Source organism: Ricinus communis, chromosome 8 (genome assembly GCF_019578655.1).
Source record: "Ricinus communis isolate WT05 ecotype wild-type chromosome 8, ASM1957865v1, whole genome shotgun sequence".
Lineage (NCBI taxonomy): Eukaryota > Viridiplantae > Streptophyta > Magnoliopsida > Malpighiales > Euphorbiaceae > Ricinus > Ricinus communis.
This window is the reverse complement of record NC_063263.1, coordinates 25,376,835-25,448,923: the sequence shown is the minus strand read 5'-3', so window position 1 is coordinate 25,448,923 and position 72,089 is coordinate 25,376,835. Positions and strand designations below refer to the sequence as shown.

The following is a 72,089-nucleotide window of genomic DNA, read 5'->3' as shown; positions in this document are numbered from 1 at the left end:
TTGATAATACCCGACTACTCGTACCATTAGAGTTGAATAATGCTTTTAATATAATTGTATGCCATCAATTATGATGTATAAATCAACACAGATCATCTGACAACTCTTTGTTTTTAGGGCATACTCTAACATATTCATTAGTGGCAAGACTAAGAAATCTATTACCCTCCTCATGGGTATAGATGTCAAATGGAGCTCTATATGTTGCCATTAAATCTGTTTCTTCTTCATGATAGCTTGAAGCTATTTTTTCTTTCCCGTTTCTTTTCTTTTTCTTGTTCTAGGGGCTGTTTTTGAGTTATGTATTTAGTAAGGATTTTGAGTTATAGACTCTTGAAAGTTAAAAGAAAAGTGAGGTTGTTATAGAGAGAAACATAAAAATAAGGAGAGAGAAAGTTGAAGGTGATGTGAGAGAGAGAAAAAGATGTATCTATATAGGAGTTAGGGTTTTTTAGTAGTGTATTTTAATTTAATTAAGTGACTTATCAGTCATTTTTTATGTATTAAAAATATTTATTCATAAATCTCTTTTTGCCTAGAAAATTTAAGAAAATAAAAGAAATTCAAATTTTTACATGTGGCAGTGCCTCTTGCGATCTCACGGCTCCTCCATGACCTGACGATTGCGAGGTTGCTACCCTCCTTGCTGCCCCTTCCGCGGCGTACAACTGGTTCATGCTTCATTGCCTGCAACCTTGCAGAGAACGTTGAATGTTTCGTTGGCCCGCGTCTGGCTTGCTCGTGGAACTCTTCTTCACCTCGCACTAGTTGTTTTCGAGTGGCCCGCGACCTCACGGCTCCTTCGTGATCTCGGAGCGTGCACTGAGTTCCTGTGTTTAGCTTAGTCATTGATGGTTCCGCGAGCCTCGACTTGCTATTGGCTACTACTGCGGGTCTATAATCTTCCTACGATGCTTCTGCTATAGGCCAATGTGAGATTTCGCTACCACAACGTGGCTCGCTTCGGAAAAATCAAGTAAATTTTTAAACATTTTTATTAACTTATATACATTGTAAGGGTTCTCAATTAATGAAAACTATATAATTAAGTGCCATAAATAAAGTTTCAAAAATGAAAAATACAAATATACATAAAGAATTAAAATTTAATGACTTAACAATTTTTACTAAAGTTTAAACTTTATTAATAACAAAAATAAAAACTTAACTAACAAAAATGAAAAATCTAAAGCCTAACTAAGATAACTAAATAATATTTAACTAATTCTTAACTAGTGACAAGCAAACTAAGAAAAATCACTAAGTTCTAATCTAGTTGTTATATTTCCTTAGGCGTCCTCTCCTTCTCTTGGCCTTTGGTGGTGTGCCATCTTTTCTTAGCGTCTGCGACCTCTTTTGAGCGTGATTGGCTCGGTATGATGTATTTATACTTCCTTAGAGGCCCAAGACCTGTTCTTGGATAGATAGTTATCTCACCCTCACTTTCATACTCATTCTCACTTTTTTCATTCAAGTTTTCTTCTTCCTCCATAGGATCTTCATCAATGATGTTTTCTTTTAGAAATGCTCAATTTCATAATTTGCTCAAGAGCGAAAGGTGACACATTCGCCAAGTTAGTAGCCGCTCTAGCAGCCCTCCTGGTTGCAGAACATAAGTCATTATACATAATAGGGTCCCAACAAAGAATGTAACTATTCCCCATCCTCCCGAAGCAGGTGCGGAAAGCTCCAACTCAAACTTCTAATAGCTACTTCTTTTTCTCGCTCTTTCCGGAGTTGTTGTTCCGTAAGATTAGGGTAAGCTCTACGATAAGCATAAAAAGCGATAAACTCTTCAGGCCTAAAATCATATTTTTTTCCTAAGCCTCCTAGTTCTTTCATATGCCTTGAAGCTTTTCTTGAATTAGATGAAACTGATGGTGTGTGAATGGTGTGGGTGATCTCCTTCTAATTCTTTATGATTTTCTAAGGCTTTTCTTGAGCTTGATGGTTTAGATTGTGGTGTAGGATGATGTGGTAATGGTGAAGGTGGGGGAGAACTTATCTCCTCCTTGACACTTTCTGTCCTAGAATTCATGATGGTTAAAAGCTATACTGATGATTAAAAGCTTATAGAAGAAGAGAGATTATTTGAATAGCTCTTAATGACGGGGTGTGTGCCTATATATAGAGGTTTTCTCAATCTTAGTTTGATTAGTAGATGATCACATTTAGTTTTTATTGATTAGAACTCTTAATCTTTTCTTAATTATTTGTCCTAGTCCTACAAGAAAATAAAAATTCTAGTTCTAAATAAATCTCTATGATTATGTATCACGTAATTAATAATTGTTAAGCATAGAATAAAATAAATAAATGCTCATGGAATACACAATATTTCAACTAATCATTAAGCACAATATTGAACAATAAAACTTAGTGTTACCGAATGAAGAACTCTTTTTGCGCTTGATGATCCATTTTGGATGCTAGGGTGCTTGAATCACTTGTAAATCTCTAAGAATAAAAATAAAAACACTTTTTAATTAAAATTAAAAATATAACATAAATAATAAAAGTATTAAAAATTTAAATATGCAAATACTAAATTATTGTATATAGCTAAACATTGTTGAGTTGAGCTCAAGTTGAATTGCCTTTGTGTTTATTGTTGTATAATTCTACCGTATCATAAGGAAATATCGTTACTATTTCTATTCCATCTTCACATAAGCTTTCCTGAAAAGAATTTAAAACGCTAGTTAAATAATAAATTTTCATTCCAAAAATAAAAAACTTATGTGGCAGATTATTGTCATGTTGTTTCTTGGTTCTTTTTTTTATATAGTTTGATATTCTCATATATCTCACTATGCATTTCTTCAAACTCATTTAGATATATAATAGACGTTCTTCTCCCGATTTGATTAATATTAAGCTCCTTAATGAACAAGCTTTATGCTCTAATTCAACCGACAAATGACAAGCTTCGCTATATATTAGCCCATAAAAAATCATTCCAATGAGTATCTTTTTATATACATGACTTTTTTAAATTTATTAATTAATAAATTATGCGTAAATTAAGTTATAATTCTAACCATAAAAAAATAATATTTAATTATATTTATAATATTATATTAACTAATATATTTATCTCTAATTAAATAATAACCCTAATTCTAAAAAAGTAATTTTTCTAATTACGCAAAATGTTTTAGACCTAAAAAAACTATACTTGTGATATCAATTTTATATATAATGAGAATTAATTAATAGATATTATTAAATAATTTTTATTTTATTATATAAAAATATTAAACAAATTTAATTAAAAACCTAAAATATTTTAAATTATAATTATTCAAATTATAATTGTTATTATAAAATATCAGAAATTCTATTGAATTTACTTATAAATTCATTTTACATTAATTAAACTAATAACAATAATAGTGCTTATTTTTAAAAACATATATTTTTATCAGTGGAACTTTTATGGCTCGATGAGTCTCATGAAAACATTAATTTGATTTTTTAGTAAAACAGTCGTTCTACATATTTTTAGAGAAAATTATGTCTTTTAAAAATACTTTATTAAAAAAAAAAGCGGTATTGCAACCGCAATTTCAAAAAGTGACTTGCATCTGAGCACAGCGCTAAATTATTATGAGTAGAACAGTATTTGAATATTGCCAACAGCCATCCATCCCTAGCCGTTATGCAAGTTGTCGTCAACAGCTCATATGGATTTTTTTTTTTTTTTGTTTAAATCCCCATTTGAATATCTTCTTTTTTTTCGGGTTCAGAGGCAAACAGCTCATAAAGATGAAGACCAAAATGCAGCCTAACAAAACATTTTGCAACTATTTTATTTACGACAGCACTACAATCTCATCCTCTCTGATTCATTCTTACACATGCTCTCTCCCTCACCACAGTTGGAAAGTCCCATAGATTGAAGAAGCAGAGGAAGCAACAGTAGATCAGCCCGAAAGCTGATCAAGAAAATTAAAGGGCAAAACAAACGTACAGCACAGTAAGAAGTAGCATATAGGGGGGGAAACAGAAAAGCAGGAACCCAGACATTCAACAACTGAGAATTTATGCACACTAAATCCTTACGCAGGAGATAAATAAATCGAATGCTATTCTTTAAAGATGGGTTTTTTTTTTTCTTTTTTGTATTGATTAACCAAGAAAATAATAGATGAAAAATAATATCAAAATTTGGAAAGAGAGAAGAGGGCTGGCTTAGCCCAGCTTCTCAAATGTGAGGCAATCACTGTTTCCCTTACACTCGCATTTTCTGTTGCAGTATTCATTTTCTCTTTCACTCAACAACCTAAGAAAGTACAATGTAAAGATCCCATTCATATTCTCAACATTTCATTCACATATATACAGAACACACTACAAAGAGACAAAACTCCTACCATCCATTTTGACATTTTTAAGCCATCAGCACACCCTTTAGCAAAAGGTATAGTTATGCTTTTGCTTCCCACTTTTATCTGCTCTTTTTTCTTTTCCCTCTTTTTATCCCTTTCTTCCTCTCCACAAAGAACCTTCTTCCTGTCCGAATTGGGGTTAATGGTTCGTGGGCAATTTTCGCCTCTTCCAATCCATTCCCCATTAAAATTACTCCCCACGATGGCCTTTTCCATTTGCAGTTGTCCATCTTCAAAATCTTTATTCACCTGTAAAACGTCAGTTGACTCAGATGAGTCAGCTCAAAAAAGACATCTGGAATTTATAAGCAAAGCTAAATTTGATATCTTACATGATTGTTGAGATTCAATATGAAGATAGCTACAATGCAAAGCAAGTAAACTTCAAAAGCTTCTAATTTTCTTTTGCAAAGCACACCCCCTCCCCCCCCCCCCCCACCCCACCCAACCCCACCCCTCCTCTAGTCACTTAAGCTATAATCAGTGAAATTGCTTTTAGAGGGTCTTGAGAACTAATCAAGCTTGGCCAACAATGTCCCAAAAGCAGCACATCAGATTGTCACCAGCCAAATCATTCTAACTTAATTCTGTATTTAGGATATAATATTGGTTACCTACCAAATGAATACTGCCTCCCAAATGCAGAACCAGTAAATGGCCTACTTTACATTGTAAACAAGAGAAAAAGGAATAAAAAAAGAACCAGTTCAAGACATGTTGACATTCAAGAATATGCATATACAAAGCCTCCAAACACTAAAAAGCAGAAGTAAATGACACATGGTCATTACAAAAAATGTTGAGATTACAAGAACCACAACAAAATCTAAAGCATAAACAAGTAATTCGGTCAAGAGCACTAATAACAAGAAGCAAACAACATGGCATATGTAAACCAGGTTGAGAATTTGCAACTACATAAAAAGATTCAAATAAACTAAAGCTCTAGCCATTTCTATCAAAATTGGAACATGCCATCCTGTCACGATCATAAATTGACTACGTGGAATTCAATACAATACCGAAGTTGTTCCCTTCTTAAAAGTTCTTTTTCTTTTCTCTTTTGAAAGAAAAAGATAAGCAAGTTCACAGTTCTTTCTCATGGGAGATAATTTGGTGATGTGGGTTATACATGATAATGACAACATGACCCAGCTGAGCTAACTAAAGAAGAATTAGACTAATCATCAGATTTATAAACATATATCTATAAAAAAGCATCAAAGAAAAGTGAATATGGACTCTGACTTAGCTTCAACAACAACAACCAATAATCCAATTTTCCACGAAAGATAGATGGATAGATAGACTAAATATCTACCACTAATATTCTCAATATCAAACTCACCGTGCCAACTCAATTCAATTCAATACTAAAAGTTTGAAGTAATTAAACTTACCAAGAAAGAAGAGAACTGTTTCAATCCCGGAAAATGACTTTATCAGCTATTTTCATCAAGGGTCTCAAACAATCCGGAGAGAATTTCCTAGCAAACAAATAGGAACTGGAGTAATTGGATTTCCTTAAATCGCGAATCAAAGCAGGGGATATTTCACTCGGCCGGTAAGTGTAGGGATGACCATTGGTAGTGCCGGTCCAATTGACCCTTGTAAGCGTATAATGAGTGCAACCTTTAGGATCAGCCATTGATAACAAAGTAGGAAAATAATGCTCTTCCGGATAACACTCATCAGCTCTATAACAAGGTTTCTTAAATTTCTTCCACAAATTCACATCTTTGATAACCATAAGCGCGTGACGGCGCGTCAACACAAAAAACTGAGACCCAACTCGGAATTTCTCAAAGGGTACTTCTGGCATAAGTGAATATCTCCCTCTGGCAATGTAACGTTTCCACAAACGAGGTTCTTTAGAAATAACCTCAATAAAACTCTTGTACTGAACTCGAACTCCGTACTGAGTCGACTCAGGGTCAGAATCGGATGATGTCAGATCAAAAGAATTAGAGAATACTAGAGAGTTATAAACATAATTGAAAGAATGCAGAGGAATACAGTACTGAGACACAACAGCGAAAAAAATATTAGCTGGATCATCAAGAATAGCAGTGGCTAAAAGGCGGCGCGTGGCGGATACGAGCGTGGGAGATGCGCGGTAGGTACGTTTGGCGTTGGACATGAGGTGGGTCTTGAAAACGCCGGCGGGGCGGGTGATGTTGACAGAAGGATCGGCGTGGACGTAGATATTGTAGAGATGTTCGTGGGATTTAAAGAATTTGTCCCATAAAGGGGCGAAGTAGAGATCGGAGTTGGTTAGGAAAAGAAATGCCATCTTCAATTTGGGTTTTCGAGAAGAGGAAAGGTGAGAGAAGGAAGAAGGGTTGGAGGCGGCTTTGCGGAAGAGGGAAAGATCGTCTTGCTCATCGGAAGGGGAGATGGAGGGGAGGCGTGGAGGGAGGATGCGAGGGGCTAAGAGGAAGAGAATTGGGAGAGACAGGAGGAGAGAGAATGTTATTACAAAAGGAGATGAGAACATCGATGGTGTGATTTTCAGAGAGGAGAGGAAGTGGAGGATGGAATTGTCACAATTTGGCATATAATGTGTTTGGGTTAGCAGGCAGCAAAGGATAAAAGGAGGTAAATGTTTGGTGGAATTTGGAGTGATTATCGTTGATGGGAAATGGCAACTGGGCAAGTCATTTCTTTTCTCCCTTCTATTTTACAATTGGGAGGCGGTGGCGGCGGTGGTGGGGAGGTTTAGTTAAGTGGAAAACTGGATTAGGATTTAGGAGTTTAATTTTGTAAGGTTTTTAGATTGTTTCAGCTTTTGGAAAAGCCACAGAAGGAAGTTTGTTGGGCGAAGGATTTTTTTTGTTTTTGTAAGAGGACGAGGGAGGAGAGTTTCAAGTTAAGATGAGTAACGGCGTTAATAGGATGCTTCTTAAGAGGCATCCACAGGCATTATCAAACAGTAAAAAATTTCTCAGTTTCATTTAGGTTTTAAGTTGGAACTCTCTTTCCTCGTAAAAATAGTTAAAAATAAAAAAAACAATAATAATAAAAAGACAAGGCTGTGGAGGTTACCGGGAGGCTGTTGTTGACAATGGAATGTGGGTTAAGGATAAACAATCTATTTCATTAACAGCTCATTGTCTTCTTTCCCTTTGTTATTTCTCCTTTTAACTTCTTTCCTTGAACAACATTCGTGTTATATTTTATTTATAATTAATTTAGTTTTATTAAATAAAATAAATGAATAACAGTTTTATAATATTCATATAATTTTAATATCTTTTTTGTGTGACTACATTAAATTTTTGTTAATTTATTTTGTATTAATTCTTTTTAATATTTGTTTTATTGGCATAATTATTTTTAAAGTAACTTTCCCATTGGTTCTAAAAAATTTTAAAAAATAATATTAGAAGTCTCAACTTAATATCCAAAAGTTTCTTGATAAAATTTCTTAATCAATTGAAAATATAATATTTTTGAAATCTTGAATCTCAATTTTTATGAATATAATCATCTAATATGCATTATTTGTTCGTAATTGATTTTCTATTTAAATTTAAGTTAGAATTTATAATATATATATATATATATATATATATATATATATATATATATATATATATATATAGAATGTCAAGTCTTTTCATGACACTCTATGTGATGAATTTTATGAAATCATATTATATTGTTTTTTAATGATAAAATGACATGTGATATATTTATAAAAATATTAATTATAATTCAAGAAGCAGCCAAGATTAGGAGAGGAATTGGTTGAAAAACAAAATTAAAGACAATCTTAAACCAAAAATGAAAAAATCAAGCACAACTCACAACACCAAGAATTTATAGTGGTTCGGCTAATTCTTGCCTACATTCATTTCTCAAAAATCCTTTTGAGATTTCTACTATCAAATAGAAATTACAATTCTAACTCTATTTGTGTTCTTTTACAAGACTAAGAACAAAATTAAGTATTTTTTTCCAAAGCCTCACACTCTAACCTAAGTATTTTTCCTAGGCTTACACTCTAATACATTCTAAGATTTTTAATCTTAGTTACAAGAGCTTTTATCTTTTATCCAAACACTTAATCTCACCTTTTGAGCTTTGAATATAAGAATTAAACATTCAAATATCCAAAGATTCAATTTTCAAGCTTGAATCTTTAATACAAAGTATTAAGATAAATATTTTGAGTTGTTGGGAGTAAATGCACAAATGGGAGCTGGAGCTCAAAGTAAGTGCTCTTGCTTTTTTTAGAACACTTAGAAATATTTTTTAAATACTTCTAAATAAAAAAGAGTCGTTGCACCCTCATTAAATGTAAAAATAGTCGTTTCTGCAACTGTCATAAATACAGTTTCACGGGCGTGAACAATCTTTCACGGCTGTAAATTATCAGTGTGAAAAACAGATTTAAAAAGCTGAAACCCATCACGACTGTGAATAATTATTCACGGTTGGGAATCCATGTTCACGGCTTGGGAACCTTTCCCGTGAATCCTTCTATAGATTCTTCAAGTTTCAAAAAGAACACCATTTTTTACGAGTGTGAACATTGTTTCATGCTTTGGAAAATCTCCTTTCACGAGTCGGAAACTCTCCCCGTGAATCCTTCTGTGGTGTCTTTTATTTTTAAGGAAGAAATCTTTTTTCACAGTTGGAAAGCATGTCGTTAACACTACTGTCCTTTTGCTGTTTGTGGCGAGAATTTTTTATGTCTGGGAAACTAGTGTTTCACGGTTGTGAATAAAAGTTCACGGGCGTGAATCTGTCCTGTCTTAAACGAGTCAATTTTCTTTCTTTACATATAAACACTTAGATATAGAATTAGTCATTCTTAATTGTTTGTAATCATCAAAATATGATCAATGACCCTCAAGGTTCAATGTTCTCCCCTTTTTTTATGGTGAAAAATAATTATTTTCAAGATTGATTTCTCCCCTGTCAAAAGGAGTTTATGCTCAACTCATTTAAGAATACACTCAACTCATTTAGATCAAAGATAAAACTTGAATATAAATATCCCAATAAGATTTGAATATTGATGGATATATCATTGGTAAACATAGTTAGCAAACTAAGAACTAATAATAATAAATAATAATGAGGATAACAACGAAAACAAAGCAATAAAAGTATGCCACCTTTACTATTTTCTTGGCACCAACAAAAAGCAACAAAGCCAAATAGAGGAAAGTACAAAAAAATATTCCCAAGAGCACTAAAGCTAAAAACATAAAAAAAATATAAAAAAAAAGAGCTTAAAAAGAAGATAAGGAACTAAGGAGGACCAAGGAATTGATCTTTGATAAATTTGACATCGGCTTGAAGGGTGTCATATTTTTCTTCCAAACGTTCAAATCGAGCATCAAATTCTCCATACTTGACATCAGTCTTAGCATCAAAGTGAGAAATAATTTGGTTAATGCAAGAGTCGGAAGAAGAAGAAAAGGAATCACCTACTCCATGGCTTCGAGGACGCTTTCTAGATAACTCATCCTGCCCTTGCTGAAATTCTTCTGAATCTTGCGCTTTCCATATTGATTCCCATTAGCGTTAAAAAATCATAATTTGTTAGGGGCCACCTCCTTGATGACTTCCATCTTAACCAAGTTTGTGAGGTCAAAATAGATGTTATCCCTAAGTTTGATGGGAGGAAAGGCATTTTCTTCTAGGTGGTAGCATTTTAGGAAAAGAGCAATGCAAGTGACCAAGCTTCCTACCACAATGTCACCTACCTTCTTCTGAGCAATGGAGAAGAGATGATCTACCAACCAACGGTTGTAGGCTACTTGATAGTTATTCTCCATGCACTAAAACAAGAATAGTTTAGTTTTTCTAACCGATCCATTGATTTCACCAAGACCACAAATGGAATAGGACATGAAGTGATGGAGATATTTATGGGTGGGGAAAACAAAGGAAGAAGCTTCAACAGTCTTAACATTCCAATTGCCTATTGTGGTGAGTGTTTGCCAAGCCTTTCCTAGAGTAAACTCCTTTATTTCTCTATCATGAAGGGCAACATCATAGGGTAATTCAAAAATTGTAGCAAATTTAGAGGCAATAATGGATTTTTCTTGACCTTCAAGTTGAAGAAGGTCATGTCTCCATTTGGTCTGAGGTTAATGGATGAGAGGAACTCTAGGGTAAGCTCTCTATGGGTTTCTTCTTGAAGATTCATAAATTTCATCCAACCATTTATAGAGAGGCGGTCCACCATTTTCTCTTTTAAACCCAATTTAGCTAAGGTGGACCAACAAAAATGCCTAGTAGGAGTTACACTTAAGTTTTAAATAAGCATACCTTTTCTTATGCTCTTTATTGAGGATAAAGGAGAGATCCTCACTACTTCCTGGTGATTTGCCCTTCATGGACAACCATATCTTTATTCTGCTTGCCATGGAGGAAGGGAGTTTAGGGATTTGAAGATGAGAGAAGATAGAAAAGTGAAATTTTAGTTTGAAATTGAAAAGAGAGAGCAAGGGATTTTGAAATAAAACAAGTTAACATTGATATTGAAGGAGTTTTTAAGACAATACATTAATGAGAGTTGGATGGTGATTAGAGCAGCTAGTTTGAAGAGGTTTTAATGAGTTTTGAATAATTTTGAAAGAGAACCGTTGGTCTTTATTTTTGCAAGAAACGCAACATTCAAGCCAGTGAAAAAAATGTTCATGGCCGTGAAAGCCTCGATCACGCCCGTGAAGAAATTCTCACGGCCGTGAAAACTGAAATCATGGGTGTGACACTTTCTCGTAACTTCTACTGCTAAAAAGATGAAGTTTAGATTCAAAAATCAGATTCACGGCCGTGAAGAATGGTTCATGGCTGTGACACTGTCTTTCATAAGAATATATAACCACTTAATATTCATATTTCAAGTAATTTGAACAAAGAAAGAATAAGATCAAGATCAATTTACAACAAATTTCTATCAATCATGCCTGTTTTCCCGTTTAATGAAGTTCATATGCTCTTCATTAAGTGATTTGGTAAAAGTATCTATAAGTTAATGTGTTGTATCAATAAATTTTAATACAACATTACCATTTTGCGCATGATCACTCAAAAAGTGATGCCTAATATCTATATGCTTGGTCTTAGAATGCTGAATAGGATTCTTAAAAATGTTAATAGCACTAATGTTATCACATTTGATAGAAATATGATCAAAGGTGACCCCATAGTCTATAAATTATTGTTTAATCTATAACACTTGAGTGCAATAACAACTGGCGGCTATATATTTGGCTTTGGTCGTTGATAAGACAACAATTGAATTTTGTTCTTGCTAAACCAATAAACAAGGCAATTTCCTAGGAATTGGAAAGCACCGGATGTGCTTTTCCTATCTAGAATGGAACCGGCATATTTCGCATCCGAATAGCTAATGAAATTAAATGCATTACCTTTAGGGTACCAAAGATCTAAATGCAATGTGCCAACAAGATATTTAGAATTCTTTTTACGACATGCAAATGAGATTCCTTAGGACAAGATTGGAAGCGAGCACATAAGCAAACATCAAACATAATATTTGGTCTACTAGCGGTAAGATAGAGAAGACTACTAATCATACCTCGATATTTCTTCTTACTGATTTGTTTACCACTTTCGTCCTTATCTAGTTTGATCGTTGTGCTCATGGGAGTTTTGCTTGGTTTTGCTCCATCCATGCCAAACTTTTTGAGTGACTCCTTAGTATACTTTGCTTAATTTATAAAGATTCCTTCATCATGTTGTTTTATTTGAAGTCGAAGAAAGTACTTAAGCTCCCCCATCATACTCATCTTAAACTCACTTTGCATACATTTAGAAAACTCATCATACAAGCATTTGTTAGTAGCACCAAATATGATATCATCCACATATATTTGTATAATCAACATATCATGCGTATGTTTTTTAATGAAAAGAGTCGTATTGACCTTTTCTTTTGAAAAACTATTTGATAACAAAAATGAGCTTAATCTCTTATGTCAAGCTCTGGGAGCTTATTAAAGCCTTTGCAATTTAAAGACATAGTTTGGAAATTCATGGTTTTCAAATTTGGGAGGTTGTCCAATGAATACTTCCTCCTCAATATAACCATTTAAAAAGGCACTTTTAACATCCATTTGAAATAACTTAAATTTCATGTGAGATGCATATGCAAGCAATAGTATAATGGCCTCTAACCTTGCTACGAGGGCAAAGGTTTCATCATAATCTATCCCTTCTTTTTTTATTATAGCCTTTAGCTACTAGCCTAGCCTTATTCCTAGTAATGGTACCATCTTTATCAAGTTTATTTCTAAACAGTCATTTAGTACCAATAATAGGATAGCCTTTAGGTCTAGGAACTAATTGCCAAACTTTATTCCTCTCAAATTGATTGAACTCTTCTTGCATAGCAAATATTTAATTATTATAAATTAAGGCATCATCAATAGATTTAGGCTCAATTTGAGAGAGCAATGCTAGATTTATAACATTTCTAAAAGAGGATATAGTAATTACCCTTTTTGATGGTTCACCAATGATTTGGTCTTTGAGGTGATCTTTCTTGAATTGCCAATCTTTATCAAGGTCGATATATACTTGAATTGATTAACTAGGGGGCAACTCCTCTACTTCCACCTTTTGTGGTTCCATGCTTGTTTCTCCTCCTTGATCCTCATTCGATGTACCAATTGGTTGTTGAGTTGAGGAAGAGTCGAAGATACCTACATCATCATCAACAACTACCTTTCTCAAATCAAGTGAGTTAAACTCATCAAATACAATATGCCTGGACTCTTCAACAATTTGAGTTCTTTTATTATAGACTCTATAGGATTTACTAGTTATGGCATTATCCCAAACATATTCCCTCATCATTTTTTGAGTCAAATTTTCTAAAATTATCCTTGGTACTTAATATGTAGCATTTGCAACCGAATACATTTATATATGAGATCTTGGGCTTTCCATCATTCCAAAGCTCATAAGGGGTTTTATTTAAAATAGGTACAATATAAACACGGTTTGCAATATAACAAGCGGTATTGATAACCTCGCCAAAAAATACTTAGGAAGATTGTATTCATCGAGCATGGTTCAAGCCATCTCTACCAATTTTCTATTCTTCCTTTCAACGACTCCATTTTGTTGAGATATTCTTGGGGAAGAAATGTAATGAGAAATACTCATTTGTTCATAAAAGGTTTTAAGATTTCATTTTTAAATTCTTTTCCGTGATCACTTCTAATGGAAGCAATTTTAAAATCTTTTTCATTTTGAATTTTTTTTGAGATTTTCAAAATCACTTCATAACTTTCATCCTTATGAGCAAGAAAGGCTACCAAGTATATCTAGAATAGTCATCCACAATCACAAATGCATAATGCATGCCATCTAAACCAGCAACCCTACATGGTCCAAACAAATCCATATGCAAGAGTTAAAGAGGACTAGAGGAGGTTACCTTAATTTTAGCTTTGAATAAACTTTTATGTTATTTTCCCATTTGACATACTCCACAAACTTTTTCTTTATTATATTTGAATTTTGGAAGTCCAAGGACATGCTCATCTTTGCATAAGTTTCCAATGAGCTCCATGCTAGCAGGCTCGAGTCATCTATGTCACACCCAAGAGTCATCTTTTAAGGCTACAAGGCACTCAACCTTTTGATTAGTTTATTTAGAAAGGTCAACCATGTATACATTGTTGATCCTTTCACCATTAAACATGACTTTGTTTTCATTCCTTTGAGTGACAAAGCAAGTTTGATGGTTAAAGGTTACATTATATCCTTTATCATATAGTTGACTAATACTTAAAAGATTATGCTTTAAACCATCTACACATAGTACAATTTCAAATAGGGATGAGCCTTCCTTACCAATTTTTTCAATGCCATGATCTTACCTTTGGCATTGTCACCGAAGGTTACCTTACCTCCATTTTTCATTTCAAGGTGTGAGAAGAGATGTGGATTACTCGTCATGTGTCTAGAGCACCCACTGTCAAGGTACCACTTGTTTTCTTTTATGATACTCTTCAAGCACACCTATAAAGTAAGAAGATCACTTCTCCTTAGGTACCCAAATGTACTTGGGTCCTTTGTTGTTAGTCTTGCATACATTATCCTTATGGCTCATCCTTATAGGACATTTATAATTTGTATGTCCAACCATGCAACAATAAAAAACAAGTTATATTTGTAAGATGATGATTGTGAAATTGATGTCTATGCCTATTTCTCAAAGGTCTAACATGTGAGTTCTTATGATCATGTTTCCTCCCTTGATAAGCTTTAGAGTTTTGAGCTCTTTGTCTTTTCCTTCCTTGACCACTTGCCCTTTTGAGTTGGGTCTTAGAAGATGAAGCTTGAGCTCCTCTAGGTCTAGAACTAGAAACTTCTATCTTAGATACAAAGGATGATGCAAATAAATTAGATAATTTTACAAATATTGTTTTGTTCTTACTAGAAAAACCATGTTTGAAACCTAAACCATGCTTAATTGAAGGTGACTTTTGAGCATTTATTAAGTCATCGAGTTTTTCTTTACCCTTAAAAACTTAGCAATTTAAGAATTTATGTTTGAAAGCTCCTTTTTCAAATTCTCATTTCTTTAGAATAATTTAAATCTTCAATGGTTAAAGTTTTCTTGAGTTTGGTAACTTTCTTATGTTCCAAAAGAGTTACTTTCTCTTTAGACAAACATTCTTCTAGAGATGTAGTTAACTCTTCATTGGATTTATAAAGTGAGCTAATCTCTTTTTTAAATCATCAATTAGCTTCTCAAGCTCATTTGCTTTATTTTTTAAAAAAGAATTTCTTTAACATCATTTGATCATACTTATGAATTGTAATGTCAAATATCTCAACAAGTTCATCATAAGTGGGAGAGTTAGAGTCAATTACCTCATTGTTTGTAGGTTCCTCCATTTCTATGAAGCAAAGGTTTGCTACCTCATTCTCACTCGAGTCATCATCATCTTTGGATTCGCTCGAGTCATCATCATCTTTTAATTCGCTAGAGTCATCTCAAGTAGCCTTAAGTGCCTTCTTCTTTTGCTTCTTGGGATACTTCTTAAGGTTGGGACAATCTGCTTTGATGTGACCCGGTTTGTTGCAACCGAAGCATAAGTTTGATTCTTTTTTTGTGTCACCATGCTTCTTGTATGGTTCGCTGGACTTCTTTTTCTTCATGAGAATGTTCCTTAGCTTTTTGGAAATGAGAGTAAGATCTCATTATAGTCATCACTATAATCACTTTCGCTATCACTTGTGATGACTTCATTTACTTTAAGGGTAATCAACTTCTTCTCTTTCTTGACTTCTTTGGATATTTATTTTTAATCATTTATCATGATCATCTCATGAGTGAAAAGTTTGCCTATAAGGAGGTCGGTAGAAAAGATGGAAAGGTTGTTGGCTTCTTCAATGGAGTTCATTTTTTACTCACATCCCTTTCTTGGAAGAACTCTCAAAATTTTATTGTTTGATCTCTTCAAGTTGATATATCTTGCCAAGCTTCTTCAAGGCGTTGATGATGCTTATAAGTCGACTATACATTTTAGAGACTTTTTCATTCTGATTCATTTGAAACATTTTATGCTCATGAACTAAGATTTGAGTAATCTTAGTCTTGACTTGAGTTGTTCCCTCACGTTTATTTACCTATGAGTCCCAAATTCCCTTAGTAGAAAGGAAATATTTAACTCCACCATACTCTTCCCTAGATAGAGCACAATAGAAGATGTTCATGGCCTTTCTATCCCTTGAATAAAGCTTTCTCTCTTTCGGAAACCATTATTTCTTTATCTTTAGCATTTCAATACCATTCTCCTTCTTTATTGGAAGGGTTACACCTTCTCCAACTATGTCCGATAGGTCTATTCCGTTGCTTTCAAGGAATATTTCCATGCGTTTCTTCTAATATGGGTGATCACTTCAATAAAAAAAGGATGGCTTATTAAATGCTTGGCCTATTCCATCACGATTAGATGTGGATGCCATGGACCTTTACTTCAAGATCATTAAATCTTTGATAAAGAAGACTAAAGCTCTACTACCAAATGTAATTCTAGAGGCAACCAAGAGGGGAGGGAGGGGTGAATTGGCTGAATAACAAAAACAAAGACAATCTTAAACCAAAAATGGAAAAATCAAGCACAAATCACAACATTAAGAATTTATAGTAGTTCGACCAACTTGTACCTACATCCACTCTTCAAGAATCCTCTTGAGATTTCTATTATCAAATATAGATTACCACCTTAACTCTATTTGTGTTCTTTTACAAGGCTAAGAACAAACTCAAGTGTTTTTCCCAAAGGCTCACACTCTAACCCAAGTGTCTTTCCTAGGCTTACACTCTAACCCACTCTAAGATTTTTAATCTTAGTTACAAGAGCTTTCAATCTCTTACCCAAACACTCAATCTTACTTTTTGAGCTTTAAATACAAGGATTAAATTCTCAATTACCCAAAGATTCAATTTTCAAGCTTGAATCTTTAATACAAAGTATTAAGATAAAGATTTTGATTTGTTGAGAGTAAATGCAAAAATGGGGGCTCAAAATATGCTCTTATTTTTTTTAGAACACTTAAAAATATTGCTTAAATACTTCTAAGTGAAAAAATAGTCATTGCACCCTTATTAAATACAAAAATAATCGTTTCTACAATTTTCATAAATGCAGTTTCACAGGCGTAAATGATCTTTCATGGTTGTAAATCAGCAGCGTGAAAAATATATTTGAAAAGCTAGAACCTGTCACAGCCATGAATAATTCTTCATGAGCATGAAAGTTTCTTTCACGGCTTGGGAACTTTGGTCATGAACTCTTCTGTAACTACTTGAAAACTTGGAAGGTTGTCAAAATTTACGTGCATGAACATCTTCTCCAAGGGCGTGAACAACCTCTTCATGGCTAGAAAAACTTGTTCACGGTTGGGAATCCATGTTCGCAACTTAGGAGCCTTTCCCGTGAATCCTTCTATGGATTCTTCAAGTTTCAGATAGAAGACCATTTTTCACGAGCGTTAATATTGTTTCACGGTTGAGAAGATTTTCCTTCATGGGTTTGGAACTCTCCTTGTGAATCCTTTTGTGTGTCTTTTATTTTTGAAGAAAAAATCATTTTTCACGGGTGTGATTATTTCTTCACGACTATGAATTCTCATTTTCACCGCTGGAAAGCATGTTGTGAACACTACTGTCCTTTTGCTGTTTTTGGCAAAAAAATTCCATGTCTGGAAAACTAGTGTTTCACGACTGTGAATAAAAGTTCATGAGCGTGAATTTACCCTGTCTTAGACAAACCAATTTTCTTTCCTTGCATATAAACACTTAAACATAGAATTAGTCATTCTTAATTGCTTGTAAATAACCCTCAAGGTTCAACATAAATATTGATAAAAGAATTAAACGTAACTTTAAATATTAATAATGAATATTGTAAGAATTTATGATTTATTTGAATATAACATTGTTTATTATTGAAAATATTATAATAAGTCTAATAATTATTATAGCTAGTATATATTAATAATAAATTTCATTATTTTATAATAAAATATATATTTATATTCATATATGTAAAAATAAAAAATAATAATAAAATAGTAAAAATATAATATTTTTAAATTTAGAACATAAAAATAGTAAAAGGAACTTTTGACATGTTAGAAATTTATTGGTACAATATAATAAATAGAAAAGAAATTCAATATATATATATATGATATCAAAAAATAATAATAATAATAAAATAATAGTAAAAACTCTAACAATTTGATATATTAAAAATAATTAATACATGAACGTACGAGAACTTTTTAATGCAATACAATAATATAGATAAAAATATCAAAATTGATAAATATATATACCTTTTATGTATATTTATTTTAGTATATGATAAATACAATATTTTTATGAAACTGTATTAAACCATATATGGTTTAAATAAAACTTATTTTTATGTTAATATAATTATAAATTAAATTATATAAATATATAATATAATATTTTTAAATATAAAAATAAAATAATCATGTAATAGCATGATCAAATTGCAAGTATATATATAAAGAATGCCAAGTTTTCTATGATACTCTACGTGGTAGAATTTTATGAAGTCATATCATGTTATTTTCTAACAAAATAATGACACATGGCGTATTTATAAAATAATTAATTATAATCTTTATACATAAATTAAATGTGATCTTAAATGCTAATAACGAATATATTAAAAATTTATGACTTATTTAAATATAAGACTATTATATTCTTAATAGATAATTATAGTAAGTATAATAATTATCATAGCTACTACATATTAATAATAAAATCTTATTATGTTTCTAATAAAATAGTAAAGAATAATTGAATCATAAAAAAAGAGTTAAAAGAAATTTGTGTTAAAATTTGTTGGTTGAATATAATAATTAAAAAAATTTCAATCTATATATATGTGATATTAAAAAAATAATAATAATAAATAAATAGCAAAAATTCTAACAATATATGTGCATTAAAAATAATTATTATATAGCCCACTTATTAGTATAATAAGCTATATATAAAATTAAAATTGATAAATATAGATACTTCTAATGTTTATTTGTCTTACCATATAATAAATAAATTTTTTTATGAAATTATATTATATAATTTTATAAAATCTATTATAAATGTAAATAGAAATATCATAAAAATACAAGTAAAAATTATATTTATATTAATATTATTATAAATTATATTACATATAATATATAAAAGATAAAAAATATAAATAAAAGATAAATAAAATAATCATGCAACAATATAAATAATTGCTAGCGATGAAATAAAATAAGAAAAAAAAGTATTATAAAAGTATCATTATTATTTGTTTTATTTAATATCGTTATATTAGCTATAAAGTATGACACATATCTCAATTATGGAGAGAAGTTAAGAAAAAGATAATAAAGAGAATATAATTAACACTTCTTACTATAAAACTAACTAAATAAATAGATTATTGTGGATGTACTTGTGAAGTAATAACGTAATTTAAGGATTTTTTATGTATTTACGAATCATTTAGTTTGTAAAAAAAAAAAGTAAAAATACGGAGGATAATAGAATGTTTTTTTTTTTTTCATTAGAATTAATTTCATAAAAATTATTTCAAAATCATAATGTAATTTCCCAATTAATAGAAATCATTCCTAATTGATTTTAGATCAGGAATCCATGATGGAACCCAACCCATGATCCATGTGAAGATGAAAATTAGACTAAATAGTGAATCATGTAACTAAGATTTACGATTTTATTTCAAGATGTTGTTTAGAGAAGGTCTGTTAAAAAATACTGGAAAGCATAGAGTTTTAATATCGACATTATCCAACCCAAGTTTATAAGGAAGTCTTGATTTTCTATGGGTTAAAAATGGCGGCAATGATGAAACCAATAAGAAATCTGGCTATAGGGTTTACAACAGAATATGTGAGTTGGGTTGCAAACAAGACTTTTAATTCTTCACGTAGACTTCTATCCATAACGGAAATGAGAAGATGCTTGGATATACTATGTTACCAAAAGTGAACTATAAGTTACCAAAAGTGATCAATCTTAGACTTCAGGTATCTATTTTTATCCATAGTCTTCAACCATTATGTTCCGTCTGTAGTCTTAGATCATGAATATGTCTTATAATAGCATTTATAGTAGCACTTCTAAACTTCTGTTATACACATCTAAATGAAGTTATTTATTTTCAATTCAAGTATGAAATATATGTGCATTAAATTAAATGCTTATATCCACATGCTAATTTAATTTATTGAGCAATTAACCATGTTAAAGTTAAGGATATATATTTTTTAAGTACTAATTGATTTAATGTTTAATAACCTTTTTTTTATAAAACTATACCTTATGTAATTAAAATTATAATAAAAATAGTCAAAAAAATTAAATTTTGTAGATTATTTTAAATATAATGAACTTTGGATTGTAAACACAATATAATATTAATGTCAACATGATTGATTAATGTCAATGTAGTACATGTATGCTCTAAACATCATTTAGTATTGAAATGGTATATGCTTCTAAAAATATTATGGTTGAACTCAATAAGAGTGAGAAGTTAAATTATGATAATTGTGAGATTTAAAGTATGAAAATACAATATGTGCTTGAGGCTCTAGAGACTGTTAACTTGTTCGTAAATGCACCTGAGGAAGGCAACACGACCTAACATAGGAGGGCCCTACAACTTATGAGACTTTGAAGAAAAAGAACTCCATTACTAGGATTACATTGTTGAGCACTATGGATGACAATATCATGAGTTCCGAAAGTTTGAGATTGCAAAGACATGTGGTGCACTCTCGTTAAAAGGTTCAGTGGTATGTCTATGACAAAACTAAGATTACTTATTATTAAGTTTGACACTTATAAGAAATGCCTTTACTATAACATGAAAAAAAAAAAACCATCTAAGGCAAATCTCGAACATGAAAAGTGAAAGGATGTCGATCATGCCCTTACTAGTATGAGTGTTGTAGTCATACTAATTGCATAAATCGTGTCATTCAGTTTTGGTGGATTTTTCCAAACCATTGAACTTGTTCATCTTGAATATTCTGAACTTCGTAGGAGTTTGTTTTCTCCCGTCAAAACTAGCTCTTTAAAATTATAGGTAGGGTCCAAATATTTGATTTTCACAGTTGGATCAATAGCAACATGAAGATTAATCGGTGCATTGGAGCAGCAGGTGGGGCTTAGTTTGCAACCATCCTATCCAAGAGTTGCTGGAGCTCTTCCTAAATCACACTCCCAAGATCATCAATAATAGCATTCTTCAGGATCTCAACATCTTGTTCGTTAGCTCTTTCGTTGGCCATCTCTTTGATAACTTAGCATCTTAGTCTTTCTAGATGCTCTAATACAGCTCGGATCTTATAGAAATAGACACTTTTTTCAACCTCTCATTGTCTTGCCTCTTCCAACCTATATGAGAATCTATATGGCTAAAAAACAAAGGTTAATATGATGCATGTGATGCGTAAGATATGGATGTGCAAATGCACAAAAGATAAGAAAACAGAAGAGGTTAGACACACAATAGTATACAATTCATCCTTCCAACCTTATTACTCCTACACACGGTTCATTATGATTCTTTCTTCCCTAGGATTTTAGGTCTGGGCTCCTGGGCTCCTCATCAACAGGGGATAATAGACCAATGCACATGTCATAAGCTCTCAAAGCATATCTAAAACAAACAAGGCAATGTTTCTAATCATAAGTATAAAAGCCTGCATATTTTGGGTCTAGAGCCTGATTTTACATTTTTAGGCTAAGGCCTTTCGATATTTGGGCTTAAGATACTTACATGGAAAAACATATTATATAGCAAGTAATAGGGTTCCTAAAAGAGATTTCTATGGTCATTACTATGAGCTAAGTCTTTGAGTGCAATCAAAGAATTATTAACTAACGCCATTGAGGCTATAGGGATCGAAGTACACAATGTGTGAAAAATGGTGTAGTGATGCAAGAATAATTTGTTAAATAATAAAACTAAAGACAAACATACATTGGAATCGGCTTTTCTTATCCCCAGCGGAGTCGTCACTATAGGTGGTGGTTTCGAGAGCACACCCAAGTATTTTTAACGACTACGACGCTATAAGAATTTCAACCTAATGGAGAACATGCTAACTAGTCACTAAGACTAGTGTGGAGATAGAAGTCGCCATCCAGATAATCACAGGGACACTTATACTAATGAGTGGCATTTCTCAAATTTAATAAGGAAGCTTATGCCACGAAATCCAGAGATGGATCCAGAAGCCAACTTCCTTATTTGTGTATGTCTTTAATTTTATTATTTAATATAAACACAAGTTGTTCATATACAGGTACACCAAATAACACACATAATTTATTTAGGTCTACCCATTTTATTCAAGCCCTACCCATATTAAGGTTGTTAGTCTATTTTACTAATTAATTATGTATATAGCCCACTTAGTATAGCCTAATTACACATTATGCTTTTGATTTCCAATCTTTAGGCCTAATGGACTACTCCTTATGACGAGGCCTGTTTTATGTGAACTTAATTCTAAAAAGCCCATTCCTAACTAAGACATGCTAAGGCTCACTAAGTCTACTTCAATTTTAGAGTGTAAGCCCTATTAATGTTGATTAGCCTATTGGACTACAATGTTCATGTTGGTTCTAATTTTAGCCTTAAGTCTATATGACCTATTTTAGTTAATCAGTCACACAACATATATTTAATCATACAGTAAAAAAATAAACAAAAATAAGTTACAAGAGTAAATCTAGCTATTACAACCCGGCCTGCAACTAAATCTGTAAAGAAAAAGACCTGGAAATCTAATATAGTCAACAAAATACACCAAAAGTCAACAAAAAACTAAAGATTGGGACAAAATGTTGCATGGCCGATCGGCTCTAGGGGTTCCAGGCAAGTTTTTTTATTTGTCAATGTATTCCTTGCAACCCTAGAGCCAATTTTTACATGCATAAAGAGTAAAAGATCAATTAGATATGAATGAAATAAAACAAAAAATAAAATAGAAATCATAGAAAATAATTGATTGAATCAGAAGCTCCAGAACTAGAAAACTCTAGAAACTAAAAGAACAGTAAACAAAGATATCAGACTAATCATTAATCCTATACATGTGTCTAATCAGATTAAAAATCCTAGTATTCTTATTATCATATTTCAAAACTCAATTAACTGATAACATGCATATCTACAAGAAACCCTAATATAATCATATTAATCATAAAAACTAATAATAATAACTCTAATCATATTTCTAAGAAAACAAAAAAAGATAACAAAGAATAAAGAAACTAGTTTAGGATAATGATGGATGCATATTTATATGAACCCTCAGGTTGTGACCATAGTTGATGGTTCTACGAGTCTCAAGTGATGAAGATGTAGTTGAATCGAGAACAGGTTGGGAATCCAGTGCTAGAGCGATGTTGAGAAAAATTCTATTGATTAAAAAAAAGTTTCCAAAAAAGAAGAGGTTCTTTCTTGAGTAGCCTTGTTTTTTAGTGACTTAGATCTTCTCCGTAATAATAAACGATAAATTTTTCTTTGAAATTAGCTTATGTTCTTCTCTTTTTTTTTCCTCTATTGATTCTTGTTATCTCTGAATGTCCCTTGTCGTTTCTCGTTTTCCCTAGCCTTGGATAGCTCTTTCTATTAATAGAGATAGGATTTCCTAAAGGAAACGATAATCTCTATTATTTTTTAAAATATAAGTTGATAAATATCAAAATTTAATTCTTTAAATTTAAATAATTATCATTAAAAATATATGAATATCGTTAAAGATCTTCTATAACTTTTATATGGACATAACATCAAGAAAAAGACGTCGAGTAAAAGAGCCTCAATCTGTATTCGACTCTACAGAAGAGAAGTTTTAGAAAAATTTACAATTAGGTCCTTGAATTTGTGAAATCTCTCATTTTAACCCTCAAACTTTATTTTTTTAACAATAAGTCCAAAACTGGATCTGTTCCCGGGAGTACCCTAAAAAAGGAACCTTTCCTCTCCCCAGCCATTTCGGGTTAAAAAGATGCAACTATTCATATTAATTTTAGAAAAGGTAATTTTAGTTGGATTAACCTCAACCCTAATCTCATATTCGTCCGTCCTTCATCTCCCGAGACCCCAGAAGGCAATAACTTTCATCACAAGGTTTTCCATAATTCTCTCGATATCTAAATCGGAAAATAAGTACTGACAGAGTGCTTCCTAAGTAATACAAATAAGGTAGATATGTCAAATTGTGGACATTTCTTAGTTAGACAAACATTAAGAAAACCGTTTGGCAAAGAAATCAAAATAAACATTCCATTACAATTAATCCATTCAAACATATGTGGTCAGTAAATGTAAAAGCTAGATGTGAGGCAATTTGTCTCATCACATTTATCATTGTTTTCACTTGATATGGTTAATGTCTATTTAATTTCTCATAAAATTGATGGATCAAATTACTTCAAAAAATATATGAACTTGGTTTATCATCAATTACAAAAGAAAATTTAAGCATTAAAAAAGGATCAAGGTTGAGCATGTCTACCTGACCTATTAAAGGAATTATGCATATGAAAAATAAATAAATTATTAGATGACTATTCCTAATACTCCATAACAAAATAGTATTTTAAAAATTCTTAAAATGATTAGATCAATTAAGATGATTATTTAATGAAAAAGAAACATGTTATCAGTTGACTATTCCTTATACTTTACAATAAAATAGTGTTGCGAAAATTCTTAAATGGTTAGGTCAATAAGATACAAATGCAATTGCCAATCACCTATAGAATGATGCCCTATTAATTGCTACTTTCATACTTAATAGCATTCCCATAAAGTCAATTACTACCACACCATATGAGTTATGGACAAATTAAAAGCCTAGCTTAAGTGCTTTATGACCTTGGGGTTATGCTACTTATGTTTTTAATTCCTTTTATAAATATAAAATATAATAGTATTTGTATTAAATACTTAGAAAAATTTAAAGGATATGTGTTCATAGGTGAACAAGAAGTGTTTGCTTTTATGAACTAAGAAGGCGGGTTGAATTGGTGAATAAGAGAATGGTTACTAATTGAAAATTTAGTGAATGGAAGGAAAGAAGTAGAAGGGTGGAGAAGAATGAGTAACACACAATTTGTAGTGGTTAGGGTATTAACCAACCCTACACCCATTCTCCAATCTCTAGTTGGGTATTCCACTAACTCCAACTCAATTAAAATGGAGTATTCCCACGCTCACTCCTAATTTAGTGTTTAGGGCTCACACTAAACCTTTTACACTTGTGTTTTATAGCTCACACATAACCCTTACAAATTTTTACTTAGGCGAACTCTCAAACCCAATCCGAAGTGTTTAGGCTAACACTGAAACCTTATAAGAGCATTCAAGTCTTACAATAATAAAAAATATAAGAAACTTAATACAAGAAGAATGAAAATTAAAGCACATTAATTGAAGAATTTTGGAGGTTGTTGATCAACCATTGAAGAGCATTTGAGGTGGTATTTATACCATAGGCATCTCAAAGAGCCGGAACATACATCCTTCCAAAAACTCTCCAACTTTTACTTTAAGATAATGTATTAAATGTTCTATTAGAGTGTCAATCACGGTTGCATTTCTTACCTCACTGTCGCGATTTTGGAAATATCCCTAACGGTTATTTGACGTGGCAAATGAGGATAGGCGTCTTCAAAAATATCCGTTGGCAGTTTACAATGATCATGATCCTTGTTGAATTTTGCAATAGCGTTTCTAGGGGTCGCAGTCACAATTTGGAGCTTTAAAGATCCATTAGCCTCTACCTCTTTTCTCTTAATTTTTATAGTCACACTTCCCTAGGTGAGGTTTAGATTTTCATACTGGAAATTCCAACAACTACTAACTTCAAACTTGTGCTTATCATGGTTGTGCTTTTTTATAAACTTGGCTTTAGGATTAAAGCTCTCTCTATACAAACAACACTTGATAGATAATTAGTTCTAGACTCAATTTGAGTGCCATGACCAAAATTAGAGACTTTAACCATATGATAGAACATCTAGGCTAATAGTCTCTCCCTTTATTATTTTGACAAACTAAATTGAGTTAAGGACATTTAAAAATAATTAAAGCAATTAAAATTGATAAACTCCCTTTAATCCTTACAATAGAACTACTTAATTGTCTACTTGTTTAACACTTGTTTGTTTAGGAAATGTTTATACCACTTGTTTATTATTGACCTTTATCTAATTGTTTATCATATTTTTCACCGAAGTTCTTTAGTCACCAATTTTATTTCCCCATCAATTTTCTCTCCATTTCAATTTCTCAATTAATTTCTTAATTCTCTCTCTCCCTTTGTCAAGATAAAAAAGAAACAAAGAGAATAATAAAGGAAGGAATAGAAACATTCAACAAAGCTAAAGATTGCATCTAGTAAAGAAAAAGACAAACATTAAGTAAAGAAAAATAAAAACATTATAGGATATAATAGATCACTAAGGCCTAGAGGAAGTAAAGATTTAATAAATGAAAACAAAGAGTAGAAGATGAAGATAAAACATGAGATGCGTGAGATGAATGAACAAGTGGTCTTAAATATCTTGAGAACCAGTAGACTCTCCTTCATCTTCTTCTACTTCTTTACTACTCTTATGCTCAAAAAAGTCTCCAAGAATTTGAATGACAAGGAAAAATGCCATGGTGCTTTTGAATTTCAATGATATTTTCATTGACATGTTTAAAAAACCTATAAGATTGTTCAATCTTCTTGGCTTGCTTTGTTATGAAGCTCATTATTTTATCCCTTAAAGTCATTCTTCCTTTAGGAAGACCGGTCTCTTATTCCGGCCTTGCCTCCTCACTAGGAGTTTCCTCTACTTCTTTTTTTTTGTTGGCCCTTAATGTTCAATCTTGCCCTTTTCCCCACCCTTGCTTTCTTAGAGATAGCACTAACACCTAAAACTTTCTCATAAGAATCATCTCCTACCTTTTTTATGACTTTAAATCGTAGAAAGTATTGGAAGGTGATGTAATTTAGAACTTATGGATAAAGGGTGCTTCAAATAGGCTATATTTGAAGGGGTAAGAAGTTTGAAATAGTTTGCTATCATGGACACAAAAAAAAAATGCATCCACAAGAGGATTTTGCTAGGTGGACAAAGTGGTCAATAAAAAAGTAGGAAAGTCGAATGGTATGAGTGTGACTTTTTTAGACCCCCCCAAAGCTATTGCGACTACTGTGTCAAAGTTTGTCTTGTACGTACTAGGCTCAATTCAAAAGTGAGCCATCCAAGAAGAGGTCTTAGGGGATCACGACAACTACGACGACCACAAATTATTTGAGAAGATTAGGAGTCGCTATCCAGATAAAATAACTAGAAAAATAAAGAGGGTTGAAGGATGGCGGCTCAGATTCCTTGCGAAGAGCATAACTTTTCCCTTTCCTGAATCAGAGATTTGAGTTTGAAAAGTTAGGTATGTAATGGGAAGGGATTAGGCACCCCAACACGCCCGGACATAAAGTCCAGCCTCCAATAAAGTCTAAAGCTTTTGGTTTTTCTAATCGTACTAAACTAGCTTGGTTACTATCTTTTTATAACGATGACATTTTATTATCTTGTTTAAACAGGCAAAGTTGAGGAAAAGAAAGAATAGCCTATCATACATCTACTTAAAGGGAAAGACACATTGGTGCCACTATTCTTAGGAAGGTACATTGGTACCTTAGATTTTATCCAACTTACCAAGATGACCAAATAGAACTGATTTTCTTAAGCATGTGGGTATCAGGTTCATTTTATCTTGATTAGGTGAATGAAACATGGAAGGTGAGGGAACTCACTTTGGTGAGTCAATTCATTTTATTTTAGCATTTAAGGTGATCAATCAACCTAGATTCAATTTGCCTTTAACATTTGAGGTGAAATCTGAACATACCAAAATAATTAACAAAAAAATATATAAAGAATGGAAAAGAAGGAATTAATGAGGATAAAAAATAGATTAACAAAATATAAAGGAGAAGTTATCTAACAACCTAGCTAATATAAAAATAAATGTGCAAACACAAGAAAGATACCAATTCAAATTAAATCTAGGCTAATAATGATCCTTATCATAGGATAGGAACAAGCATAAGCTATTAAACTTGTATTATGAAAAGACTAAGTTAGTTAATTATTCATAAAACTAATTAAAACAACAAAAATATAATTAAACATATTAACCATAGTACTCAATGAACACTAAAAGAAAGCTAATCATGCGACATCTAGAGCTAATTTATTGTAAAAGTAAAATAAAGAATAAAACCTTTTATTAGCCTTAATCATATTTCTAATCATCTTATTAACTCGTTTAGCATGCAAATTACATTCAAAGCCTAAAAGGTATCTGATTAGTCACTTTAATTTCTAAAAATATTAACTTTAGGTATTTGACATATAATCTTAATATGCACAAATAAGACATCAAATGACCAACTCATTTTATCATGTTATTTCACTAATCATGCATTTAAAACCTAATTAAGCATATTCAACTACTAAAGCAAGTATTAACCTTAAACCCAACTTAAACATGTCTAATTATATTAAATCAACATTAAAACTACTAAACAGTAACTAAATATACTCAACTAACCACAAATATGTCATATAAAGGCGTATAAAACATTAAGTACACCAAAAATGCTAAAAGCATAGGTGTTCCCTAAAACCTTGGAGCTTTGGATTTTGAGGTTTTCTTTATGAAAAATAATTTTTAAACTTAATGCAATCATGAAAGATTATAAAACTAAGTCAAACACAAATTTAAAACAAGTTTAATCCATAGTATTAGCCTTCGAGGATTATACCTTTGATTTAATCAAGAGAAAGAGTGACTTTAAGGTAAGAGAGAACTTGCTTAAGCTCTTAGAACAATAAAAGGTACCAAAGTGCTTTTGGAATGACTATATATTATGGGCAGCAGTTTCGGGCGCGCACTGATAAGTGCTAGAAGCACTTACTTTTGAGTCTTGTTTTATCGTGATTTCACCTCAAATTGAGTTTAATTTATTTGTTAGAGTTTGTTTTAACCTTTTTTAGGTACTTGGCAAGCTTGCATGATAAGAGGAAGTTTTGCCATTAAAATACACGAGCCAAGGAGTCCTTGTTTTATTAAGAAATGGAGCTTCACATCGGCATGACACAGGAAGAACATTTCCGTATGAAGTGCAAAAACTGGCAGATTGAAGGAGTGCATGATAAGGGAAGCATACGCCCGTGTAGCTTTCTTGTGTGAAATGGAAAAAATGGCAAATTGTCCAAGACACGATGGGAAGAAAACATGCCTGTGTGCTCTTATCGTATAGCCAGAGGATTGTCTCAAGAACAATTTTAAGCTGAGGACGCCACACTGCCGTGTGGTGCCCGTATGGTCCCTATGTCAATCATAAAAATATACTATTTAAAGGGACTTTTAGGGTTGTTTTAAGGGAGTTCCATCATATTTTCATTTCTAGAGAAAAAAATACTTAAAAACTTTATTTTTCTTTCATGTTTAGGGTTTTAATTGGTATTTCTAAAGAAAGAACATCATTTCCTTTATTGCTTTCCAAGATTAAAGATTGAAGATTTTTATTCCTACTCTTTTATGACTAGTTTGAGATCTTCTTTCCCTAATATTTGTTTCTTTATTGTAATATCTAGGAACTAATTTTCTTACTATTTAGATTTTGATGAACCTTAATTTATTTTGTATGGATTGATTCAAAGTTAATGTAATTCATCTTTTCTATGAATTGTTTTGTCTTTTTAATTGCTTAATTATTTATTTCAATTGATAAGTCGACGTATTAAGGTTAAACATCAACAACTAAGAACATCAACCAAAAAATCAACAAAATCATTCTGTTACAAAAAAGAAAGGTAAATAAATAAATAATTAAAAATTAAAAATAATTTTTTATTCATCATAAAATCAACCAAGGATCAATTAAACATCAACAAAAATCTTTCAAAGTAACTAATTCTACATCACAAAAACCACTTAATTTGATTTTTTTTCTCATGTTTCTACATGTCTTTTTTGGATCAATATTCTTGTAATATCCTAAATTTTTTAATTAAAAATTAAATTTTCAAGGATATTTTAGTAAATTAATATCCTTCAGTATTAGTATCATGTATTTGAAAAATATTTTTATAATTGATTTGACTAATTATTTACTGTGCATTATTCTATTTTTATAATTTAATTGATAAAATATTCTATTTTAATGTATTTAATTAATAAAAGTATCTTTCAAACTCGAGTATGATAAATTAAAAATCTATAATAATAATCCGTAATTTCAATTTTAGTTTTATTTAATCCTTTGAGGCATTTTGATAAAGTTAATATTTTTAGTGTTAACTCCGAGCATTAAATAAATTATTTTAATTTTAATTAATCAATTATTGTAATGTACTATTTATTTTCTTATTTTTATAAAATAACTGTATTTTCATAATTTTAGTGATTTAAAAATTAGCTAGTGATATTTTAACGGCACATCCAATTTTCATAAAATATATTTTTGAGTTTAAATCTATATTCATTATCATCTTATTTTATTTCATTATATTAATAAATCTAAACTAGGGTTAATTGGTTGTGATTATAATTAAATAAATAATAAAAAGGGAAAATTGATAAATAACTAAAAAAATCGAACTTTACTGTAGCAGACATGTTAAGGAGGGATTGAAATGGACTTTTCTTTTTCTGAAAATAACCAAAACAGCCCCCCTCGTCTCCTTCTCCCCAGTTGTCCAACGATCTCTACTTTATCGGGTTTAGGCTAAAAACCTCGAACCAAGGAAAAAAAGTAGGTGGCTCTCACTGCTACCACCCAAACCAACATTTGCCGGCGTTTTTCGGCCGATCTGAGGCCAGAAACGGAATCCTCGCTTTCTAAAACAGAAACCTAAAGTAATTTAAGCCTTGACATCCATGTTTGATGAGAGAGGATATAAAAAAAAAATGTATAAATATTAAAAGAGAAGGTAAAATTGTAAAAAAGAAAGGTAAGACTGTAAGAATTTTAAAAAAATAACGTATTTTCTGTAATTACTCCTAATAATTTGTCAGTTTAAATCGGTCCAATTTCGGCCATTTTGGCTAAAATAGATTTTTCGAGCCCATCTGAGTCATTTTGAGGTGGAATGACCGAACAATTACTAACAAAAAAATTCTTTTAAACAAAAATAATTCAGGCTATTTTGACCGAAAGCGAACAAAAAGCCAATAACTTTGCCAAAGTCTCTCCAGGCTTCTCGCTCGTCCCATCCAAATCCCTTAGCTACTCCATTACTCAAAAGTCTCCTTTATTTTATTGAGAGAACAATATGATGCACTCGCCTTATGTTAACGTTGAACAGTCTGTACCATGTTTTACACTTTCATTTATAAATTCAAATGCAACAGTTGAACTTTAAACTTTACAAAATGGATATTTATTTCTTGAATAATAAATTTTTACCATTGATTTTAAGTTTAGTAATTGAGATTGTGCAAACATATCCTGGTCAAAAAATCTAAAAATTTGTATTTTATAGATTGTCCAATAAAATTCAAATATTCTAGTCTTTGTTATTTTAGAATTAACAACTTTAATCCTGAACTTCACAATATAAATATAATAAATGTAGAGATTAGGGTACAATCAATATTTCTTCTATTATAAATTGCTCCTCTTAAACCTCCTAAAACTGTAGGATCAATTTTTCTGTTTTTTTCTAAAGCAATTTTTAAAACTTAAAAAATAAGAATCAATGTTGAAAAAAAATGCTAAATTATCCTTTAGAACGACTGCCCGTTAAATGACAACTCGAAGCTGTTCTCAAATCTGATCATGCACCCGTGAAGAAGGTTTTTGTTTTCTTTGGTAAGACCCTGCTATTTTTTACAAGATGTGATAGGCACATACAGACAAAATATAAATAAGCATCAGCCATGAAACACAGACATTCTAACAAGCTCTCCAGACAATATTCAGGCTTCTCGTCCCATGCAGGTCGCCTAGCTACTTCACCGTTACTCTTATCAGTTTCACCAGCCTCTAATTAAACATGAAGAACAATATTCACCAGAAAAAAAACAAAGCACGGATTTTATTGAGAGAACCATTCGATCCACAAATACTTTACACTGAATGACTGAGCTTTACACTTCACTTCACCCTCTAAGTTTCATCTAGCATAGTTCATGTAAAGCACAATCCTCAATCGTTGGAGAACAGGGAAAGAAACTTACAAATAGCTATATTATAAAGCCCAACTGCTCTGAAAATTATATAATTGAAAATAAATATTGGATAATGACATAATTAACAACAAATAATGACTACAGTAGTGTCACATACCAAACCTGCTTCATCTTATTTCCCCTGACAAGCCAAGCCACCAACCTCAACTTTGCCATGTCAAAACCATCTTAGAATTTTATGACAGGAAAGAAATCAATGTGATCACATTCGCTCGCAAAGTGCACCTATATATACAAACTCATACAGCAGCATGAGTGGAGAGTAGTATAAATAACTCATCAACAGAATTCTTAAATGCTACAGATCAACAGCCTGTGTTACAGGCTTTGTAGTGTCTGATTCCCCTTTTGAATTCAACTTAGGTTTATCTCTCACAGATTTATGGGGGCCTGGTGCTCCCCTTGCAGCAATTCTGCTATGCCTGGCTGGCTGAGCCCCAGCACTGCCACCTGCTAAAACCAAATTATGAAATGAATAAAAACACAGACAACATATCTAGTCACTGAAACAATCACATTTTTTCTACTGGACCTGAAAAAGGACAGGCCATACAAGATACAGCCAAAACTTGAATTACCCAGAGTGTCTATAGGCAATAATTTTCAGAACAGACACAACAAAAATTCTGCATAAACATAAACTTTATGGCGTAGAACTATATCTTCTAAAGTAAAAACAAATATCTGACAAGTATTCATCTTCATTTAATACAAGAGTCACGCATCCAAGCATTCAACAACCTGAGCCTGACGTGGTTATATAGGCAGACTGGTTAATGTGCATTCGGATCAAGTACAATCTTAGAAAAGAGGAGCACTACAAATCCTTAGAACTCAAAACAAAATGAGAGAGATTAAGAAAACTGACCACTATTAGGCAGAGATAACCTCTTCTTTGCTGGTTTATCTGGTTGTATTGATCTCTCTTTTGGATTGCTCTGAGATCTTTGAACAGTCCCAGGTTTTAAGTTGACTTCTTCAGACAGATCTTCTAGAACAGGCTTTGGCTTTGGCTTAGCAAAAAGTGTGTTGGATGACTCTAACATGCCAGTTGACTTAGAAGGAGAACTACTACCATCAGAATGAGATGGACCTGTTTTCTGATTTGAGAGGTTCGATTGAAGACTTGATAAAGGTTTCTTGCCAGATGATCTTAACAGGGGTTTGCTCCCATTCTTACCCTCAGAGTTTCCATTTTCGCGAATCATAACCCCATCCCGGAGATTTATATCAAGAAATCGATTCTCCCATGGACGGACAGCCATCCATCTCTCCAACCAGTTCCATCCCCAACTGCTTTTATCTGGTTCAAACCCAGAAAGAACAGCCTGCTGTCTTGATCCCGCCTGCCACTGTACAAACAGAAAATAATATTTTATATATTGTCAGCTTGTAACAAAAGAAATACCTCAGATTGGTGATTCTACAGTGTTTAAGAAAAGAATCTGATGAAAAAACCCATTATATATCAGGCCTCAAAAGCTTAAATTATGAACCTTGATTAAATTGTGATTGACCTTTTCAACTCCTGTCTTACTCAAAGCCACATCCATGATTCTACAGTATTTGGAACCTAGCTCAAAATCCTAAGCTGAAGCAATAATCAATTAAAGACATGAGAGCTCAAGTTCAGATGTACATGCTCTGAACTTAACCATAAGTTCACGAGTTTCAATGTTTAATCCAAACCCATAGATGTTTAGCATTACTTTTGTGCATGTTTGTCATATTCATCAAAGATACTACATGTGGCTCTCTTCACATAACAAAAAGAAGTAATCATAATTCTTCACCTGATGAGCCAAAGCATATGCCATGGCTCTCTCACGCTTGGCTGCAGCCTCCTGCCTCTTTAGCAACTTTGCTTGAATTTCTTCAACAGATCCTACACTGTCACACCACCCTTCCTGTACCAATGGAAGTGATGTGAAACACTTAGAAGATAGACATATATAAAACATAATAATTTAAAAATAATTGAAAAGAAAAAATGTGTTAAAAGTTCAAGTGAAAGTTTATAGTAGATTCACAATAAGATGATTGAGAGATTTGCTATGACACAACAAAACTAGAGTTAATATCACAGCAAGTAAAAACTATATAAGAAAGTTTTTTTGTGTGCTCACTTAAGTTTGGCAATGTGAATGTAATACACTTACATGCGCTTACCATAAAACATAGTTTTTTCCACTGATAGCATTACTTTGTGATGATGATTTGACAAGCCACACAGAAGCATTGTCCAACAAAACAGAAGGAGAAGATGCTCTATGAGCAAACAAGAACACGACACATCAAGCATGCATGCCAAACTTGGACCCAAACAAAAACACATACATTCAAACTATTTGTGTATCACGTTAAGAGAAATTGATGGAGTTTACCTCTATTTCTCGTACCCGGGCCTCATTTGCAAGTTGTTGCTGAAGTTTTTGTTGAGCTGTTTGACTTTCTAATGCCATGCGAACACGCCTTGCCCGGACACGAGCCTGAACTCTCACTAAAGCTTGCATGCAGCGAAGAGTTATTGCAGCCTGCTTCCTCACAGCATGACCCCTTACAAGAGCTTGCAGTCTTACTAATCCTTTTAAAGCTCGCAGAGCTCTTCTTGCCTGATAAATTCCAAAATTGTCAATAACTACAAGATTGAATGTATGTAAACCAATTGCAAACAAACATGCTGAATCAGAACATATGAGGCACACAGGTAAAGTTGGTACTGTCATTCACAAATTGCATATAGAAGATGATGCTGGTTATGGGCAGAGTCAAATCAAGAACATGTTTACAGAAAATAGAAAAGCAAGAACTTCTTCTCCAGGGATGTCAAAGCCTTGCAGAAAATGACTAAAAGCAGATTTGATAATGCATTTCAATGAAGAAAATCTGAAATTTAAGCTTTTAATCTGTCTTATGAACTTCTTTAATTCTTTTCAGATAAGTTACATTTTGCCCCTTGACCTTTTAGGGTAAGCTCAAACTAGAAACTCAACTTTATATCCTGATTATGTCAAACTTACAAATTAATGCTTTCGAAGAAGAAATTGAATTACTGATGCAGGAGCATCGTTAATCAGTTTTCCTATTTATTATTGTTTCGATATTCCAACTAAATTTGGTTCAAGCGTCTTTAGTTCTTGTTACTTTTGTTTAAGTTTCTTTCATTTAATATTCAAGTAGGTTACTTCCATTAAATCCTTTATTATAGTTAGTATAAAAAGGATTGCTAAAGGACCATCTATCATTGTATTTTAATTCTGAGTTTAATAACAAAGATGTTTTGTCTAAATCCATTATCTTTCTCTTGTTCCAACCATAAATCAACCTTATTCTAGCCTAAAATTGAAGATTAAATTCCTACTAATTCCTTCAACTGCATCAATTACTTTTTCCAATTCTCACCCTAAATTTTGTTTCATAAATTTTATACCTAAGGCTAAATTGTTTAACATGTTCCATGTTAATTGTCTGCTTTGTGAAATTGATTGCACGTACTCGTTCTACCCGAAAAAATTAGAAGCTTTTCTTCAAAACATCTAACCTGCAACATTTTTATATAGAATGAAATAGGAACAAGGAAATATTGACATTATATGTTACAAGCTTTAGGATCTAATATGAAATTATCTCAAAAGGTTAATTTTTAGACCCCAGATACACCCCTTATTATTTGAAAAGATTGCATCAATTGCATTTGATAGAAGTATGTCATGCCAATAGAATATGCCAAATACATTGAACACAAGGGAAATGTCAGTACTGACAACACTACTCCATGCAAGTTTGAACTCTCTTGCAGAACTTGTTTGGTCTATCAATCCAAAATCTGATTCATCAATCGATTTGAATTGTTTTGTTTGCACTGTACTGACTTTAGCATCATAAGCATTGTTGCAGCTATCGCCACCATTACTATTGCCTATCACCATCGCTGTCACTCATCCCAACCAACATCACCACATCATAAGAAACATATGAATTTTGAAATTTGACTACTTTATTTTATCTTATCTTAACAACTGTGATCTAGAATGTTTAGATTACTAAAAAATGCAATATGTTGAAAACTGATTCAAGCAGTTACATTAAAACCCATTTTCAGTTTTAACATTCTAGCACTTAAAATCTTTACAGTAATAAGAGTAAAGTTCTGGTACTAAATGATCAGTTAGCACTTAATAGCCTAAATGTAACTAAATATGTTTGCAACTATTGCATAATAACATCTTCGCAGTCAACAGTCTGCACAGACAACTACCAAGGTAGACTATCCACTTTGGTTTATACTAGCTACTCTATCAAACACATGATCTAGAATTTATGACCCAAAAGTCAGCTCAATAAACTGTACCTTTAAACAAATCCAGAAAGAGCAAAATCAGGTGTGTAAGTGAAATAGTAACTTGCTTCCATTTTCTCTACACATGGTCAACCTTCTTGCATCTCTAATTTATCCCAAAGCCAATTAAACAAAATAAGAGTTTTAAATAGTGTCTTAGAAGTACATCCAGGAACAGAAAATTAAGATACAGATTGTTCAAAAATATAATGACACGTTAAGTTCAAACTGATACCAAGACGATGTCATAACATTTGAATTCCACAATTCACCCAAAAACTTCTGATAAGATATTCAATCAGCATTAACTATTTACTTGAAATGCTGAGTAACTTAGAAAAAAGCACAAGAATTCATACCAGAAATCCTCTAAAAGCTGTTTGAATACGAGTTGCAGCCCACTCTTCTCTTAAACTTTGCTGATTATGACCTACATCCCGTACTTGAAGTGAAGCAGATACAGATTCAGAAGCCTCTGGGACAGAATTGGCATTGGCATCATCAACTGGAGCAGCAACATTGTCATTGAACTCCTCTTGAAGTTTATCAGTAACAAACTGAACTGAATGCTTTCTCCTATGTCGGAATTTGCTAGTAGCTGTCCTCTGTGATGATTGAAGAACAGAATACAGATCGTTATATGATCAATCAACTACATAGCGCTCTAATATGATTCTCTTTCTTGGAATTTGATGATAACTTTAAAGAGCCAGTTTAAGCTTCAAAATAGATATGTTATTGCATCTTCATCTAGCTTCTCAAACAAGAGAAACAACAAATTCTGATGAATTTTCCATAAAAAGAGACTGCGGTCAAACATAAGCCTATGGATTGCGATAGGAGGAAGAGCAATAAAATTTATCAAGAGTTGAGATAAAAATCCCCACACAAAGTGTAATGTTTCCAGCATATTAAACGACATGTGAAGAAGCAGAGTTTGAGAAGAAAAAAAATTACTTACATTGTCATCCTTCTCTGAAGACTCTGACTTTTCTGGCTTCTTTAAACTAACCAATGCTCTAATCCATTTACCTGAGACGCCCATAGTAGTTTCACTGTAGCTCAAACAAGTACTTGTCAGAACATAGCCATAGAAACATGATAAGTTATAACAACATCCTATGCATCCATTTTCTATGTACACTTTGGAATAAAATCAATCAAAACTCTATTAGGTCGCCACAATTTCAAGCAAGGTTACCAAATTGAAAAATTGAGCAACATTGAGTATATACTGATATGGAATGATTGACATTGAATAATATAGTGAACAAAAATATATGCAGGAAAAGAAAATCAAAAGTGCAGATTCCAAATTGAAACTTGTTATACTTGATGATATCTTCAACTAAAACAAGGAATTGCAGAATTTCGGAGCAAAACATTAATTAATTAATTAATTAATTAGCTAATCACCAGTATTTAGTAGCCAACCTTTCAACAGTCAACTCCAAAATCAAAGACCTAGACCACTCGTGAAATAGTTACTTCAATAGGCAAGTTCGGACCGAAAAATGTCATCCCAAACTAGCAAATCAGCCTCCTCATTTGCTTGCACGCTGAAAAGGTAACAATACACCACATGAAACTCATAATCCTTACAGAAAAAAGAAATAAGTGCATAAAACTTGTCTTTACAGGGAAACCAAAATAAATTCTCATAAAAACTTATAAATCAAAGCAATGTAGAATTCAAATGGAGCAACATTGCAGCCAATCATGTTAACTTATATGAAATATAAAGTACTGATCTTGCAACTTCCAACTCCAACAGCCAAGATCTAATGCACGAATTGTTATGAAAAATTTGAGTAAAAAGAAAAAAACTCATGAATTCTCAATCCTTCATACATAACATTATCTATAGCGAAACCCTAATTCTATAAACTACCAAACTAAGTTAAAAATCCCCCCAAAGTCTAAAATTCAAATCACAAAACGGGAAATTGGGGCATAAAATGTGGACAAAAAGCAAGCAATTGAGTGTCAATTGCATTTAAGAACCATGAAGTTGATTCAACGCCTGGACAATGCAGATCCACAAATCACGACCCGACCTCAAAGACAATAATTCACCAAAATCTCAATCTCTCCCCCTCTCTCTCTGTCTGAATGAAAGTCAAACAGAAAAGTGAGAGATACCTTTTTTTTCAAAAAGAATTTCAGCCGTTGGATCTATCAATCAGTCAATAAAGTCAAACCTCACTCACTCACACTAAAAAATGCGTTCTCTGTAAAAGCTCTCTCTGTCGCTCTTTAGCTCCTCTATCTATAATTGGATTAGAAAAGGCATACAATTCAAATAACACACTATCTTTTACATTCTCTATCTAGCATTTCTCTTTTTCTCTCTCTAGAGACCTTTTGTTTTCTCGTTTTTTAAGGCTATAAAAAGCCGGTTATTGGGGGACACAGTGAGTGAAGAGAAAAGAACAGCGAAGAGAGAGAGTCTGGGCCGGTGTCGGCTAACTTACGCCGGTAGAATTGTATATGATATTGGCTTTTCTTTTCCTTTTTTTCAGAAGGATAGTGATTTTGTTAGATATGGTACTGGTGGTGGTTAAAGAACGGCAACGTTTTGGAAGGGATTAGGCTGTTTGGAGCCGAGTCGTTGTCACGCTTGCGACCGAGACGAGAAAGAGTCAATCACGGGATTATAGCAACGGCCACATGAACCAATGACACGTCGCTTTTCGACGTTTGACGTACGTTAGAAACCAAAGCTTTCATTTAAGTTGAAACATTAATTTATTTCTACGAACCAAGAAATTACGGAAGTTTAAAAAGCAAAAAAGAAAACAGCATGTTTAGTTTCTGATTATTGCTGCTGTCAGTTTGTGGCCAATGTATTAAAATATTTATTAATTATTATTAATTTGTTTAATGATAATCAATTGTTTAATCACGCTTTATACAGATATTATAATAATATTAAATAATAAATAATAATATAAATTAAATTTGTAAATAAGATTAATAAAAATTTAATGTTTTATAATTATTTATAAATTTTAAAATAAAATAATAAATTAAATATTTTTAAATATCTTTATTAAAAGTTTCTAATATTTTAAAAATTTATTGATTTTTAAAAAATGCATTATTATAGCACTTTAAAAATTATTTTAAAAATATATTCTTTATTTTGATCTTATAAAATATTATAAATCTAATTATTATTATTACTTTTCAATTATACTTAGAAAACTAACATATCAATTACTAAAAATATTTAAAATATTATTTTTCGATTAAAATATCTTTTAATCAAAAAAATTAATTAATTATTACAATACTAGAAATATAATTAAAATGCTATTTCAATGATTAGAATTATTATTTAGTCAGGAATGTAAATTATTGATTAATAAGTTAATAGAAAAATAATATATTTATATATAAATTTGAATTTTATGTGTCAAATATAACAAAGCATATCAAAATAAAAAATTTTGTATTAAAATATAATTATATATGTCGAAAAATTTTAAGCGTCGAAATTTAATATATACTAGTTGTTTATCTACGCGTGCACCGGTCATTTTTATTATTCTAATAATAATAATAATGTAAAATTAAATTTATAGATAAAATTTAATATATCAAAATTATTTATAATATTTTAAAAATAATGATAAATTAAATATTGTTAAATATCTTCCTTAAAAGTTTTTTATTTTAAAGTTTTATTGATATATAATAATATAAGATTATTTCAAAAATATTTACACTTCGATTTTAGTATTATATAAATTAAAACTTTAAATAATAATGATATTATTAATTTTTTAGGATTAGAAATTATTGTATATTAAAAATTAACTTATTAATTAATATAATATTAAAATATTATTTAAAATGTTATTTTCTAAGATTATAATATTATCTAATTAGAAAATTAATTTGTTAATGAACTAGTTTTTTTCTTACGTTCATTGCACGTGAATAATAACTATTTTGACTTATTATTATTTAAAAATTAAAATTTAATATTTTAAATATTAACATAATGATAAAATTATAAATTTGTAATATATATCTCTACAAATGAACCTATTTAATCTTATAAAATTTATTTTGATTATTTTTTATAGCAAGCAATGAGTAATTTAATACATTATTAAAGATAAATCAAAATTCACTTATATCATTAAAACGAAATCTATTTAATTTAAAGAATTGTGCACTATTAATTTTATTTTATTTAACAAGATAAGATATAGCAAATACTTTTATATGAACTATTCTTTTATTTATTTATTTTGAGAATTAATACAATTAAAAATTTAATTCTAATATTTTATTTAGGTGTGGATATCTAAAATACACTTAAGTTATACTCTTTGAGATAAATATAATTAGATAAAAGCTTGAAAGTTTATTTTTAATAATAATTCAAACGTAAAAAAAAAGTCATCCAAATTATTATTTAAAAATTTTATAATTAAAATGTCAATTCCTATTGTTAACGCTAATGACAAATAATCATTAAGTATAAAAACTTGATGTGTTATATATAATTTATATTATATGGAAGAGGCTCACAGTAATTTCATGGAGAGCCAAAAGAAAGCAGCTGATAATTTAATGCAGCAATTTAGCACCATTATGGCCAACATTGTTAAGAAAATTATTTTTAATCTACCTCAACTAAATCCTAAGCCAAAAGGCTAAAATGTTTTGTCACAAAACTTAGTACAAAATGCAATTAGAGAATAAGAGGCACAATCTTCCACTAGTTTTCAAGAGGGGAATAATGCCCCAAGACCTTAAGGCCCACTTGTTCTAAATGAAAGATATGTTCCTACCTTACACGAGGGATAAAGGCTTACCAAGAGGAGTTGTGCCTACTAGTCACCCTCATGTGGGTAGACGTATGTTACCATACTAAATTTTTGCTGTTATTGATCATGTTAATCAACTAATAATGTATGATTAGGGAGGGATGCAAAATTCTATGCTGGGAGGTATGCCTCCAGGAATGTTAAAAAACGAAAGGCATCAAGGATACCAACCAAGACCTCTTGTCCAACCTCCACCCCAAGTGATGGATATGGAAGTTGTAAGGGATGTGGTTCAAGAGCTTTATAGACCAGGTCTGAGGCAAGTGGGAAGGCTAGACTCTCACAAGCCCTATCGCAATACAATTGATAGAGACAACCCATATCCTAAAGAGTACAAGATTTTAAAATTTGCATTATTTTCAAGAGAAAGTACACAGCCAAATTCGGATGCTGGGTTTTTACCTTTTTGCCTAATTTCTGCTGACTTCTCCCTAAGGAAAGGGATATTATAATTATTGGCATTATTCATTAGTTGGAGCATGAAGCAGAACCAATTCCTGTCATCTTGGCTGAAATCATCATTGGGTTAGATATGTATAAAACTCATCAACAGTTTGGTGGCAACCTCATTCTCTTACAAGTACACAGCCAAATCTCTTTTCTTTTACTTTTTCATTCTTTTGCCTAAGTCGCCTTTTCGGGTTTTCAATTTAGCAGACTTTTGTCTTAACCTTTACCTAAGACGCCTTTGCGGGTTTTTGACTTAGTAAACTTTATTTTTGCTGAAGCTGTCCTTTTAGGTTTTCAACTTAGCTTATTTTTCTTTCTTTTCTTTTTATTTCTTATTTATCTCTTTTTGTAAATTTGGTTGTGCGAGAAGCTTCAAGTATTGACCATCCCGAAGGATATCGATAAGTATGAGTCGAAGCATGTGCAAACTTGTTTTGTTGTTACCCTATGAGGTCATGTTGGCTAGATTTCTTGGATGAAAGGCATTTCGGAAACACTTATTCACTAGACTTGCCTTTGGCGGAGAATTAAGCATGTCACGCTCATGGTGCATGGTGATTGCATACCCTTACTCGGACTACGAGCATCCACCTTCTACACTCCTTCGAGACTTTACCGCCAGTATGGACAAAAGCAACAGATCTTGGAATTTCTACCTGAATTCAAAGGGTTCCTACTAAGACAGGGTTTCCTGGATAAGATCAAGAGATTGTAGCCTCATCAAGACATAGAGCGAAACCTTGACTTTGAGGGCGATCTGACCACCGATGATAAATCCAAGGCTTGCGTTCAGCTTCAAGTTTTCACTTCTCTCGGCTTTGCCCGATTCAAGAGGACTTGAGAACTAGTTGCTCTATCTAAGGATATGTCAGCATCCTTTTTCGGGATCTAGTATCGAGAGAAAAATGGAAAATCCTAATGATGAAAGTTACTATCTTCTTGGGTCTTTAAAGGTGAAGGACAGGCAAATTCGAGACAAGGGTCGAGGTTAATCCAGTTGGAATTACCTTTTTGAAATCAATTTGGATCTAATTGTCAAAAAAAATTAAGTTTGAGAGTCAAAATGGCAGTTTTTATAAATTTAGGGACCTAACTGCAAGTTTTTCATAATTTTTTTTTACATAGAGCCGTTCAACTGTACGTAGAGCTATCGGCTATATGTAGAGCCGATCAACTGTACATAGAGCCAATCCGCTCTACATAGTGCCGATTAGATTTTTGCAATCCGACGTCATTTTTTATGACGATTTCATATCTAGATATATATTCTAGAAGGTTTTTTTGACGATAACCATCATTTTTATTGATAATTATTTAAATTTTAAAAATAAAATATAATATTTATCTATACATTCCTAAAATCTTCACTTTTTTAGGGTTTCCCTTGAAACCCTACCTCAATAAATAGAAAGAGGTGTTTAGGGTTTTAAAGGGAGAATCAAGAACTGAAAATTAGTAGTAAATGATATTGACATCTGAAAGACATTGAGAAAGAAAAAATAGGAGAAAACCAGAGAGAAAAGAAAGAAAAACAACCTTGAAGTAGGGACCCTCGAAGATTAAAAGAGATTAAAGATTAATGCTCTAACCTTGAAAAGTGCAAGATCTATTGCATTTGACTCTAAAAAAAAATCTAAATCGGCTAGAAACTTCCATATCAAAAAAGAATAAGAGACAAGAAAATTATTATGCTCGAAGATATTGAAAGGAACTCAAATCTCGGGGGCAAAAAGTTCATAAGTCAATATGTATTGTTTCAAGTACTATCTTTATAAAAAAAGAAAAATAGAAAAAATAAATCCTCTTGACTAGAATACTTGCCTCTACATATGCTTTTGAAGAATTTGCCTTTATTATGGGAGACACCATCTCACCATTTTTACTAGATTTGTGAAGCATAAGGCACCACCTTGCTGCTTAAACAATTTTTTAGAGACACCATCTCATCAGTTATGTTTTTTGAAGAATTTGTCTTTTTTATAGAAGACACCATCTTGTCATTTCTTATTGGATTTATGAAGCAGAAGGCACCGCCTTGCTGCTTAAACACTCTTTAGGGACACCATCTCACTACTCTTGTTGAGGCCGAAAGAACCATTTCGCTGCTGCTAAATGAGCCCCTGTAGGGAAGACACCATCTTGCCCCTAAGATAGGAGGCACCACCTTACTATTTGCTCAAATTATGGGTGACACCATCTCGCCAATTTTATCAACATTATAGGAGACATCATCTCGCTACTGCATTTTGTAGGGAAGACACCATCTTGCCCAATCGGCCTTCGGTATTCCCACAACACTGCTTCCATTCTATATACCAAAGAATTGGGGGTCGCCCCTATAGGACACCTCACAGTAATCTGATATCCTCATAAGACATATGGCAACTTCTTTGTCTCTTGACCCTTCAATTATCTTAGCTAAGATCTACTTTACGCTTTTATTAGCTGCCTTTATGGCTCCATTTTCTTGAGGTCTATAGGGAGAAGATTTGTGGTGTTCAATTTCATACTTCTCTATCATCTTCTCAAAGTCTTTGTGGAACTGAACGCCATTATTGGACACTATGTGATGCGGTAGCCTATACCAGCAAATTAGATTTTTCTTTACAAACTTTGCCATATGCTTAGCCCCTATCTTGGTGAAAGATTCTACTCCTAACCACTTTGAGAAATAGTTAACTGCCATTATAGTGTATCGATGCCCATTGCTAGCAGGTGGCTTGATCTCACCTATGATATCTATTCCCAAGCTGAAAACAGCCATGGAGACTTTATTATGTATAATTGAGACGGTAGAAGATGCATCAGATTGCCATAAACTTGACACTTATGGCACCTCATAGGGAAAATTAGCAAAGCGAGAAAAGACAAAGGGAGGGAGAGCAGCATCTTATTCTTTTCGTGAGAACTTCCAGATCAGAAAAGCATTCAGAATGGGCTCCGGTTCATTTCATTGGCAGAAAGGATCCAATCATTCGGGGCTTCGGGGCTTCAGGGAACACAAAAATAATTGGTGGTTTTTTCTTGACTTTCTTCTACCAACAAGAAATGACATGTTTCACGTTACACTTCACTACTTTTCGAGAATTAGCCCGTTTGTGCATCTTTCTCCCATGCATCTTTCTCATCTCTTTATGTTTTTTTTACTATATACTAATATGATAGTAAGAAACCTAATTTTTTGGGGCTTTTTTTATAGAGGTTGAGTAAAGGGAGGCGGAGCTTGAGGCTTCTCAGCTGCAGTAATAAGGAATGAATCCTTCAAAAATATTGTAAAAGCTGTTTGAGTTCCCTTGGTTGGATATGGGACTGTTGGATCAAAATAAAAGGCGTTATAAACCATTGCAAGTCCTAAGCGCTTTTGCCTTCTCGCCAGTTGCAGAAAAAATCCTTCTTCGAGCAAGCCAATCTAGATAATCTGCCTTCGAGCCTATTAGAGTTTCTTTCCCTCCCGCAAATAAAGAGAGCCTATAATTACGTATATAGCACTAGAAAATCAAAAGAAATGGCCTTATAATCTTCCTAAACAATGATGGTCCACTTATGGGATTGCGACAAATCCCTGCATGAACTTGCTCCATTATATGCAATGCTTCTTTCTCATCCAAGCATCTAAGTTGGATACCATCTAAACCTCTTTTGTATAATACCCCTTAATGGGTTACAAACCTGACAACTAGCTTTCGAAGGACTAGCCGGTCATGCTTATCAGTAGATTCAAGGTATATGCCATCTTCTAAATATTTCAGAATATCATAATACCATAGCTTATCATCTAGTAATGCAACTCGAATATGTGCTTTTTTCTTCTTCTTATAACACGGCTCATATGATTGCACTACCACAAAGGGTCTAGTCTTAACCTTTCTCGAATTCTCTCAAACTGAAGCTAGCCCTACTAATGCATCTGCCATTGTATTACCACTTTGCTAATATGCACAAATTGGCATTGGGTGAATGCTTTGGTGATCTCCTAGATATAATCATGGTATGGTTTTAACTTGTCCTCTTTTAAGTCCTAATCGTAAGTCGCATACAAGACCACCAGCATGGAGTCTCTAAGGATTTCTACCTCTTTGATCCCTATAGCTAGCAATGTTGGAAGACCAAAAGCACAAGCCTCATATTCAGCTTTATTATTGGTGACCCAAAAGCTAAACTTCTTAGTTATAGGAAACATTTCATTAGACGGTGTTATTAGGATGACTCCAAATCTTGCACCATTCCTGTTAACTGCCCCATTGTGGGCGACGGTTCCTGGATGCATCCAAGTCTCTCTAGCGATTACGGCACTATAAGGCTTTTCAATCTAATAGGAACATGCTAATTAGTCATAAAGACTAGCGTAGAGATGGGAGTCGCCACCTGGATAATTCTTTGGGATACTTTTACCAATTGAGTGGCGTTTCTCAATTCTATAAGGAAGCTTTGGTAATCTAGAGATGGATCCGGGAGCCAATTTCCTTATTTGTATATCCCCATTTTTAATTTTATTATTTAAAAAGCTATTCCCTTACGTTACTAAAAGTTTTCTATCATTTTAAGGAAGTTTCCTAATTTGGGTTCTTTCTTCACAGACTATCCTTATCAACTACTTAAAATTCTTTACTTAATAATAATTAAGTTAATCCATGTAGCTAACCTTAGACCTAGGATATAATGTCATATTTATAGCCTTAGGATTTTAGGAGACTATAGATATATTAGATAATATCAATAATTTAATAAATTAAATCCTTTGATTTTATCAGATATTCAGTTAAATGAATATTCATTTAAAATTCATTTGCATTCAAATAATTTATTAAAATCTTCTAGTGGCATTTTTATGTTTAAAATTAATTAAACATGTAAAACGACATCGAAATTCAAAAAATAAGCTAATCAGGATTGTGTAGAGCCAATCAGCTATTCATAGAGCCGATCGGCTCTATGGTGAGCCAACCGGCTATGTGTACAACCAAATCGACTGTACGAAGAGCTGATTGGCTCAAGGGTTGAAAAGTTATAAAACTCTTGCAGCTTAGTCCTCAAACTCTTAAAAACTACTATTTTGCCCCTCAAACTTTTTTTTTCTATCAATTTAGTTTAAATTGATTTTTAAAAAATAATGGTGAAGGTAAGCCCATCGAATCTGTAACTAAGTTTGTCGTTTTGGACATCTCCTTTGCAATCCTCCTAAGAAGGTCGTGGTTCCACACCTTGGGAGGTATCCCGTTCACTTTGCATTAAATGGTAAAATTTCCACATAAGGTAAGGTAGTGGCAATTAAGGCTACTGAAGCTGGGGTCCAAGTGATAGTTGCTATCAAGTCCAAGTCCTGACAGGGTTTTAAATGGCTATAGTAGAGCTAGCATGAGGGGCGATTTTGGGCATGCACTCAAGTGTCTTTAGCGACTACAGCATTGCAAGGTTTGTCAACCTAATTGGCAACACGCTAACTAGTCACAGAGACTAGCGCGGAGATTGGAATTGCCACCCGGGTAATTCATCGAGACACTTTTACTAATGAGTGACGTTTCTCGGCTCTATAAGGAAACTTATGTCACAAATCTAGTGATGGATCCGGAAGCCAACTTCCTTATTTGTGTATATCTGCCTTCAATTTTGTTGTTTAACGAGCTATTCCCAATAAATGCAACAATCATATATTACACACAAGCACTAAAGCATGCGAGTTCCACTTTAATCTAGCCCATTTTATGAAAAAAGTAAGCCTATATTCAAAGTTATTAACCTAACTTAGTAGTTAAATTATATACAAGGCCCACCTAGTCTAGTTCGGTTACAAATTATGCTTTGAATTTCCAGCCTTTAAGCCCAATAGACTATTTTTTATAAAAAAGCTCAATTCAGTGATTTTAAATCTAATATGCCCAATTTAACCTGACTAAAACATGGCAAAGCCCATTAAGTGTATGTTGATTTTATGGCCCAATTACTATTTAATTAATCTAGTGGACTATAGTTTTCATGCCAAGTCTAATTTTAAAGCCTATGTCTATATGTCAGTTTTAATTAGACAATCATACAACAGATATTTAGCATCCATCACAGGTAAAGCAAAAAATTAAAGAACATAAAGTAAAAATAGCTATTACAACCCGCCTATAACCAAAAGAAAGAAAAAAATCTTAAAACTAAGTTACATTACATGAATTGCCAAAAATACATCAGAAACTCAAAAATTAGTCTAAAATCAAGCACAACCGATAGCCTCATGGTATAGAGCTGATCGGCTGAACGCACAGTTGAATCAGCTCTAGGGACTTTGGGTGGCTTTCTTACAGTTTTTCTCGATTTCTCACTCCTAGAACCGATTTTCACATGCATAGAAGGTAAAAATTCAGTTAGAATAAAATTAATACAAGAATAGAAATATAATATGATAATATTTACTATTAACTAATCAAATTCAAAACTCAATCAATTCATATTCAAATCCCTATGTGTTCTTATTATCATATTCAAAATCTAATAAAATTAACATGTTAAGTGAAAGGAATTCTAGTCTAATCATGTTAATCATATGAAACAAACATAAAAAATATTTCTAATATGTTTCTATAAACAAATATATATATATATATATATATATATATAAAGAATTGGGGAAGAGATGTTGATGATGCGGATCTTTATGAGTGGATATATAGGAATCAAAATCTGTTGAATCGCTCATGTTATGCTCTTCTACATCTTAGATCTTCCTCTTCCTTCATCTCGCTTATGTTCTTCATAGGGGAACCCTCAGGTTGTCACCGTTGGTTGTTGTTCTACGAGTCTTAGGAGACGAGGAAGCTATTGAATCAAGAGTGGTTGGGAATCCATTTATGCTTTTGGAACTTCAGAAAAGTTTTTATCGTTCTTCGATGGGTTTCCTAATTTGGGAGCTCTTTCTTAGTGGCTTGCTAAAGACTTCTTTATAGATTGATGTAACTAGAAATCTTTTAAGGATTCTTGCTCTAGTAGTACAATATCGCTAACTTTAGACTTAGATCATATTATTCTATTTATAGGAATAGGTTAGGAAACTCTAGGAAATACTAATAATTATCTAACTATTTAAAAAAATAGATTGTAATTATCTTTCCCCTCTATCAAATTCATATCAAACAAAAAGGGATTAAGTTTTTTATTTTTAAACAATTATAATAAAAAATGTTCAAAAAACTCCAATAATTATCAGAGATACTTTCTAGAAATTTATTTATTTACCAATTTTTGGCGTTTTAGGTCAAAAATATACATAAAATGACGTTAGATTCGAAAAAGGCCAATCAACACTATGTAGAGCCAATCGGCTCTATGCTAACCGGTCTAGTTTGTGAAAAGCCGATTCGGCTCTGCATAAAGCCAATTAGCTCTAAGGAGCAAAAATTTTGACAATTTAGTCACTGAACTTGTGAAAACTGCTGTTTTACGCCTCAAACTTTATTATTCTATCAATTAGGTCCAAATTAATTCTAAACTAGTAATTTTAAGTCCAATAATTTCCATTTTTTTCTCAAATTTACCTATTCTCCATCTTCGAGACTCGAGAAAGGTAGCATTTTTATCATCGGATTTTCCATAATTCCCTCGAAGCCAAATCGGGGGCAACCTATTTTCTGTATCTAGATATTGATATCACATGCATGCTTATAATTAGAGTTAAAATTACTAGACCAGAATCAATTTGGACTAAATTGACAGAATAATAAAGTTTGAGGGGTAAGTTAAGGTGCTAACAGTTGCCCCTAGTTTGTTGAAGGTTATAAGCATGCATGTGTTTACATAAATTAAGACAAATCATAATATTAGGGATACAACAAAAAAGAATATCTTGAGGCCCCGCCTCGTAAGCTCAGATTGAGAAAGGAAATTTGATTTTGATGTGGGGACCATGCCCGCTTGAATTTTAAGGACTTCACTTGTTGATTTGGGACCATTCCTGTCGGTTTAGGAACCATACCCGTCGTTTTAAGGATCACGCCTTGTTGATTTGGGAACCACGCCCGTTGATTTGGGTACCACGACCATTGATTTGGGTACCACGCCAGTCGTTTTGGAAACCACTCCCATCATTTTAGGGAGCACACCCATTGATTTTCTTTTGCAGAGCCTTTCGTCTGTCTGTTTTCCATTACAGGAGATAATTTACCACTTTTTTTTTCTCTATGGGCTTTAAGCCCATTACTAAGATCCTTGGGCTGCCGTTTCCGGTTTTCAACCCATGGGCTTTATCAAGGAGATAACCTTATGAGATTTTGAATATCCCAAAACAATCGTCTCCAGCTGAATCATCCAAATCAAATGCAACAGTACTGGCACTGGAAGAGGATGATGATGATGCTTTGGATTTGCCTTTGGAAGAAGCTGTTTCAGACAACTATTTTATTAGTTGTAGGAAATCTTCTTCATCATGCAGCGACCCGACTTTGGAAGGAGAAATGACTTCTGTGCCAAGAATGTTGTTTGTTCTTTAGGGGGAGGCAAGAAGCTATTTTTGGTAAGGAAGTTTTGAACGGCTTTAAGGGACAGTTTGTCCTGGTGGTTGAATTTGTCCCACCATTTTACTTTGAATCTTCGGATAAGTGTAATTTCACCATCTGGTAATAGATTGAAGTGAAAGTACCATACACATACCGAGGGCAAAAAGAAGTTTGAACATAATAGAAGAAGCGGGGGAAAACGCTTTTCTATTAAGTTGGGTTTGTAATTTGCTTTGAAGAGGTTGAACAGGGGTAAGACCTTTGGAATGATAGTCTCAGAGACATTACCGTAGTAATTCCACCACTGTTTGAACCAGTAAGGGATTTTGGAGGTTTGGATAAGGCTGGTGTCGAAGTAGAAGAGCCAGGAGTGGCTTCTTCCTTCATTTTGAATGAGAAAGGTATTGAACCAGGCTTGCTGGTAATCCCAGTAGGTGAAGGAGGTGTTTAGATGTGAAGGATAGGTTCGTTTTAGAGAAGTGGGAAAGGAACGAGGAGAGTGTAAATCCATACCCCAGTCAGACGGGTGAAGGATTCTTTGGATTGTGCATGTTGAATATGCAGGGTCTTTGTGGGTTTTGTCTTTTTTGAAATGTTTAAACTTTACGGAACCAGTAACTTCGAGGATTGACTGGTAGTAAGACTGAGGCTTTGAAGTGTTCCAGGGTTTGAAGAACCAACTTGGAGGGAAAATCTTTGAAACCAGTTTAGAGGGGCTTTCTGTACAGAATCCTTCCTCAACTGTTAAAACATTTTGAAAAATTGGTTTTTCCAAATACTCATTTGTTTTAAAACATTTTGATTGAATCAAAACAATTTCTTGAGAATTTGGTTTCGAAAAACTGTTTGAACTTTGAGATAGATTTGGAGGGAAAATTTCTATCTCGGTATTTTGAAAAGGGATAGAAAGTATACCTTTACCCTTTGCAGAGGAGGAGGACGACTTTGGAGTCGCTTCTGTCTTTGAAATTATTTGCTTTGAAGATGGTTCGGATAGGGATTGAACCATCTGCCTTTTATATTCTTCAATCCTTTGAAGGAATTTAGGGTCTTGCTGAGCAAGCCATTCCTGAATTTGTTGGGCTTGATCAGCTTTGGAAGGATCCATTTGTTGTTGAACTGGATCTGGTTGATCAATTTCCTCCCGGATAATTTCAGTCCAGGTCCTGATAGACTTTGAAGAAGAAGGGAGAATTTCCTTCACTGGGCTTTGAATTTGGGCCGGCTTTGAACTAGCCGTAGACTTTTCTTCTTTGGACTTTGATTTTCGTGGCATTTTTCACTCCTGTTTTTGCAAGAATTCTCTAGTCAGAAAGTCAGGAATAGAATTTGATTCTCCTCGAATAAATTCAATTTTAAAATAAAAAACAGACAGAATTGCTTACCAACGGGCGAAAATCTGCTTTGAAGCAATATTTTGGACATATTTTTGTAAAACTTCTTTTGCAGACTTGCAATCAATCCTTAAAAGAAATTTTTGATTCAAAAGATCGCTTTGAAATTTTGAAATACAAAGAACTATCGAAAGGATTTCCTTTTTGATAGTAGAGTAATTCTTTTGAAAATCGTTTCAGTGAGGAGAAGTAAACTGGACAATACATTCGTTGGAATTTTGAACTTGCTTTAGAATCCCACCATATCCTATTTCTGATGCATCAGTTTCTACAATCTTAAAAGCAGAAGGATCAGCTAGATGCAGGATAGGAATTTCCAAAACTTGTTTTTTGATGTTTTGAACTATCTTTGTATCTTTGGTCGGACCCGAGGAGGGGGTTTTTCCTTAGCCTATCATGCAGGGCTTTGCAAGACAGTTTAAATTAGGATAAAAATCCATGACATAATTTAAACTACCAAGAAATCTTTGAAGCTGAGTCTTTTCCAAAATTTTATCTGGAAACTTTGAAGTGAATGCAAAAGATCTCTCAATTGGAGTAATAGTGCCCCGAGAGATATAATGACCAAGAAATCTAATTTTCGTTTGAAAAAGAGATATCTTAGACTTTGAAACCACTAAACCATTCTTTTTAACAACATAGAAAAATGTTTCTAAGTGTTTGAAATGCTGTTCAATGGAATTTGAAAAGATTAATACATCATCAATGTAGACAATGCAGAACTTTGAATATGGATTAAAAATGTCATTCATGATCTTTTGAAATTCAGAAGGAGCATTTTTCAATCCAAAAGGCATTACATTCCACTCATATTGGCCGAATGGAACTGTAAAAGCCGTTTTGTATCGATCCTTAGGATCAATCTGGATTTGCCAAAATCCCGATTTCATGTCAAACTTTGAAAAGATGAATGCAGAATGCAGTTTTTGAAGAAGAACTTTTTTGTTGGGAATAGGATACCTAATCCACTTTAGGGCTTTGTTCAAAGGTTTGTAGTTGATCACTAGTCTAGGAGTTCCTCTTTCTATCTCGCTATTCTTATTGACATAAAAAGCTGCTCAAGACCAAGGTGATCTAGACTTTGAAATCAAACCTTTAGACTCAAGATCTCTAATCTCTAATATGCAATGGCATTCTAAAGACTCATTCATCTGAATGGGTCTGGCTTTAGTAGGGATTTGCTTATCTGACAAATTGTTTTCATATGGCAAGTCTACCATATGTTGCTTTCGATTCCAAAAAGCATTTGGAAGATCAGAACAGAGTTCATTCTCAATTTTTATTTGAAAATCAGAAATTTTTCTTTGAATTAAATCATTTTGCAGTTGATCTAGGATTCTTTTCAAACCACATCTTGTTGAAGATGAGAAAGATGGGTCTGTTTTCCTTTGATCAAAGTATTGATTTCAAAATTGTAAATAGAATGAGCTTTGATAAGATTCAAATTTCTCTTTAGCTTTGAAAATGATTCCAGCAGTTGTTACTTTGAAGGGAGTTATCAAATTGATAAATGGAGTCCTTAAAATAACTGTTTGCTGAAGATCCTTTGTAAGAATAAAAACATTCTTTAAAGCAATGTGGTTATTAAGAATTCGCGGCCAGTTTTCCGGCAATCTTAATCTTTGAAGAATTGGTCAAGTCGGCCTTTCTTTTGTTTCTTGATGAAACCTTTTAGGAACCGATTCATGATTGATACAATTGAGGTCTGCTCCTGTATCAAATAAGGCGATGGTTTCTATCTGGAAATCACCAGGGAAAACAAGCTTTATTTGAATCAGATATTTTCTTGAAGTAATTTCCTTTAAAACATTGATAAAGTTTTCAGGAATATTTTCAGAAATTTCAAGGTTTTGAAAATCATTTTCCTCATCGAACCGAATCAATACATTTTGAGGATCGGGCTTTGAAGCAAAACAGAATCATTTTGTTGTTTTTCTTTCAACTCTTTGAGTTCTGTTTTGATGGTTTTAATCTCCTTGGAGTTCACGAGCGATGGGAAGAGGGTTTTTCAACTTCTTCCCTTTGTCCAAAATCATAGTAAGATCATAAGTATTCTTACTAGAAGAAGAAACTAGAGATTCAGTTTTTAAAATCTCTTTTAAAACCTGTTTTTGAATAAGAGGATCACTAATATTTGAATAATAGTTTTTCCTCAAATTATTTTATTTTAATTTTATTTTATTTTATTCATTGTGTTTTGAGTTTATTTTTGTTTTAATTTGAATTCTATGTTGATATAAATTAACTTAATTTATAGATATATTATTTTAAACGTGGTTTTTAAGATAAAGATATATTTTGGTAGCCTGAGTAGTAGAAATTAATGAATTATTATTTAATTAGACATAAAAAATTTACTATTTAAACCCCATAATTAATAAATTTCTTATGTATATATATAAATCAGGAGTACTATAGCTTATTGTTTTTATCTTAGGGGCCTAATGGTAAGTTTGAATGTTGCAAAATATGCAATGAGGCCCCTAAGCAATATCTCTTACCGATAGCTTCCCTCACTGCCGCCACTGCCACTATTCTCCTCTGTTCTTCTCATTTTGACTGTCATTCGACATGAAATGCCCATTGTAGAGCCTCCTCAATGTTGCAAGCTCATCCTCACCATCAATTTTGCCTGAAATTGCTAGAGATTGACGAAGTAAGGAGGGAAGAAGAAGCTTGCCACTCGCTGCCTTCGCTAAAACACCCCCATGGCAGTATTTTCTAGTCAAACTGAGACCAAAATCAGTTTTCTCGCCCTCAGAAACCTGTGCCTAGAGATTTGCAACCCCTAATGATGCCTTTCAGTCGGTGATTGGAGGTGGACTTGCCTCATCGGAGATATTCGATTTTTGGATCGTTTGATGGCCTTCCGGTGGTTGTTAGGGGGAAGTAACCACATATTTAGACTCCTCCTGTTTTGATCTACAATTTGGTACCTTCAGATTAAATTTTTGTCGATGTTGAAATTTTTCAGCGATCGAGTCCGGTGACCTTGGGATGCGTGCCAGTAGGCGAATTTCTAATTTGTGCTTCTAGGCGTCCGTCTGACCGTATCGAGTAATTTTTCTGGGCCGGTATAGTAAACTTCTAACTCGAGCTTATTATTTTATTATATATTATTTATTTATTTTTGTATAATTAATTAGAGATTTAGGAAATTCTTATTAAATCGTAGAAGTTTGCGACTAGTTAAAAAAAATTAGACTGATAATTGGAATTATGATTGAGATTAGTGATTTTATAATTTAATAGAGATTGAAGACTTATAGCTGTTGGTCCTATTCCGAATTTAGGCAAAAAATCTGCTAATACGAGCTAGACGGGATTTTAATAAGAGATAACCCGAAACTTCTTAGAGAGTCTAGAGTTAGGAGGATTATTTTAGATAAAAATAATTATTAATTAATATTTGTGGATTCCTAGATTCTCCGTCCTATATGACAGCTGCACTAGACGCGTGATCAACAATAGGAAGATGTCATATCTATGAGTTAAAGTCATTTAATCAATTAATTTTTCGTCATATGTCATTTATTTACTTTATTATCATTATGATTATTAATTTTATTATTATCATTATATCCCTGCCGTTTTTATTTTTATCATTATTATTAGGGAAAATTACTATTTATCCCTTGTATTTGTCTATATTATACTAGTTACCCCCTCACATTTAAAAAATATATTTTTCATCCTTCTATTTTGTAATTTTATACTAAAAACCCCTTCCGTCAGAATTTTCGTTAAACAATCATTAATTAGCTTTGGTGTTATACTATTTACCCCTTAATCCTTGGTGTAATATACTAATTGCCCCTTATAGTTTATTTATTATACTAAAACCCCCTTGTCTAATTTTCATACCAAAATCAATTTTAGTGTTTGTATAAAAATAATTAATTAGTGTTCTTTAATTACTCTAATCTTTAGTACAATCAAATTTTAATAAAATTTAAATATCTTAAAAGTATTTATATCAATCAAAATATCTAAAATTTATATAATTTAACTTTTATATTGTTAAAATAAAATAGATAGTATTATTATTATTAATTTTGTTACAGTAGAATTGTAACTTTGATAAGAAATTTGAAGATCAAAATATATTGCTTTTATCAGTTTAGATCCTTATTTATATTGACTTTGAGAACGCAACGGGATTGTAGTGCAATAAATAAAATATAGGAGGCAATTTGTATATTACACAAAAATTTAATAGGCAAATAGTACAAAACCAAACCTAATTAACGATTTCCTAGCAGAAGTTTTAACGGAAGGGGTTTTTAGTCTAAAATTGTAAAATAGAAGGATGAAAAGATATATTTTTTAAATGTTAGGGGCTAACTAGTATAATATAAAAAAATACAGGGGCAAATAGTAATTACCCCTTATTATTATTATTATTAGGACTATTATTATCATTATTAATCAGTAATGTCGTCGTCACTATTATTATTATTATTATTATTATTATTGTTGTTGTTATTGATATTTTGCCATTATGCCATAATAATTTATGATGTTAAATGTAGAATCATTATTTATTAATTATTATCATGGTTATTATTTTTATTACTGTCTATAAGTATTTTGGGATGAAGATGACAATATAATGTGCCTCCTGGTGGGTTACATTAGGACCGCATGTGCATCGGTGGAAAAAATAGAGACAAGTATATATAAGATATACCATGGTCGAGCATAGCTCTCTAGGCTTATGGATTCAGAAATTACTAGAGGAAAGGTCCCTGGTTGAGCTTAGCTCTCTAGGCGACGGCTGTATTAGTAATTAAGTGACCGACTGGATTTAAGAATCCTGGTTGAGCTTTACTTTTTGGGCACTAGTCTTATTGAAAATACGAGAGCCTACGGGCTAGTGGAATTGGAGTCTAGGATTCTACTACTATTCTCGTCCTAACTTCTGATTAATAAAATTAATATAGTAATGACGTGATGTATGTATGTAGTGTGTACTCTTTTATATATATGTATAAATAAATATTTATCTTATCTTGTATGAGTGTTTGTTAGTATAGTTTGATTATATGATTTTAACTCACTTTTGAGACTGACAGTTTGAATTTAGTTTTTTTTAGGTGTTAACTAGGTCTTCCGCAGTAGGAAAAGATAGAATTGTAATTTTCCCTTTATATATTCATTATATCCATTTCCTTCTCTTTTCTCTTTCCATATTCTCTACACATTTTCTCTCTCTTCTTCCTCTTTTTCTTTTTTTTTTCTTCTCTCTATTCTTTTTATTTCTTTCCTCTCATTCTCTATAATCTAACTACCCCTAGAAATTCTAACCAAATCTTTCTTTAATCAAGTAATTAATAACAAGGATTATCATTAACTTTATCTTTAAAGATAAACCCTATTCTCCATTCTTCTACTCTCTTAGTTCAAGGTTAACTCTTTGTTTTGGGTAAAAATTGAGGTAAAGCATGATTTGCATATTCATTTCTTATTATGGATGGTTTCATTTTAGTAATTATGTATGAGATTATTGTGGGTCTTGTGTTTAGTGTTAAACTCGTTTGAAAATAGTTTTATGCACGTGTTCTAGCATGAGTTCCTGGTGATTTAAGCTTGATAGATTTGGCTCAATTGGATTTGAGTTTGATGGTGTTTGAGAGACGAAATTTTTCATTTTTCTATTTTCTAGGCTGCGGCATATAGGGCATGCAGTTTTCCTATGAAAATTCAACACGGACCATATAGCTCAAGTAGAAATTTAGCTTTTGCTAGCATCCACAGGACGTGCAGGATTTCTTCATAGTTTGGCACGGGCCGTATCAAATAACAAAAAGGGTTTCTAGGATTCTGCACGGGCTAAGCAGAATTTACCTTATTTAGGTGACACGGATTGCGTGACCCTAAAGTCACTTTTTATGGCCTTTTTAAGCTCTTTTGCATCTTAATCATTTTGGCTATGCAATATTAGTGTTTTGAATTGAATTATGGATTTTCAGTTAATTATTGCTTTGGTTCGGAGATGAGTTAGAGTTAGGCTATTCTATTTCCCTTTTTTCTTAATTTTATTTTGAGTTGTGGTTTGATGGTCCGGAGTCATCTAGTGCATCGAGAACGGAGTAGCGGCGCACCATATTTGTGAGTTGTATAATATGTATATATATATATTCCCAAATTTCATTTGCGTTTGCATCTTATTTCAATTAAGTGGTGCATATGAGCATGTTGATGAGTATATGCCTATAAATTATAATTGATGCATAGCATTGTGTAAAATTGGGATTTCAAATTGCATTATAGGATTAAATTCAAACCACCTAGCCGATGGGGATATTATCAGACCATATGTACAATTGTTATGTTAAAGACTTAAGAATGAATGTGAGCTATTTAATAGAAATGTGTGTTTGAGTGAATATCTAGAGGGACGGGTATCGAGTACGAGGACGACGGGCGCCGAGTCTGAGAACGATGGGTGCCTCTAATAAATGCTCACAAGGTAACTAAAGGATCGAGCACACTGTGGGCAGGTCCGGCTTTCGGACCCCGGTGTTTTCTGGACGCGTGAAATATTTCAATTTCGACTCAGTATAATTTTATTTAGACTTTGAAAATTATGTTGTAATATTAGAAAATTATTGTGGCTATTAATCGCTTGTGATGGCTAATTTAAAAATAAATTGGATTTAATTATTTGTGTTGTGGTGTTGCGGAGTCGGGAAAATATTAATGTTTTTCTTGTGGCCCGACTCCTATTATTTAATTCCAACATATTTGATGTGTCTATGGTAGGTTCTGGACCCATTTTACAGGGAGTAAATGTCCGTAATTTAGGGAAAGTTCTGCCAAATTTTTGACAGATTTCCCGAGTCTAAGTTAGGAAAAATTTAAGAATATCTATTAATTGTATATTTTTCGTGACTAGATAATCCAGCCTTCCCGCCAGCTCCACCTGAGGCGTAGGAGCGGACTACGGAACGCATTAGAACTGTGAGTTAAAGTCACATAATCTCTACACTATTGCCAAGCCTAATTTGATATGCTACTTTAAAATTCATGTTTAATATGATTATTAGTATCACAATATAAATAATTTCATTTAATTATTACTTACTGAGAATAATTTTAATATTGTTACTAGTAATATTATATCGTTATTTTGATAGTTAATGTTATATTCATACAATCGTTATTATTATTTTTCCATGCAAATTGCATGTTGTTTCCTCGACATTCTAAATCTTTGTTTTTGATATGTGTTGAATGATTTTGTTAGACCATGATTATTATTATATATGTTGATTGTGCTTTAGGGATGAGACTTTAGTAGAACATGCCATTTGATGGGTTACATCAGGACCGTGTGCGCACCGTTAATGATTAAAGACAGGTAACAAGGTATTTATAGATTTTTGCCCTGGTCAAGCATTGTTCTCTAGGCTGAGTAGAGTTGATTGCCGGAGGTAAGGTCCCTGGTCGAGCAATGCTCTCTGGGCACCGGCTTGGTTGGAAATCAAGTGTTTAGGCTGGAGGTAAGGACCCTGATCGAGCTTTGCTCTCTGGGCGCCAGACCTGTTGGATTAAGAGAGCCAAAAGGCTACTAGTAATTGGAGTTAGGGTTCTACTGAGCCACTCATCCTGCAAAAGTAAAAATGTATTTCATTTTTAAATTATAATATAATTCGTATTTGATGTACATGGTTTGTTATACTAATTGTAATAATTATTATTTTTTGTGAAGAGTGCAATAGTCACAAGATTATTTGATTTTAACTCACTCCTGAGACTGACAGTCTCAATTTTATTTTTCACGTGACAGTTAAAGTTCCTCGTCGTCCTGTATTTTGACAGTCCGACTTCTTCTCCTTCGGACTTTTTGTAAATAACATGTACTTCATACTTTTGTTATTGTTTACTCTAGACTATCCGCAGTAGAGAACTTTTAATTTTGTTGTGATTATTTTGGTCCATGTTGGACGTGTGATGTTATGAAGATCTGATAGAATTATTTATGAAATGTCAGTCATGATTAATTATATTTTGTTAGCTATTTATTTGAATTATTGGTCTATAAGGCTTACTACGGAATTCGGTGGCCTTAAGCCTACCCATTCCCTAGGTGCCGGTCACGGGCCCACGGAATGGATCGTGACATTTACCATCCTTACCAATGGAGCCAATGCCAATTACCTTACCCTTGGTATCATTTCTGAATGTAACTTTGCCTCCATCATATTTCTTGAAACTTACAAAGAGGCTTTTGTCACCTGACATGTGCCTTGAACATCCACTATAAACATGCTAAAGATTTGTGCTTGTAGATTTAATACACACTTATAAAAGAAGGTTAAATCACTTGATTTTAAGTACCCAAACAAAGTTCGCTCCTTTGAAGTTAGCTTTGGAAATTTTGTCTATAAAAAGATGCTTCCTTATTTGGTACTTGACGTTGATATATCTAACTCTCATGCAATAGGGCAAGTGACCTTAGGATTAGATTTGGTCTTCTTAGCAACTTTCGCTTGAGGTTTGGACCTCACACAATTCACATCATCATACATGCATGAGCAAGATTCATTAAGTTTTGATTTCCTACACATGAATGCATGTCTTGTTTCTTTTGGCTTAGCCTTTAGAGCATGTGTACCTTTCCCTTTCTTTTGAACGAAAGGTTTAGTGTGCACTTTGTCCATTGAGACTCTATTGGAGTTTCTCACAATGGTTGGAGGTTGAGTGGCCTTAATAAAGATTATGGTGTTGGATGTTTGATGTTTGATGTGTGGAAGATGAAGCTCTATTGAACCCAAGTCCATGTCTCTCAAGGGGATGTCTTTGAGATACAATAGTTTATCAAGAGACTTTTTTCCTTTATGAAATCCTAAAATTAAATTCCTCAGCTCCTCAACTTCATTTTTCAAAGTGTTGTTTTCTTTAAAAAGCTTTTCATTTAAAACTTCATTCAATGATTCTTTAGATACTCATTGGAAGTTTTTAAAGAAGCAATTTCATTTTTTGACCTCTCAAGGTCTTTTTCCAAGCTTGAGCATTTGTTTTCATAAAAACTTAGTTTTTAAAGCATATTTTATAAAAGCTCATCCTCATCATCCAATCCATCATCACCAAAAGAATGAGAAAATGAACAAGAAGATGAAGAAGTGCATGAATGAGAAGTGGAGCATACCTCATGTGAATCTTCCAAGTTGGCCATGAAGCAAAGATTGGCCTCCTCCTCTCTTTCACTCTCATTATTAGAGGATGAGGATGCGTCACTCCAAATAGCTTTTAAGCACTTTTCTTTTCTTTGTCTCCCTTCTTCCTCTTTAAGTATTTGGGACAATCCGGTTTGATGTGTCCTTGCTTTCCACACTCATAGCAAGTGACTTCATCATTTTGGTCCTCATTCCAAATTTGATGAGCCATTATGTAATGTTGCACTCTCCCACATTCTTCTCTAGAGAGGAAAATCACAAGAATGGTCATTGCTTACTTATTCTTGTGATTATGCTTCTTATAAGCATCCACCCATTCTTCTCTAGGGAAAATCCTTTCTTCACCATTTTTTACTACGGTAGGAGCCCTCCATTCATTCATCACATAGTCCCGCACCTCAAGGCCATATGAATAAAAGTAGATTTCCATATGGAATGTCCAAAAGGCATAGTCGAATCCATCAAAAAATGGCTTGAGGTGTTGAGCTCCTTCATTGGTTGCCATTAGTCTTTACACTACCGATGAAGCTTGCTAAGAATGTTCTAGCTCTGATATCATTTGGTGTCCCTTGGAACCAAGAGAGGTTGAATTGGTGACCTCAAAAATTGTGGAAAAAAATTAACTTAGGAGTCATATAAGGATTTAAAGAAGATTAAGGAGAATTGGAAGAGAATTAGGATTATAGAAATTGACATAAAGGTTCATAGTGGTTCGAGAACCATCATCCCTACATCTACTCCTCAAGATCACACTTGAGTATTCCACTACAATCTCTGACATAATAACTTGTGTTTTTTAAGGCTAACACTTAACCTCTTCCCTTAATGAACTAATCTCTCACTAAGTCCCTAAACCGTTAAGTATTGAATGGTTACTCAACAACCAATTCCTTATTTTTCTAATACCTACAATAACCTTTTAGAGCTTTATTTGAAAAATAGGATTCAACTTAATACACTATGAAGAAGAAAATTGAGTATAAAAATTTGAGAAACAAATTTGCAAGAGTTTGGATATAACACAATCACACACCTATATTCTTAAGTCTTTATGAGGGGTATTTATACTCATACCTACCTCTTAGAGACGTTACAAAAGGTCCCAAAATCATTAAATGCAAATTTTTTTGACATGGCAAAAGGTTGCCTGTTGTCATGAAAAGCGCCCTCGCTCTTTCTGAAAAGAGTCATTGGGGCTCTAATGGCTCCAGACACGTGACTCTGACTTGATGGTTGAGGTTTCAACGGTTACTGACGTTGCATTAAATGTGAAAACCACCCTTGCACTTATCTTCGTCACGCTCAGAAATACCCTCGCGCTTCCCATTGTAAAATCATTTGCCACTTTGAGTCTTTTGACTCAAACGAGAGCGCCCTCGCGCTTCTTAAGGTGTTGACCATTTGACTTCCAGGTGTCACTTCATTAGTGGGAGGTTGTTAGATGGAGTTTTTAACCACTTGGATAATTTTGACCACATGAAGAGCACCATCGCGCTTTTTAGGTCTTTTTACAATTCTTCATTGAAAGCTTATGGAAGCTGATGTGCGTAAAATACACACATCTAAATGGGGTTTTTAAGATTGATTTTATGGACATTTGGATGTGAATTGGTCCCAACACTCACCCTATGGGTCTGTTTGTGTGCATCAGGTCCAAAAGAAATGAGAGGATGATAAAGGGAAGAATTGGAGCATAATTGGACGCCGAAGCTGCTGAAACAAGCTAAGTACGAGTATGAGGAAGCTGAACATGGCCGTGTTCCCAACACGGGAAGCAACACGGTCGTGTTGGACATCAAAGAAGAAGTAGATCTTATGGAGCATGGCCACAGAGAGTAACACGGCCAGGAACCCCAGACCGTGTTCCTAACACGGTCAGGAACACGGACGTGTTGGCGGCGACAGGGGGAATTAGTTAAAAGAAAGAAGAGAGGAAGAAAGAAAATGAGAGCGGGGGGAGAACGTCCCAAACCCAAACTTTTCTTTCTCAAAGGGTTTTCTGAGCCGAAACCAAGGGAAAAGGAGACTTGGATCAAGGTTTCAATCGTATTCTCTTCGAGGATTGAAGAGTGGGCGAGGTTCGTTGATTGGTTTTCAAATTGAGCAAGGAGAACAAGAATCGATTCAATTCGAGCAAGAGGAATTGGGGCTGTTTACTCTCATCCAAGGGTGTAATCGGGTTTTCTCTACCTTTGCTCATTGTTGTAATTGAATTCTTGTGTATTTTGATAATGAATATGATTAGCTAGATTGATTAAATCCATTGGGATTTCTTTACTATGTTGGTTTAGTATTATATTGTTGGATTGTTTAGATTAGTTTTGTATTCTTCTTGCTTTCAGTATTAATAAGATAATCATTATTCATGAGACGTTGTGAATTATGTGTTTAGATTGCTTTGTGTGATTGAGAAGTCCATTTGGCATTTGGAATTTTGAATAGCAAGAACTGGTTAATAATCGCTTAGAGATAAGGATAATTAACTAGCCGGATTAAGAATTAACAAAGCTTAATAGAGGCGGATTAAAGCTTAATGCTAATTTAAGAATCAATCGTTAGGAAGAGATTCCAACTTTAGGTTATTAGATTTAGGAATTCGGTTATCTCGAGAGAGAAACCGAATTCGGTTAAGAATTCATCCACGGGCAGCATAATTAGATTCAACAATCCTTAATCTTTTGTTTGATTGCCAACTAGTTTAGGTTCCCTTTGGGTTTGCTCTCTTGCCTTAGTTATTTTAGTTATCAATTACTCTTGCATCTCCCTTAGAACTTAGATTATAGCTATTAGTTAGTTTAGAAAGTATTCATCATTTATTTTAGGTTAATATAACAAAGAACAAAGGAGTAACTTTGGGCTTTCACATTCCCGAGGAATACGACCTTGATACTCTCTATTAGTGCTAGACTGCATCGATAGGTACACTGCCTTAGATTATAGCTAACACAAGTAGCACACATCAAGTTTTTGGCGCTGTTGCCGGGGAATGTTTGAAAACTAGAGTGAAATTTGCTATTTGTTAATTTAGCCATTTTTTTTATTTTTATTTGTTTATTTATTTTATTTTATTTGTACATATTTATTTAGTTTAAGTTTATGATTCAGATAGTGAATGATAAGGAGGTTCAATGCTAAACTCAAACTCTTTGTATGACGCATTGGAAAATGGGATTAGGAACCAAGAGAGTGCTAAAAATTGGGATACCCGTGCATCTTTAGAAGCTCGAGTGGAATCGTTTTGCAGGGCTACCGATCAACTCTCCACTACTATCCTTTCATCTCAATTTTTTTGTGAATTTTATTGTGGTTTACATTTGAGTAATGATTGTCCACTGTATAGTGATGTTGCTCATTGTTCTTATAACTATGAACAGATAAATTATACGGGAAGTTGGCCAAATGACTCGTATGGAAGCACCTACAATTAAGAGTGGAGCACTCATTCACCCTATATTCTCAAGTCTTTATGAGGGGTATTTATACTCATACCTACCTCTTAGAGACGTTACAAAAGGTCCCAAAATCATTAAATGCAAATTTTTTTGACATGGCAAAAGGTTGCCTGTTGTCATGAAAAGCGCCCTCGCTCTTTCTGAAAAGAGTCATTGGGGCTCTAATGGCTCCAGACACGTGACTCTGACTTGATGGTTGAGGTTTCAACGGTTACTGACGTTGCATTAAATGTGAAAAGCACCCTTGCACTTGTCTTCGTCACGCTCAGAAGTACCCTTGCGCTTCCAATTGCAAAATCATTTGCCACTTTGAGTCTTATGACTCAAACGAGAGCGCCCTCGCGCTTCTTAAGGTGTTGACCATTTGACTTCCAAGTGTCACTTCATTAGTGGGAGGTTGTTAGATGGAGTTTTTAACCACTTGGATAATTTTGACCACATGAAGAGCACCATCGCGCTTTTTAGGTCTTTTTACAATTCTTCATTGAAAGCTTATGGAAGCTTTAGCCAATTTGATATCTTTTAACACACTGTCATCTAGTCACTTAAACATGATGTTAACAGTATTCAATTTGGGTGTTAAGATCAAAATAAAGATCAATTTACTTTTAGGTCAACACATTTGAAGGAAATGTTTGATGAGTAGTCAAGGACTGAAAGATATGAGACCTCAAAGGAATTGTTCCAATGCAAAATGGCCGATGGTGCATTTGTGAATACAGATTGACTAAAGATTCTTAGATATATTAAATATCTAGGGCGTCTTGCTTTTGTGATGGACCGTGAATTAAATATAGACTTATTTTTGCAATCTCTACCTAATAGTTATTCACAGTTTGTTATGAACTTTCATATGAATAAGTTGGATACTATGACACTCAAACTTATTAATATGTTAAAGACTGCGGAGGGCACCATACATAAGCAAAAGGGATTTGTTCTAATGGTGGAACCTTTTAAGACCGCTAAGAGTAAGTCTTAAGGAGAAAAAGGGAATAAAGCCTAGAAGCTCAAGAAATCCTTAAAGGCTATTGGAGGTGTCGACAAGGATAAAGAAAAGTGTTACTATTATGGGAAGGAAGGACATTGAAGAAAAAATTGCAAGGTTTATCGCGTTACTTTGAGGGATAAGAAGTAAGAACAACCTTCTAATTCTGAAAAGAAGGAATATACTAGATTGAAGACAATTGTTGCAATTTAGTTTAGTTATTAGTTTTATTTTTCTTATTTTGAATTAATAATTGTTATTAATTCTTTCTCTAGAAAAGTTGTTGCTAATATTTTATTTAATAATATAAGGCAATTGATGCCTTATTCAGTTAAATGATTTATATTTCTAGAAACTCATACAAAAGGTTGTATGACAGTAAGAAAACAAATTCCTATTGCAAGAAACCTAAAGCAATCCTAAATAGGCATAAGGATTATATAATTGATGTTAAGACAAATAAGTAACATAAACAAGTTATATAACTTATAAATCTTAGGAAATCAATATTATAATCAAGTTGTCTTTAAGAAAGACACATTTGTCGAATTCCTAAGTGATACATAGGATGTATGCTTACTTTTAGAAAGAGTTATGATAAAGTATCATATCAAGATAAGATCATGATATGAAATACTTGGATCATTACTAGAATGTCTATAATTTGCAATTACTCAAATTGATAAAGTTTCATAAAATGATGAAACCAAACTTTATGAGACATAATTATATCAATAAACAATGTTGTAAGCCTTCTCATAGGATATATACTCTTATAACCATTAACTCCAATATGTTCCATTTATGATATGATCATAATAAAGTGTATATAGGACATATACTAGTATGTAATGTTTAAGAGAAACATGTACAATTAGATAAAGCAATGAGGCTTGATATAATAAATGTAAGTTTGTATTATATCCAAAAGGGTTTTCGGATATCAACACTATCATACTCTTGAAACAAAAGTGTTTGTTTGGGATATGTTATTTTTCAAGAAAAGAATTTTTCTGAAATAAGTAGTGGAAGTTTGATAGATCTTGATAGAGATCTAGATATATAAACTAACATTAAAATTGAGCAAAACTTGAAAGTGCTTAGCATGAGATGCACAACCTTAAGCTAATCATATACATAAATTTTGGTATGTAGTATGATACAACATATTTATAAGAAATGGAGATCTCTTATAGAATATGTAATTAAATCTCATTGTTGATGAGACTATTATATTAAGAACTAATGTTTGACATTAATTCTTAGAGTTGGTATCAAACCATAAAATTTTATTGTGGATACCATATTGTTTGACCAAGTGAAGACTATGATGGACCCATCTAAATAGATAAGATTCTTTAAAGTGCAAATAAGTTTTTGAGAAAAGCTAATATGGAAATATTTGGTTGAGTAAAGAAAACTCAATAAGTTACATACTTAATCAAAGGATTGATTAGTAATATAATTAAAGGTATCAAACTAAATAGAATAAACAAGTGTACATCAAGGGGTTAGTGGGAGTATAATAATGTTTTCTTATATTGTATGTTGTGGCCATCTAGATAAAGAAAAAGTAAGAATTATTTTATCACGAGTCTCCCAAGACTTATAAATCCATAGAGAGTTAGAACATGCAGTTTACTTTACAGGATTGAGATCTATAAAGATAGATGCTCCAAACCGCACGAATGTTCTAAATTTTAAGTACATAAACATATATGTTAAAAGGTTTAACAAGAAAGAATCAAAGAAAGATTTTTAGCAATGTCTCGTGACTTATCTCTTTTCAAAGATATGTACCATAAAAACTCTTTGAGAAAGAGGTTATTAATAGAATGATTTATGTGAAAGCATAATATTTTATTATATACATATTCATGTTATGTACTAGAATCTTTGGTTATTCTAGATGTTGATTATGAATCATGTAGAATAAACTCACAAGATAGATTGAAGCGTGCTATCCGCAAACGGTAAAGTGCACCAATTATATCAAGTAATATAATAATGAATAAGAGTATCTACACTGGAGACCTAATTGTGAGCACTACCTGCAATCATACACTAATTTTTAGCAATAAGAATATTATTTGGATTTAATAATATTTATAAGTAAAACAATCTTGAAAACAAAGATTAAAACAATGGTAAGTTTATCAAGGATAAAGCCTATTTAGGTATTGAATCCCCCTAATAAGTTAAGTATTTCATGAAACAAACAGCAATTAATTCAAATCAAGAATCAAGAGTTGAGCTGGCATTCCACAAAATTAGGTTTAAACCTTTCTCAAGTGATTAAACCCCTAATTCCTAAGAGGGGGGACAAGAATCTCTTCTCAAATCACTCATTTAGGTCATGCATTAAGATTAAGGAACTTTTGAACCAAAGCATCTTGTAAATTTATCTCTAGTATCCCAATCAATCCTCAATTCCTAAGATGTGATCAACTCATAAAAGTTATCTCTAATCGGTTTATAAAAACAAATCCCAATCAATACATCGACTTATCAATTGAAATAGATAACTAAGCAACCAAAGAGACAGAACAATTTATATAAAAGATTAATTGCATTAAATTTTTGAATCAATCCATACAAAACAAATTAGGGTTCATCAAAATTCAAATAACAAGAAAATTAGTTTCTAAATATTAATAATAAAGAAATAAAAATTAGGGAAAGAAGATCTCAAACTAGTCATGGAAGAGTAAGGATGAAAATCTTCAATCTTCAATCTTAGAAAATAATGTAGGAAATGATGTTCTTTTTTGAGAAACGACCAATCATAACCCTAAAAATGAAAGGATAATGAATTTTCTAAGTATTTATCTCTCTAGAAATGAATATATGACGGAACTCCCTTAAAACAACCATAAAAATTTCGTTAAACAGTGTATTTTTATGATTGACATGGGGACCAAATGGTCGTGTGACTTCCTTAGTTTTTCGTAGCTTGAATATGTGTCTTCGTCCCGTTCTTTATGTTTCAGGCTATTTTAGGGCATCTTTGAAAATGAATTGAGGTTTTTCTTCTAACTAAAGTTGTAGCTCCTAAAGAGTAGTTCATTTTAGAATTTTGAATCACTTCAATCAGACATCTGTAGCTCTAGATAAGGCCTAAACAGTAAAACTGACCCAAACAAAAACGAACTGCACAACATCTAAGTTCGACCCAAGTTTTCTCATCATTAGCAACTTAATATGGAGTTGAGCCATGCATAAGAATTATAACTTAAAAGTCCTCTACAAAGCTAATGCATACCACTTTTCAATTTTGGACCTGTAAGATTACGAAAAACTGCATTGAAGCTAATGTCATCAAATTTGCATGTTTCTCTGACACAGGAAGCACAAGGCGATGTGGACCCTTCATGCAATCTGGTATTTTTCACAACTCACACTGAAAGGCCATACGCCCGTGTGGCTTCCCTTGTCAAACTGAACTTTGGATAAATATGCATTTCCTTTGTCTGATTCTCAAGCTTTTTGATTCCATTTGACTCCTTGACATGTATTCCAAAGAATTTTATTGTCCTTAGGTGCCTTTTGAAGCTTTCTTCCCTTCACTACTCAAAGTTCACTCTACCTGACTTGTCCTAGTCTCATCATTCGACTTACATAACAGAGGAGCAAAAGTTGGATAATAACATCATGTTAATCAAATTGCCATCTTCTACATGTATTCACCTTAGCAAACTAAGTAACTACTTAGTTAGCCAAAAGTTATTTTAATATCCCTGGAGGTGTTGACTAAATAGACATCTGTTATAGCATAAATTCTTTTTATAGAGATATTTACTCTTAAAACAACACTAAAGATAATGCTAATCTCATATGTCCTGTCTCTCATTTACTTCTTCTACTAGGTATCCTAAGTAGGCTTGAGCACGGATCGGTCTAATTCGGTTATTTATAAATCACCAGTACCATACCAAATCTCGGTTATTTTAAAATTGAAGGTACCAGTACCGTACCAAACATAAAAGGATCTAATACCGTATTGTACCAATTTTACGGTTAAATAAATTTCGGTTCGGTGCTATTTTTGGTTCTAAAAAATTTTAAAAACACAACTTTAATCTCATCTTTAATCAAATACATTTAGAAAAAATATGATTACCAACCTAAAAAAAGTAGTATGAAAATCTGAATTAGAATTGCAATCACATTCTTGAACAACCTGTTTTGCAATTCAGTCACTTGCAAATATAATAATTCATTCAATATTCAAATACAAACCATTAAAGTATATGTTACTGCTAGCATAAAAATATTTTGCAGATGGCAATCATTAAAATAAATAAATTTAAAAACTTTATATAACACTAAAATACATGTCCAAAATTAGTAAAGGAATGTTATTACCTCCCCTCAAAATTAGCACTCCACATTTAATCTTGGTATAAGGGACTCACCAATCTCAGGATCTTGAATAATTTTTACAATAAAAGTAAAAAATTACGTTAATAAAACTTAACAGCATCAACAATAAACAAACATATGTAAGAAGTAAAGAAATGTTACCTAACTCTACGCTTTCAATATCCTCTATTGATTCTTCTAGTTGGATAGGTTTATTTGAACTTCTAAGCCAATCTTGACAACAAATGAGGACTTCCGCTGTTGTAGAAAGTAAAGAACTTCTATATTGCTCTAGAGTTCGTCTTCCAGTACTAAATGCAGATTCAGAGGCTACTGTTGAAGCTTGGATAGCCAATACATCACGTGCAACCTTGGACAAGATAGGATACCTTACTGAATTCACCTTCCACCATGCTAAGATATCAAAATCAATGGTGAATTTTTCTGCAAATTCTTCGAAGTACCTATCTAACTCAGATATCTTAGACAAATTCTGTTGTGCTTCTTCCTCTAAAAAGAACTCATCAATCTCTTCTTCTGTTTCCGTATCACTTGGCCCACTATCATATGCAGATTTCTCTGAGCTCCCTACAACCTCACCCATATATAATTGATCCTCAATTATTTTGTATTCATCCACCATCAACTCTAAAGTTGTTTTTACCATTTTTTTCCAAATTTTTTGCCTCATCTTCACCATAATAAATGGTATACTTAATTTGCACCTAGCTTTCAAGTACTTTAAATATAGTATTATAGTATGTATACTAGATTACTAGTATCAGTATACTATGTGACATATTAATATATATAACTTATATTTTTTATAGAGTATAAAGTATATTATAATATTATAGTTATTTTTAATATGTATTTTTTTTATTTCGATAAGAATTGCTTGAATTATATAAATGATAAATATAAAATAATTTTTTTATAGAGTATAAAGTATTTTATAATATTATAGTTGTTTTTAATATGTATTATTTATATAATATAAATAATTATTAATAAATATATGTAAAAAATTCGGTTCTACGGTTTGGTTCAGATCAGTACAAGACTGATCGGTTCTAGTACGGTTATGGTACAGCTTTTACTAAAGAACTAGTACCATACCGTAATAGTAAAAAAATTCGGATCGGTTCAATTCGGTTATAAAAACTTTCGGTTATTTCGGTTCTGGTATTTTTCGGTACGGTTATTCGGTTCGGACGGGAATCACCGAGATCCATGCTCAGCCCTAATCCTAAGATTTCGTTATTGTAAGATTTACCTAATTGTTCCTTATCTCTATCATAAATAATAAACTCATCCAATTCCTAATATACCTTTCCGAATTAGCTTCTCTGTTCTCATCTGTATGAAACTGACAATACTTGTTGTTTTATCTCCTTTCGACTAAGGCATTACTCATCTTTCTTGGCTACAAACTCACTCTTCTGATTACGTAATCTATATTAATACATATGCTCGAGCCACTAATAAAGGAGTGAACTACTTGTTCCTCCTTTCTAACTAGTAACCTCTAATATCTACTATCATTATAACTTCTAGGTTGATCTTGGCGATCTGCCTACCCTCTGGCCGAACTCCCATCATTCTTCCTCTACCATTAGTCAAAGTCTCTTTCATTATCAATGTGACTATATATACATCATGGTTGAAATTGATTAGGTAAAAGAGTAATTCTTTTCTTGAGTCATGGATTAAAGTTTCGTTTAGCATTATAATGTAGGCAATGTCTCTAGATCTTCTATTTGAATTGCTTCTTTATTAATATGCTCTACGTACTTCCTCATATTCTCCCTACCTCTTTGTATTACTGTCAACAAATTGATTGAGATTGTCTTGGGTATAATAAAGGTATGATTATGGCTTGGAAACAGTAAGATAGATGGGAGAACGATGTGATAGATCTTATGGATAGAATTTGATACCAGTCCTAAGCGAGGCATTTCAGTGTAACGGGAATACCTTACATAGAATATGTGTCCTGGCGTGTTTGGGCGTCAATCATGGTTTTGTACTTCTAGACATGGCTTCTAGGGAAGTGTTTTCATCATAAGATTCCATATGTGTAAAGATACTGAACTTTGGTAGATCTTTGGCCATGACAATGTTGTCACATTAGGAAGAGTATGTACGCAACGTAATCCATCTCATTCACTTTAATTAACTCCATAGGGTCATTATTTTCATCAGGCTTTCTATTCTACCAGGGCCCATCATGATCATCCAACCCAATCTTGTCCATATTCGATGGGACTTCCTCATTAGGAGAGTTCTTAGAGCTATCCAGGGTCTTTATTTACTTCTCGTTCTCACAAGCTTTGAGATTGGGACATTGGGTTAGAAGAAT

The 72,089-nt window shown here is 32.7% G+C and overlaps 2 protein-coding genes and 1 long non-coding RNA gene across 8 annotated transcripts; 1 reads left to right on the top strand and 2 right to left on the bottom strand.

The window, feature by feature from the left end:
- Nucleotides 1–4,089: 4,089 nt before the first annotated feature.
- LOC8281042 (glycosyltransferase BC10) lies at nt 4,090–7,298 on the bottom strand. Of its 2 annotated transcripts, none has more exons than XM_002513678.4 (2): nt 5,792–7,279; nt 4,090–4,640 (listed from the first exon to the last, which is right to left on the bottom strand). In XM_002513678.4, exon 1 carries the CDS (start codon nt 6,946–6,948, stop codon nt 5,812–5,814), a length of 1,137 nt encoding a protein of 378 aa, XP_002513724.2. In that variant the 5' UTR covers nt 6,949–7,279; the 3' UTR covers nt 4,090–4,640; nt 5,792–5,811. The 2 variants fall into 2 exon arrangements, with proteins under 2 accessions (XP_002513724.2, XP_048234213.1); XM_048378256.1 differs by lacking the exon at nt 4,090–4,640 and adding an exon at nt 4,845–4,978 and having other exon boundaries at nt 5,792–7,298.
- Nucleotides 7,299–32,059: 24,761 nt separating this feature from the next.
- Nucleotides 32,060–39,213, bottom strand: LOC8281043 (protein IQ-DOMAIN 5). Of its 5 annotated transcripts, none has more exons than XM_015715922.3 (8): nt 39,056–39,213; nt 38,016–38,140; nt 37,543–37,636; nt 36,941–37,186; nt 34,627–34,854; nt 34,036–34,149; nt 33,111–33,594; nt 32,060–32,695 (listed from the first exon to the last, which is right to left on the bottom strand). In XM_015715922.3, the coding sequence occupies exons 3-8, from the start codon at nt 37,624–37,626 to the stop codon at nt 32,541–32,543; spliced, it is 1,311 nt and encodes a 436-aa protein (XP_015571408.2). In that variant the 5' UTR covers nt 37,627–37,636; nt 38,016–38,140; nt 39,056–39,213; the 3' UTR covers nt 32,060–32,540. The 5 variants fall into 5 exon arrangements, with proteins under 5 accessions (XP_015571408.2, XP_015571410.2, XP_015571407.2 ...); XM_015715924.3 differs by having other exon boundaries at nt 37,998–38,140; nt 38,724–39,212; XM_015715921.3 differs by having other exon boundaries at nt 38,724–39,210.
- Nucleotides 39,214–54,265: 15,052 nt separating this feature from the next.
- Nucleotides 54,266–59,754, top strand: LOC125370850. Its single transcript, XR_007216958.1, has 3 exons — nt 54,266–54,817; nt 58,642–58,706; nt 59,030–59,754. It is a non-coding gene; the product is annotated as an uncharacterized LOC125370850 (long non-coding RNA).
- Nucleotides 59,755–72,089: the final 12,335 nt, after the last annotated feature.

What these genes read in the sequence shown, in the direction of transcription:
- LOC8281042 (XM_048378256.1), bottom strand. Translation starts at nt 6,948, where the DNA reads ATGCCAAATTGTGACAATTCCATCCTCCACTTCCTCTCCTCTCTGAAA.
- LOC8281043 (XM_015715922.3), bottom strand. Translation starts at nt 37,626, where the DNA reads ATGGGCGTCTCAGGTAAATGGATTAGAGCATTGGTTAGTTTAAAGAAG. An exon ending in CCCGGGTACGAGAAATAGAG is followed by an intron (nt 34,150 to 34,626) that starts GTAAACTCCATC and finishes CCATTGGTACAG; the next exon opens with GAAGGGTGGTGTGACAGTGT. An exon ending in CATATGCTTTGGCTCATCAG is followed by an intron (nt 33,595 to 34,035) that starts GTGAAGAATTAT and finishes CTGTTTGTACAG; the next exon opens with TGGCAGGCGGGATCAAGACA.